The 72,089-nt window shown below is 41.7% G+C and overlaps 1 long non-coding RNA gene across 1 annotated transcript; it reads right to left on the reverse strand.

The window, feature by feature from the left end:
- Window positions 1–16,494: 16,494 nt before the first annotated feature.
- Window positions 16,495–56,625, reverse strand: LOC140564692 (uncharacterized). Its single transcript, XR_011980539.1, has 3 exons — window positions 56,435–56,625; window positions 40,956–41,041; window positions 16,495–16,850 (listed from the first exon to the last, which is right to left on the reverse strand). It is a non-coding gene; the product is annotated as an uncharacterized lncRNA (long non-coding RNA).
- Between the last annotated feature and the right edge of the window lie 15,464 nt (window positions 56,626–72,089).

The raw sequence follows: 72,089 nt of genomic DNA on the forward strand, positions 1-72,089 counted from the left end.
GTTCATTAGCGTGAGCTGTGTGATTATGAAAGATGGAGAATCTACAGAGTAATGAAGCGCTAAAGACATGGAGCCATTAATTGTAGGATATTATAGCTATAGTTTTCTGCATATATACAGAGAGTAGGGGTGTAATGCAGTGGCATTATCTGTATCTAAAGTGGGCGTGGCCTATATCTGATGCGTAACATGCCCTTAAGCATCATTTAATTCTACATCTGTGATGTAAAAACTTGCAGAATGAATGTTCATGTTAATAAATGTATATTTATTTGAGTCCCCAGCAAAGATCTGCTGCCCTGAGGACAGTAAGTGGTCTGCATTGGCTACAGGGAGCAGGGGCCTCTGCTTTGTATAGAAATATGGTTAACTGTGGAGCTCAGGGAGGGAGTGCTTAGGGCAGGCTACTGGAGAGAACGGCTGATGGCCGGCTGTGTCCGAATACTTTACTGTAAGATCCTCTCCTAGATTTTGCTGATCTGGTACTCATGTGGATCCATTAGCTAGTCAGCTCTGCCAGTAGATTTACTGAGGCTGTGAGATCCAGGTTAGCAGAATCAGGGAGGGCAGACAGGAAAGTTCAGGTTCAGTTTCAATTAGTTTGTATAAATTATTTATAAATTATTGATAAATTATTGATACACATCACCGAACCACCTAACCTGTTGTACTGTTCAGGTGTGCAACATATTCTTAATTATAATATAATAATCATGGTGTAGTATACCTTGATGTAGTCATGGCAGTGATGGTCAAAGTAATGAGAGGAATAATGGGCAATAGTAGTGATATTAATAGTGGCAGATAGTTAAGGCAGTGGTACTATTATGAATTATACTGAGTCATATATTATATAACAATTTTACTCCAGTCTAAAATGTAGAGAGTTGCACTATTTTTTCAAGGGCTAAACTCTACCAGTGGTGGTGGTGTAGTGGTAGTGTACTTCCCAAACATGTATAGAAGTCATCACAGACAACTAGCATCATAACCTAGCATCATTTCATCATAGTGTTCCACTGGGTTACTTATGACAGCGCTCTTGTCGGGTACATGATGTGAGTGTTGTATCATTTATTGCACCTGTCCTTGCCATATGATGAAATACACGTGGGATTATTACGTCTGCATGTATTACAGGAGGTGGGTCCTCGCTCTCTGCTGTAGCAGGAAAAGGCGAAGGCTGTAGGTTTAACGTCCTCACTGAGATATCTTAATCGCGCCTGCCTCCGCGTCCATTAAAGCCGCTCCACTGTGAGGAGAACATGCGGTTATATGTGCTTTAATCTGCAGTTGGCGCGCTACAGGCCTGCTAGCATGGTCCGTGAGTAATGTTCTCATTTCCCTGGGCGTGGGCCGGGCTGACTGTAATTGCCCTCATGGCCCGGTTCCTGGTTGCTCTCCACCCCCGACTGTTTTTTTCTCTCTCCGGTTTTGCTGTAGTGCTGACCTGGCCAATATGAGAGGAAGTCGTCTGCCCCTCACGCTCCACTTCACCCACACTGTCGGCTAAAAATCCATAATTACACTGTCAACAACTGTGAATCAATTTACACCTCTCTGGTGAGCGGATAAAGGGCATGGTAGGTGGGAGGGGTGACGGCTGCTAGTGCTACGCAAACTGGTCCTGAACCCACACGTGCACAAATCCATTTCATCAGGCCTTGGTTTGCCTGCTTTTAGCCAACAGACATGCTAACTAGCATCTGTTAGCCTTGTGATTAACCTCAGGGTTGATTGTCTTGACTTGCCTTGTCATCTTGTCACTTAAAAGCTATGTCAAGCACAGAGGTGGGAATAGAACAGAGAAACTACTCTATAAATAACTCTACTGTATCCCAATCTAACTCAATTAAAGAGCTGAAACTGTACTATAGTGAAAGTATGGTACTGTATCCCAATCTAACTCAATTAAAGAGCTGAAACTGTACTATAGTGAAAGTATGGTACTGTATCTCAATCTAACTCAATTAAAGAGCTGAAACTGTACTATAGTGAAAGTATGGTACTGTATCCCAATCTAACTCAATTAAAGAGCTGAAACTGTACTATAGTGAAAGTATGGTACTGTATCTCAATCTAACTCAATTTAAGAGCTGAAACTGTACTATAGTGAAAGTATGGTACTGTATCCCAATCTAACTCAATTAAAGAGCTGAAACTGTACTATAGTGAAAGTATGGTACTGTATCCCAATCTAACTCAATTAAAAAGCTGAAACTGTACTATAGTGAAAGTATGGTACTGTATCTTAATCTAACTCAGTTAAAGAGCTGAAACTGTACTATAGTGAAAGTGTGGTACTGTATCCCAATCTAACTCAATTAAAGAGCTGAAACTGTACTATAGTGAAAGTATGGTACTGTATCCCAATCTAACTCAATTAAAGAGCTGAAACTGTACTATAGTGAAAGTATGGTACTGTATCACAATCTAACTCAATTAAAGAGCTGAAACTGTACTATAGTGAAAGTATGGTACTGTACCCCAATCTAACTCAATTAAAGAGCTGAAACTGCACTATAGTGAAAGTATGGTACTGTATCCCAATCTAACTCAATTAAAGAGCTGAAACTGTACTATAGTGAAAGTGTGGTACTGTATCTCAATCTAACTCAATTAAAGAGCTAAAACTGTACTATAGTGAAAGTATGGTACTGTATCCCAATCTAACTCAATTAAAGAGCTGAAACTGTACTATAGTAAAAGTATGGTACTGTATCTCAATCTAACTCAATTAAAGAGCTGAAACTGTACTATAGTGAAAGTATGGTACTGTATCCCAATCTAACTCAATTAAAGAGCTGAAACTGTACTATAGTGAAAGTGTGGTACTGTATCCCAATCTAACTCAATTAAAGAGCTGAAACTGTACTATAGTGAAAGTATGGTACTGTATCCCAATCTAACTCAATTAAAGAGCTGAAACTGTACTATAGTGAAAGTATGGTACTGTATCCCAATCTAACTCAATTAAAGAGCTGAAACTGTACTATAGTGAAAGTATGGTACTGTACCCCAATCTAACTCAATTAAAGAGCTGAAACTGCACTATAGTGAAAGTATGGTACTGTATCCCAATCTAACTCAATTAAAGAGCTGAAACTGTACTATAGTGAAAGTGTGGTACTGTATCTCAATCTAACTCAATTAAAGAGCTAAAACTGTACTATAGTAAAAGTATGGTACTGTATCCCAATCTAACTCAATTAAAGAGCTAAAACTGTACTATAGTGAAAGTATGGTACTGTATCCCAATCTAACTCAATTAAAGAGCTGAAACTGTACTATAGTGAAAGTATGGTACTGTATCTCAATCTAACTCAATTAAAGAGCTGAAACTGTACTATAGTGAAAGTATGGTACTGTACCCCAATCTAACTCAATTAAAGAGCTGAAACTGCACTATAGTGAAAGTATGGTACTGTATCCCAATCTAACTCAATTAAAGAGCTGAAACTGCACTATAGTGAAAGTGTGGTACTGTATCTCAATCTAACTCAATTAAAGAGCTAAAACTGTACTATAGTAAAAGTATGGTACTGTATCCCAATCTAACTCAATTAAAGAGCTAAAACTGTACTATAGTAAAAGTATGGTACTGTATCCCAATCTAACTCAATTAAAGAGCTGAAACTGTACTATAGTGAAAGTATGGTACTGTATCCCAATCTAACTCAATTAAAGAGCTGAAACTGTACTATAGTGAAAGTATGGGTGCACAGATGTGCTGTACAGGTTCCACACTAAAGTAGTCTTGAATTCAGGTAAAGGTAAGGCTTTCAGTAGATCCTTTCAGTCTAGTTTAATTCTGCCTATAGGCCAACTTTTACCTTCACATTATCATATGTATTTTGGCACATGAAGTGATTCGCAGGACCTCAGGTAGCTCAGATGCTGCTGTCACCTGAGAGAACATGTTGCTAAGTTACCACCACAGGCATTTCTGCTCAAATAACTTGCTAATGTGACTCAATTCTACTTATGAAGTGATAGAGGGCATGTTTATCATTGCTAACATATTTTTTATAAAAAGATGGATCTTTCTTTCATTTGAAGTTCTGTGAGGAAGTTTCTAAGAAATGTAAAACTACACAGTGTCTAAAATTATACCTCTAGGATCTAATGAGCTAATATTGAATAAAAATTCACACAGGAAGACTGGTAAAGATCGGACCTAAGAAATATAGTTACTTTTTTATGCTCATTACTAAATTAGAAACCTAGCAGAATTACTCTCGCAGATTCTTCATGAGATCTGTGGAGCAATTAGTCACTGATTAAATTAGTCATTTAAATGTGTGTGCAGGAAGACTCTTCTGCATATAATGAATTCCCTGCACAGCCAGACAGAGGAGCATTCATAAGTACGTCAATGAGTGACTGAAATAAAATCAACTTGTTTTCTCAAATATCAAAGGGCTGTTGATCAAAGGGAACATGCTGTATTCCCTGTATTTCAGTCCTCAGTGCAGTCTCAGGCCTCTTCACACCTAGTTTCACTTTTTCTGTGTATGAATTTTCCATTACTTCTTATTCTTATTACAGTACAGGTGCTAGATTGTGACTTCTGCACCTTTTAAGGTACTATAGTGAACAGTCATACTATCCTAATCTAGCTCATTTAAAGAGCTGAAACTGTACTATAGTGTAAGTATGGTACTGTATCCTAATCTAACTCAATTAAAAGAGCTGAAACTGTACTATAGTGAAAGTATGGTACTGTACCCCAATCTAACTCAATTAAAGAGCTGACACTGTACTATAGTGAAAGTATGGTACTGTACCCCAATCTAACTCAATTAAAGAGCTGACACTGTACTATACTGAAAGTATGGTACTGTACCCCAATCTAACTCAATTAAAAGAGCTGAAACTGTACTATAGTGAAAGTATGGTACTGTATCTCAATCTAACTCAATTAAAGAGCTGACACTGTACTATACTGAAAGTATGGTACTGTACCCCAATCTAACTCAATTAAAAGAGCTGAAACTGTACTATAGTGAAGGTATGGTACTGTATCCCAATCTAACTCAATTAAAGAGCTGAAACTGTACTATAGTGTAAGTATGGTACTGTATCCCAATCTAACTCAATTAAAAGAGCTGAAACTGTACTATAGTGAAAGTATGGTACTGTATCCCAATCTAACTCAATTAAAGAGCTGAAACTGTACTATAGTGCAAGTATGGTACTGTATCCCAATCCAACTCAATTAAAGAGCTGAAACTGTACTATAGTATAAGTATGGTACTGTATCCCAATCTAACTCAATTAAAAGAGCTGAAACTGTACTATAGTGAAAGTATGGTACTGTATCCCAATCTAACTCAATTAAAGAGCTGAAACTGTACTATAGTGAAAGTATGGTACTGTATCCCAATCTAACTCAATTAAAGAGCTGAAACTGTACTATAGTGAAAGTATGGTACTGTATCTCAATCTAACTCAATTAAAGAGCTGAAACTGTACTATAGTGAAAGTATGGTACTGTATCCCAATCTTACTCAATTATAAGAGCTGAAACTGTACTATAGTGAAAGTATGGTACTGTATCTCAATCTAACTCAATTAAAGAGCTGAAACTGTACTATAGTGAAAGTATGGTACTGTATCCCAATCTAACTCAATTAAAGAGCTGAAACTGTACTATAGTGAAAGTATGGTACTGTATCTTAATCTAACTCAATTAAAGAGCTGAAACTGTACTATAGTGAAAGTATGGTACTGTATCCCAATCTAACTCAATTAAAGAGCTGAAACTGTACTATAGTGTAAGTATGGTACTGTATCCTAATCTAACTCAATTAAAGAGCTGAAACTGTACTATAGTGAAAGTATGGTACTGTATCCCAATCTAACTCAATTAAAGAGCTGAAACTGTACTATAGTGAAAGTATGGTACTGTATCTCAATCTAACTCAATTAAAGAGCTGAAACTGTACTATAGTGATAAACTGTTCTATAGTCATAAGTAGAATTTAGTCATGATTCTGCACATTTTAAGGTGAAATGGAGACAATTACACTTGCTTCTGGGCCAGTGGAATAAGTAGCTGTCATTATGATCGCTGGTTTGAGTTCCAGTCATGCTTCTAGCCATTAGCAGCCGAGGCCCCAAGAGAGCACAATTGGTGGGTAGATGGTGCTTCCCTCCAGTTGGTTGTTGGTTGGCTGACCCAGTCATTATCTAGAACATGATAGTCTGGTTCTTGTCAAAGTGTCTCAGATTCTTACGCTTGTCCATTTCTCCTGCTTCATCACCTTCATCACCTTCAAGAACTGACCGTTCACTCACTGCCTGATATGTAGATCCACCCCTTGACAGGAGACACTGGAGCCAGATCATCAGTGTTCTTCACTTCACCGGTCAGTGGTTTTAATGTTATGGCTGATTAGTTTTGCATTTGATTTATCAGGCAGTGAGTGAACAGTCAGTTCTTGAAGGTGATGAAGGTGATGAAGCAGGAAAAATGGACAAGCGTAAGAATCTGAGACACTCTGACAAGAACCAGACTGTGATGTTCTAGACAATAACTGGGTCAGAACATCTCCAGAACATCAGGCACCAGGTCTTGTGGGGTGTTCCTCCCGGCATGCAGTGGTCAGTACCTACCAAAAGTGCTCCAAGGGCTAATTGAAAGCAGATCATCAATGTTATCCACGTCACCTGGTGGTTTTAATGTTATGGCTGATTTGTTTTGCAGTCATGAGGTGCTTCAGCCACCTCCACTGCTCTGATGTTGGATTCCTTTGGTGCAGCGGAGTTTGGGTGGAGTGTTCACACCTGTCAAAACGAACCGGACTGAAGAGAGTGAGACTGGTCTGCACTGAACAGGGTAGGTGTGAAAGTGCCCTCAGGGAGCGAATTCACAGAGCTGGGCTGCAGTGTGAGGCAGTGTACGCTCTTCCCTCTGCCCCACTACCACTCCATCTTCATTCAGCTCTCAGTACACAGTCCAGGACACAGTCTGGGACATTGCAGAGTTCTGTGTTCGGCTGTGCTTCAGCGAGTTGATTATTTTAGTCTAGGCCTCTTTTAACCCCGGCGATAACACACGAGTGAGCTCGGAATAACGCTATTTGCATTCACCCCTGAGATGACAGTGTACCCAGCCCGGCTCCTTCCCTAGCACGCTGAATTAACCATACACGTATGCTGCTCCTGCTCTGAAATAAAGACTGCAGTAAAAGTAAGTAAAAGTGCACAATGTGACAAAAATATTGGGACACTCACGCCCATCATTCACTGAGCTCATTTCTTCTGAAATCAGGAGGTTCTCCTGCTTCTGTTGGAGTAACTGTCTCTACTGTCCAGAGAAGATGTTAGGCCTTCTATTAGATTTTGGAGAAGGAACATTGCTATGAGGATTTGATTATATTCAGCAACAAGAGCGTTAGTGAGGTCAGGATGTTGGATGATGATCACCACCCCACCTCATCATCCCCAACTCATCCTAAAAGTACTGGATGGAGCTCCTCCACCATCATTCCAGAGAACACAGTTCTTCCACTGCTCCACAGCTTCTCAATGCTGGGGGGCTTTATACCCCTCTAGCCCACGCCTGGCATTAGGCAGCATGGAGCCAATAGGGTCATGATGTTGATCTGCTCCAGAGAGTCCTATTCTATTGGCAGTACTTCTTCTCTACAGGGACTAGACAAGCTGTGTGTGTGCATTTGCACACCTGTGTCAGCAATGTGCAAGGTGCAGCTTTGCTTAGTACTGTAAGTTCAAGCCAAGAACTGTTATGGAAGTGCTGTTTGGAAGAGTGTAGAGGAGAACTGTCTGTCGAGGGGTGGATCTACAGATCAGGCAGTGAGTGAACAGTCAGTTCTTGAAGGTGATGAAGCAGGAAAAATGGACAAGCGTAAGAATCTGAGACACTTTGACAAGAACCAGACTGTGATGTTCTAGATAATGACTGGGTCAGAACATCTCCACCACAACATCAGGCAGGTCTTGTGGGGTGTTCCTCTTGGTATGCAGTGGTCAGTACCTACCAAAAGTGCTCCAAGGAAGGACAACCAGTGAACCGGTGACAGGGTCATGGCCACTTAGGGTTCATTGATGTTCATGGAGGCCCCGCTCACCTCACAGCTTACAGGACTTGCTGACGTTAGTCTTGTGCCAGATACCACAGCATTCAAAAGGTTCTTGGAGTTGTATTGTTCTAGGTACAACCATTATCTTGACTAAAGAACGCTTAAAGAACCTTTTTAGCTAAAGAACTCACTTTCAATTTTCACTTTGAACTCGGACTGGACCTGGAAGTGGTTTCCTACACACTGCAGTAAAGATAAGGGAACAAGAAGAGGCTAATTTTAGGCCTCATAGGATTACACTGTACAGCATACTGTACATAGAGGGCAGACTGCAGCGCCTCTCTTAAACTCTGGGGGTCACTGTTGTTCTTTTGTCTCTGGTTTGCTCTGAAAGGTCTGAGATATCAAGTTTTTCATATACAATATTAGTCCCTCACTCTCTCTGACACACACACACACACACACACACACACACACATACAGTCACACTGAGACACCTTCATAGACATACAAAAGGCGAAGACTGGTGATGATGACACTTTTTATAAGAGCTGCAGAAAATATGTAATATTAATGATTTCTATTTACCTTTTACACAAAAGCCGACTTTCTGAAAGCTAAAAGACTCTCACTGCATCACCAGAGGCTGGAGGACCAACACAAAATAAATGTAAATGGCAGGTTTGGGCTGACATTAGACAGCAGCTGCCCCCCCAACACACACCCCGTTCAGCCTGAATCCCCACCAGCTCCATTAAACCCCCTCTATCCTTAACAGCAAGACCCAGAGGAGTGTACTGAGAGGGATAGCTGCTTTCTTTAAAGAGCTCATATCTAACATTTAGCTTGGCTTGTATTTGGATTCTGAGCTCCACTTTAGATTTTATGCAACATTTTATGATTGTATTCAACATTTCTTTATGATTCTAATCTCTGTTTATTTCCTAAAATCAAGCAGACTATTTCTATTACTGTGGCCTTCAATGTCCAAATGTTTGTGGACAACCCTTCTAATGAATGCATTCACCTACTGTAGGTTGCACCGATGTGCAAAGAGCACATAAGGAATAAAGAGCCATAAGGAATTGGGTTCGGGATGAGTTGGGGAGTTGGGCGTGAGGTAAGGTGGTGACCATCCAACATCCTGACCTCACTAATGCTCTTGTCAATAAATGCAGAAGTGCTCCTCCAAAATCTAGTAGAGACAGCAACTCCAACAAAGCAGGATAAACTCTTTAAGAAAACACAATGAATGAGCAGGTGTCCCAATACTTTTGTCCATACAGTGTACGTTAATGAGTTCTGTTCTGACTGGCCCTGCATTGTGCCTCATTCGAAAAGCAGTCCAGACTGAAACACTCTTTTAACATCAGTTATCAGATATCAGTGTGAATGGGCGGGGCTAAACTGCCATAGGTCGAATATGCAGACAGTTTTTTGTGACATCACAAAAACAATGACCTCCGAACGGGCTATTTATGCGATTACTCTCCGTATATGTTCATATACACATGTAATAATGTACCAAACTCAGAATATCAGGAACAGTGAGGGGAAATCAGCTCCCCATCTCGCTTTTCTGTTTCAGGTCAGGCCTCTCAGCTCGAGATAAAGGAATAAGGGTAATGAGGAAAGTGCGGGTTTTTGTTTTCCTCTCAGCCTAAAAGTGAGGGCTGGCTGGGAGTTAACTGTGTTAGGAGGTGATTAATCTTTAATGCTGGTGTACGTCTTCATCTGATACTCTTAACCCTCTGGCAAGAGACATCCTGAGCCAAAAGAAGGACATTTTTTCTGCTGATCTTATCTGTGCTGCAAGACTTACTGAACTGCTCTCTTCCCAACACATCTATAGGGACCGTAGCATTCTATACACTGTAATAACCCTCTATTAATAACTCTTATAACAGTAATAACTCTATATGAACTCTAATAGCAATTCTAACCTTAACCATGTTAACCATTATAACTCTAATAACCATGACAACTAAACACCCTAACCATATTAACAATTATAACACGAATAACTCAAACACGATTAACGCATAACACTAATGACTCTATCTCTATTGACCCATATAACATTAATAACCACAACTCTATGTGCTCTTCTAACATTAATAACCCTAACTCTAACCCTCTTACCCTCTAACCCTAATAACACTAATAAATCGAACTCTATGAACTCTATGAACGTTAATAACTATTGGTCCTTTGTAACACTAATAACTGTAACTTTACTAATCCTTATAACACTTAGTTACTTATGACCCACATCGCAATAATAGCCCTAACCCTAATGATCTATGTAACAATAATAAACGTAATTTAATAACCATTAACGCTAAACACCCTAACCCTATTACCTCTAATAACGCTAATAACCCTAACTATATTAACTGTAATAACAATAACTCTAATAACTCTTATAGCAATAATAGCTCTAACACTAATAACCTATTTAACAATAATAAACATAATTTAATAACCATTAACGCTAAACACCCTAACTATAAACTATTATAACATTAATTTACTCTTGAACACTAATAACTCTCTCTATTGACCCTTTGTCTCTAACTCTAATAACTAAAAACCCTAACTTTTTAATTATTATTAACCCTTATAACACTCTAATGTAACTCTATTAACTCTCATAGTAATAATAGCTCTAACACTAATACCTATTTAACAATAATAAACATCATTTAATAATTATTAACGCTAAACATGCTAACTATATTATTAACACTTATAACACTATAATAAAACACTATAATAAAGCGTACAGTGTTAATATTACTCTATATAATCCTAACCCTATTAACTCATAACACTAATAATTCTAACACTATTATAACCTTAATAACCCTAACCCTGTCGATTCTTATAGCAGTAATTACCCTAACCCTATTCCCCCTTATAACACTAATAACCCTAACTCTATTCACTCTTAACACTAATAACCCTAACTCTATTAACTCTTAACACTAATAACCCTAACTCTATTCACTCCTAACACTAATAACCCTAACTCTATTCACTCTTAACACTAATAACCCTAACTCTATTCACTCCTAACACTAATAACCCTAACTCTATTCACTCTTAACACTAATAACCCTAACTCTATTAACTCTTAACACTAATAACCCTAACTCTATTCACTCTTAACACTAATAACCCTAACTCTATTCACTCCTAACACTAATAACCCTAACTCTATTAACTCTTAACACTAATAACCCTAACTCTATTCACTCCTAACACTAATAACCCTAACTCTATTCACTCCTAACACTAATAACCCTAACTCTATTCACTCTTAACACTAATAACCCTAACTCTATTCACCCCTAACACTAATAACCCTAACTCTATTAACTCTTAACACTAATAACCCTAACTCTATTCACTCCTAACACTAATAACCCTAACTCTATTCACTCCTAACACTAATAACCCTAACTCTATTCACTCCTAACACTAATAACCCTAACTCTATTAACTCTTAACACTAATAACCCTAACTCTATTCACTCCTAACACTAATAACCCTAACTCTATTCACCCCTAACACTAATAACCCTAACTCTATTAACTCTTAACACTAATAACCCTAACTCTATTCACTCCTAACACTAATAACCCTAACTCTATTCACTCCTAACACTAATAACCCTAACTCTATTAACTCTTAACACTAATAACCCTAACTCTATTAACTCTTAACACTAATAACCCTAACTCTATTCACTCCTAACACTAATAACCCTAACTCTATTCACTCCTAACACTAATAACTCTAAATCTATTAACTCTTAACACTAATAACCCTTACTCTATTAACTTTTAACACTAATAACCCTAGCTCTATTCACTCCTAACACTAATAACCCTAACTCTATTCACTCCTAACACTAATAACCCTAACTCTATTAACTCTTAACACTAATAACCCTAACTCTATTCACTCCTAACACTAATAACCCTAACTCTATTCACTCCTAACACTAATAACCCTAACTCTATTCACACTTAACACTAATAACCCTAACTCTATTCACTCCTAACACTAATAACCCTAACTCTATTCACTCCTAACACTAATAACTCTAAATCTATTAACTCTTAACACTAATAACCCTAACTCTATTAACTTTTAACACTAATAACCCTAACTCTATTCACTCCTAACACTAATAACCCTAACTCTATTCACTCCTAACACTAATAACCCTAACTCTATTAACTCTTAACACTAATAACCCTAACTCTATTCACTCCTAACACTAATAACCCTAACTCTATTAACTCTTAACACTAATAACCCTAACTCTATTCACTCCTAACACTAATAACCCTAACTCTATTAACTCCTAACACTAATAACCCTAACTCTATTAACTCTTAACACTAATAACTCTAACTCCATTCACTTTTAACACTAATAACCCTAACTCTATTAACTCTTAACACTAATAACCCTAACTATATTAACTCTTAACACTAATAACCCTAACTCTATTAACTCTTAACACTAATAACCCTAACTCTATTCACTCTTAACACTAATAACCCTAACTCTATTCACTCTTAACACTAATAACTCTAACTCCATTCACTCCTAACACTAATAACCCTAACTCTATTCACTCCTAACACTAATAACCCTAACTCTATTCACTCCTAACACTAATAACCCTAACTCTATTAACTCTTAACACTAATAACCCTAACTCTATTCACTCTTAACACTAATAACCCTAACTCTATTAACTCTAAACACTAATAACCCCAACTCTATTCACTCTTAACATTAATAACCCTAACTCTATTAACTCTAAACACTGATAACCCCAACTCTATTCACTCCTAACACTAATAACCCTAACTCTATTCATTCCTAACACTAATAACCCTAACTCTATTCACTCCTAACACTAATAACCCTAACTATATTCACTCCTAACACTAATAACCCTAACTCTATTCACTCCTAACACTAATAACCCTAACTCTATTCACTCCTAACACTAATAACCCTAACTCTATTCACTCCTAACACTAATAACCCTAACTCTATTCACTCTTTTTTCTCTTTTTCTCTTACTCTTCATGTATAGACTGGCAAGTGAGTGGTAACAGTGTTCACATATCGCTGTTCCTTCAAAATAGGGTGCTGCACTGTTGCTGGTAAAGCACATTGTTTCCTGAATTTCTTCAGAGAAGTGACAGGGGTGTGTGTTCTGCACCGGCTTGGTGGCTTGTCGCTCTCGGTAAGGAGAAGAAGCTGATGTGTAACAGCCACATGTTTCAGGTTTACAGCAAGACGGCTCTTTAGGCATGCAGTTAGCACCATGCTAATTGGTGGACATACGCTTCCATCACTTGTAAGCTTCATTAGCCTTGTAGCTCCAGATTCAGAAGCTCCAAACATGACTCGGCTGACTGCTGATCAGTAGAAAATTGTGCAGCACAGCTATGGCTTATAATAGGCCGTGTTTATCAGTGATGCTGCAGTCGTGGTTTATCTCCAGCTGTGTTAGCGCACATGTAAACACTCACAGTAGGCGCAGCGCTGGATAATTTTCTCTGGATCTTTACCCATCTAAGTCTGGGTCTCCCCGCTGCTCTGGTACTCTTCTGCGCTGATGCTGATGGAAACAGCTGTGTGATAGGAAGCCAGATACTCTGCCTTCTCTGGCTCTCTCACTGAATCACTCCAGCAGGAAAGGCATCAGTGCTCATATTAACAATTTATGACCCTCTTTTAGAGAAAATCTGCAATAAACTGCTCCAATAAATCTACGTTTTATGTAAGAGTTTGAGTCTCTGTGAGTGCTTGAATCATACTGACAAGCAGACCTGGATACAGACCCTGAAACAGGAGCGACACATTCATAAACCGCTGATAAACAGCAGCAGCATCACATATATCCTACATATGCAGATTTATAGAATAGGTATGTGTTAGTTATGTAGTTCCATAGACAGTTACTCCATTACTTATGTAGCTAGTATGTTATGTGGTCATTACTGAGGTACTTTATCATTTAATTACTTTATTGCTTAGGTAGTCATTTAGATACTTAGTTACAGAGAGAGTTATTTATTTAATTACTCATATGATTACTTAGTCATTTAATTACTTTATTGTTTAGGTAGTAATTTAAGTACTTAGTTACAGAGAGAGTTATTTATTTAATTACTTATATGATTACTTAGTCATTTAATTACTTTATTGTTTAGGTAGTAATTTAAGTACTTAGTTACAGAGAGAGTTATTTATTTAATTACTCATATGATTACTTAGTCATTTAATTACTTTATTGTTTAGGTAGTAATTTAAGTACGTAGTTACAGAGAGAGTTAGTTATTTAATTACTCATATGATTATTTAGTCATTTAATTACTTTATTGTTTAGGTAGTAATTTAAGTACTTAGTTACAGAGAGAGTTATTTATTTAATTACTTATATGATTACTTAGTCATTTAATTACTTTATTGTTTAGGTAGTCATTTAATTACTTAGTTACAGAATGAGATTTATTTATTTAATTACTTATATGTTTACTTAGTCATTTAATTACTTTATTGTTTAGGTAGTCATTTAATTACTTAGTTACAGAATGAGATTTATTTATTTAATTACTTATATGATTACTTAGTCATTTAATTACTTTGTTGTTTCGGTAGTCATTTAATTACTCAGTTATGGGGGTAGTTATAATATAATTACTTACCTAAGTAGTCTAAATTACGTAGTCACTTCATTACTTAGTTACTGTCATATAATTACTTAATTAGTTACTTAGGTGGACAGTTTTTTAATTAGTTCATTACATAAGTAGGTAGTCACTTAATTACTTTGTTACTGAGATGGTTATAAGTACATAGTTAGTGACTGAGAGTCATAATTACTTAATTTGCTACTTAGGTCGTTAGTCACTTAATGAATTAAATAGTTACTTAGATAAAAGTTATTTATTTCCTTAATTACTTAAGTAGGTATTTACGTAATTACGTGGTTACTTAGGTAGTTAGTCACTTAATTAAATGGTTACTTTGTTTTTGAGGTATTTAGTCAGTTAATTACCTAATTTGATTGGTTTTCGTTATGTAGTTCGTTAGTTACTCATGCAGTCGCTTACTTAGCCAGCTAGCCCTGTGACCTTTGTCTTAGTTCAGTGGCTGGAAGGTCGCTCAGCGAGGTGTTCGCATGGCCCGATGTTGCACGCAGGCCGAGCTCTGATCTGTTCGTAAATATGAGATAAAGATTTCACTTATGGAGGAATTAATTCTTCCTGATAGATCTGAGTGAAAAGCCTGGGGTTAAACGTCTCTCTCCGAGCTCAGCCGTCTCCATTCCAGCACACACCTGTCTCCAACCGCCCTGCAGGCCGCGGCGAGGAGACGCTCTCGTTCAGCCGTCAGATGATCAAAACTCACCACTCGCTTTTCATTGGGCTCAAACTCTCCCACTGCAGCAGGTGATGATCAGCCGCAGTTTAATAATAAAGACTTCACTAATTACTCTTCCTTCCTTTTCCTCAGATCCACGGTTTCCTCTCCACTCACTTTCTTTTGTTTAGATCTTTTAGTTTGATGAAGTTTTTGGGCTTTATACTTCTATAGAAGGATTTATGCTCTTTGATTTTTTAAATTGTATTTATGTAAATGTGGCATTAATAAACTGCCTTAGTGTCTGAATTGTGTGATCTGAATAACTGTGCCTCTGTGATCAGCTGGTCTGGGGTTAATACAGCCAGAACCAACCCAGTACAGCCTGAACGCCTCTGATCGTCGTCCAGACTGGATTAGTCCTAGTTATTATTATTATTATTATTATTATTATTATTACTGAGGAGTGCAGTTTGCCTCATGAAGAGATTTCCAAACTCAAACACACTAAAACAGCTTTACAGAGATCCAGGTTTTCTGATCATCTGATCACCTGATGAATTCCCAGACAACATGAGGAACATCCACTCAGAGGAACCAAGACTCAAAAAGATCCTCCCAAAGAGCACGAGGAAGAAAAAGAGAAACCTCTAAAAACTAAACAAAAAACTAAAGTAAATATGTTTTTATTCTAATTTAAATATTTTATTTATCATTATTTACTTGATTTTAGACATTTGTACATGTTTAAGTCATTTTTTCTACTGTACTTAATAAAATTATGTTGCTTATTTCAAGACATAATGCTTAATACAAGCCAAATAATCCACCCATGGAATAAAACACCTTCAGTACATAAAACAAGTCAAAATAATAATAATAATAATAATAATAATAATAATAACAATAACAATAACAATAGTAAAAGCTCCTTCATGTTGCTGAAGTTTGAGTTATTTACACACACTTGAATAGAACACAATGGAAAAACACCAGCACCCCCCCCCCCCCCCCACACACACACACACACCACAGGAGCTTATATTGGACACATATACACAAGCACACACACACACACACACACACACACATATACACACACACACAGGTGTATGCTCCATCTCTTTTTCCATTACACCAGGCCCTAAGGGGCTTTTCTCTGTAGAGGAGTGGTCAGGGTCAGAGCGGTCAGCCTGACTGTCTTACACTCACTCCTCTATACACACACACACACACACACACACACACACACACACACTCACATTCAGGCATACCAGCACACACCAGGCTTTTAGCATCCATGTCATCCAAAGCAGCGTCCCGATTCAGTCCCAGCTTCCCTTACATCAGCACCTCCTACTGAGACGAGGTCAGCGGCTCCCTGAGTTCCACCAGTCCTTCTGCAGGAAACCAGGAGAAACAGCCTCATTATTATTAAATTATTATTATTTATATTCCAGCGGCTCTTTCACTGTCTATTAAATATATAAAATATGTAAAATAATAACTGCAGTAAAAGTAAGTAAAAGTACACAATGTAGACAGAAGTATTGGGACACCTGCTCATTCACTGTTTCTTCTGAAATCAGGAGCTGATCCTGCTACTCCTGTTGTAGTAACTGTCTCTACTGTCCAGAGAAGAAGACTTTCTACTAGGTTTTGGAGAAGGAGCATTGCTGTGAGGATTTGATTGCATTCAGGGATGACAGTAGTGATGCATGCAGTGAGCTAGCTAGCAGGTGCAGGTGGCTGTCACTGTACTCTGTACGGCGAAATGTGTCCTCCACATTTGACCCATCTGTGGTAGTGAACACACACACACTAGTGAACTAGGGGGTAGTGAGCACACACACCACCAGAGTGGTGGGCAGCCCACTCCAGCGCCCGGGGAGCAGAGAGAGGGTGAAGGCCTTGCTCAAGGGCCCAACAGTGGCAGCCCCCCATTCCACTGGAGGGAAACTTGGTAGATGGCATTGCTTTGGGAACATGAGAAGATGAGCCACAGCACATCCTACTGCAACCAATCTATCTACGGCAAACATCAGTGCTCTGTTAAAGCCCAGGTTAGGCTTTGGGGGGGTGTGGGGGTGGGGGGGGGGTGTTGATTCTAGCTGAGATGCTGATTCGTGTGCAGGGTCGAGGCTGCAGCAGCAGAGCTAGTTGTATCATGAGGCTCTATGAGGCTCTGAGCTGCTGTTAAAAAAAAACAAGTGTAAACACTCAGAGGATCAGCGTGCAGTGACTATTCCTATCTGAAGTGAAACCAGAGGATAAGCTCTTATTTACTCCGGCAGAACGTCTGCAGGGAAGAAAAAGAGCCTTTCAGTCCAGCGTTGGAGTTCAGCCTAAGTTGATTTAATGTAAGGGTTATACGTGCTGCTGCTCACTGTCAGAAACACTTTGAGCTCATGGAAATCTTTTTTATTCCGCAGCTGTCCCTGTGTGTGTGAGTGTGTGTGTGAGCGTGTGTGTGTGTGTGTGTGTGTGTGTGTGTGTGTGTGTGGCAGCTCAAAGTGGAACCTTAAAAAAGAATGACTGTCCTTTACTAAACACTACCCTCTGAAAATAAAGGGGCTTCTAAGGGTTCTTTGACACATATTCTGATGTGTTTAGATGGAAAAGCTGAAATGCGCTGAATTAATAGTGTTTGTATGGATTTACCACACTGTTTATGACTGTTCCACCATAGCAACACCCAGGCAACCACTAAGCAGCATCACAGCATCCACCTGATATACTATGGCAGGCAACAACATAGCACCCATCTCACAGCCATTTAGCAACCCCATATGCAACCATCTGGTATACCATAGTAACCGCAGAGCAACATACTACCAACCGCTAAGCAACACCATAGCAAAATGTAGCAAAACCGTAGCAACCACCTGGGATACGATGACAACTGCCTAGCAACCTCCTAGCAACCACTTGGAATACAAAAGTAACTGCCTAAAAGGTGCTAAGCAATGCCTACTAACTCCATAGCAATGGCCTAACCACACCTATAACAATCACCTAGCAACAAAATAGCAACACCATAGCAACCACTTAGCAACACCATAGAACCTGGCCTAGAAACTAGCCTAACATAGAGATATCATAGTAACTGACTAACAAGCACTAAGCAACTCCATAGCAAACACCTAGCAACAATATAGCAACCACCTAGCAACACCATAGCAACTAGCTAGCAACCCCATAGCAACCACCTGGGATACCACCATAACCACCGAGCAACTACTAAACATCCCCACATCAACCACCTAGCAACACCATTAGAACTACCTAGCCACACTATAGCAATGTCCTAGCAACCACTTAGCAACCACTTGGGATAACATAACTGCCTAACAACCACTAAGCAACTCCATAGCAAATGCCTAGCAACACCATAGCAATTACCTAACCACACTATAACAATCCCTTAGCAAAACCATAGCAATCACCTGGAAGCCACTACCTAGCCACACAATGGCAACAACTTCTTAGCAACCACTAAACAACTCTGCAGCAACCACCTAGCAACACCATAAAAACTACCTAGCCACACTATAGCAACATAGGAACCACTTAGCAACAACATAGCTAGCAAGCACTTGGGATACCACAGTAAGTGCCTAACAACCACTAAGCAACTCCATGGCAAACACCTGCCATTACCACAGCAACAACCTAACCACACTATAACAATCACCTAGCAACAATATAGCAAACACCTAGCAACACTATAGCAACCCCATAGCAACCACTTGGGATACCATAGTAACTGCCTAACAACCACTAATAAACTCTATAGCAAACACCTACCAACACCATAGCAATGACCTAACTACCTGTAACTAGTGTGGTTAGGTCATTGCTATGGTGTTGGTAGGTGTTTGCTATGGAGTTTATTAGTGGTTGTTAGGCAGTTACTATGGTATCCCAAGTGGTTGCTATGGGGTTGCTAAGCACCTAGCAACAATATAGCAACCACCTAGCAACACCATAGCAACCACTTGGGATGAAAATGTCCCATTAAAGTTTAACTGGTCTTCTTCAGCTGCGACGTTCTGGTTTATACAGCTGGTGTTTGACTTGTACTACATATTCAAACACTGTGAAAGTGTGAAAGTGTGAAAGCGTAGGTGTATTCCCGGTTTGAGAGTCTGGCCACAGCAGCACCTGTCTCAGCGCTGCTTGCGGTGTTGTGCAGGTTGTACAGTCCTCTCTGTTTCCGGCTGCAGGGGGAGGGAGGTAAAATATAGATAGATCATTTTTAATATCTTCAGTACAAGTTTCCCAGGGAGATGAGACCAGAAAGTCGTCACTGAACTCTGACAACTCTTCACTCGCCCGCTCGCAGGAACATGACACAGTCTTTATTTAGACATTTGTCTAACAACACTGGCTGGTTTGTGTTCCACCCGTGTGTGTGTGTGTGTGTGTGTGTGCTGTTCTGCTCGAACAACGAGGATGGAGATGAACATCTGTATACCTGGTGAATCCCTGACTGCCAAATTCTGCAGGAGCTGTTTTCATTGGATTTCTTTGAAGCTGCCGCTTGTAATCAGTCGGCCCTCCTCCTGCCTCCCGCTATGTTCTTGCTGAACTACAAGCGTCGCTGGTGTTGGCGCTGGAGCTCGCAGCACCTTCATCAGTGTGAGCCATTCACTGCCAGCTTTCACTTCTGCTAAATACTGAGCCTTCATACAGTAGCTCGTCAGAGCTTGTTCAGTTATCGAGTCTGAAAGGCAGTGAATTCCTCATCTGACATCTGGCTGGCGACAAGCAGAGAGGAGCATTAATTAGGGGTTCATTAAGGTCCAGTTCTTTCTCGAGTCTTACCCGTATTAAAACAGGCTCACGGTTTGTCACTGCCATCTACTGAACTCTCAACGTTACCAACCAGGAATGTTAGCTCGACACTCTAGCAGCATTTTCCTCGTATATGAAAGACAACCACTTGGCCACCACTTACCAACAGCATAGCAAAGGGATACCATAGCAACCACCTAGCAAACTCCTTAAATAATAACTAAATATAAATATTTAAATGTAAATATTCCTAGACAAGCATCTACAGGTTTCTCTTGTACATGAAGAACAGCTATTATGACAATCCTCTAGCAGCCACTGGGAAACCAACCATAACGACAACTATCTAGCAGCCACTGGGATACCATAGCGACCACCTAGCAACCCGAGATCAACCACCTTTTAAAGATTCTTAAAGGTGCAACTACAAGAGTGTAAGGGGTCTGCCACCACCAACCAGCAGAGGGCGACAGCGGCGAGGCACGGTTACCCAAGGGAACTCCAATCCCCAGAGATCCTAGAGGTAATCAGTGCAAACCAGAGGCACCTGGTGGTCACAGCATTTAAAGATGTGACAAAGGGCCCTGCTCTGTCACACCTTTGTAGAGGGGTGACCGGTACGGTACAAAGAGGTGTAAGAGGTGTGAAAAGATGAAAGAAAAGTTTGAAAAGATGAAGAAAAGAAAGAGAGAAGCTTGAAAAGATAAAAGAGAGCAAGCTGAAAAGGAAACAGTTTTAAAAAGGAAGGAGAAAAGTATGTTAAAGTATGTTTAGTAAGCTGAAGAGATCACTGCTAAAGTGTTTAAGTGAAACATTGATCCTCAGTTCCTTTGTTTTAGGAGCTACTTCAGTTAGTTCCCTCTCCAGAGAGAAAGAGAGGTGCATTTGCTTTTCATCAGTTGATAGTGCTAGCTATCCTAAGTCTGGTCTACGCCATCTTGGCATCTCCTTTGTTTGGTTTTCCCGCCTTTTTTATTGCTTTAAGGGGTGCAACTTCACCAATTACCTGTACCTCCATTGCCAGGGTTGCTGGTTCAAACCCAGCTGGGAGCAACTGTTCTCCCCCGAGTACACAAAAGCTCCCAGTCACATTAACCACACATTTATATTTATGGCATTTAGCTGATGCTCTTATCCAGCGCGACTTCCAGGGTTACTCATATAGTGTTAGAAGTCTTGCCCAAGGACTCTCATTGGTGTAGCGCAGATTAGTCACCCAGACTGGGAATCGAACCCCAGTCTCCCACATGGTGTCAGTAGCACTACCACTTCAACCACACATACATTAACCTTACCTCACACATTAAGGCCTGTCCTTACAGGCTTCCTCTCTGCACTGGGGTCTGCTCCCTGACCGTCCCGTAACAAAAGAGGTCTTCCTTTTATATGAAGAATGACCACATAGCAACCATTTAGCAAGAACATGGCAACCAGCATAGCAACTACCTTTCAAAGATTCCATTAAAGGTGCTTCAACAAGTTTTCCTTGTTTATAAAGAACAGTCTGCTAGCAACCACCTAGAAACCACTGACCAACAGCATACCGACCACCTGGAATGCCATACCATCATGACCACCACACTGACAACAATTTAGCAGGGATACCATGGGATACCATTGCAACCACATAGCAACCATCTTTTAAAAATGACACTAAAGGTGCAACCACTCAACATCAACAATGCAACCTCCTGGCAACCACTTACCAACGACATATCAAAAGGATACCATAACCATCATCTAGCAAACTCCCTAGAGAATATCTACAGGTTTTTCTTGTATATGAAGAACTATTATGACAATCAACTAGCAACCACTGGGATATCATAATGACGACAACTTTCTAGCAGCCACTGGGATACCATAGCGTCCACTTAGCAACCAGAGTTCAACCACCTTTTAAAGATTCTTCAAGGTGCATCTACAAGAGGTTTCCATTTTATGAACAACCACATAGCAACAATTTAGCAAGAACATGGCACCCATCTAGCAACCACTTACCAACAGCATAGTGACCACCTGAGATTGCCATACCATCATGACCACTATTGATACTGACAGCAATTTAGCTGTCAATGAATGGAATACCATAGCAACTGCTTAGCAACCACCTTTTAAAAATGACATTAAAGGTGCATCAACAAGTTTTCCTTGTAAATAAAGAACAGCCAGCTGGCGACTACTTAGCAAGAACACAGCAACCGCCTAGGAGCTCCATTGCAACCATCTAGCAACCACTTACCAACAGCATAGCTACAACTTGGGATGCCATACTACCATGACAACCATAATGACAACAATGTAGCAGCCAATGGGATACCATAGTAACCACCTAGCAACCATTTCACAACAGGATAGCTACTACCTGGGATACTATAGCAACCACCTAGCAATCCCATTGCAACCAGCTTTGAAAGATTCTGACAGGTGCAGGAGTCGCCATACTCTAAGTTTAATACTAAAGAACCTCCATTTGTGGTGTACTATACAAATACTGAAGAACATCAACACCTCCGCTAAGGTGATGATTGTTTTTGAAGGCTGTAATTTTATAATTATTGAACTCTTCTGTAATTATATCTATATTTGATTTTCACTCTAACATTTGTCTGAATGTTAAAAACAAGAGCAAAACACACACCCGGGTTTTAATAAAGCGTCTACTCTTCCACAGACCCTGGTGTGGGAGGGGCTGGAGGTTTATAGGCTCAGTTCCTCCACTCGTATAAACAAACTAATTAAGCTGAATATAAGAGGAGGCGTACACAGTTGGGGCCAAGAAAGGCCCAAGAGCAATCTCCTCCAGCCCTGCGAATGCATGACCACATGTCACGTGACCAGGTTCAAAGTGAGGAGGTAAGCCGTGGGTCAGCCAACCAGTACTTATTTGTCTCTCGGCTCAATTAGCACAGGTTTTCCAGGCATTTACACGCTCCGTCTGGCAGGGGGAGATACGGCGCTAATACACACTGACGAGTGTTGTGGGCAGGACTGGTGTAAAGGGTTTTTCAGGGGCAGAATGAAATTCAGGTGAATAGAAACAAACAAAAAGCCTCGCCAGGGCCAAGAAACAAAGAAGCTCTGGGGTGAAACTGGCTGTGTATCATATGCCAGAGTACGCTGGTTAACATGCACGACGAACCAACACCCAGGGGAGGGCGAGAAAGAAGCACAAACAGGAAACCCAAACTTCAAACTGCAGGCTCTTTAGCGGACTGCTCAAGGTGATTCAGTTAAACCGAGGAAGGAGGCTGGATGTAATTCTCAGAGACTCAGAAACATTTACGAGGAGGAGGAGGAGGAGGAAGGGAAGGACGGGAAGGACGGGAAGGACGAGGCCTCCTGTCAAACATTTCTAGGACACTTATTTTTTTCAGAAAATTCAATTGATCAAAATTCTCTGCATGATTCAGTGTGCCAGAAGGGGTGTGTGTGGTTCTTCTCACTCTTCAGAAACTGACCCACTCTGATTTCTTTACAGTGGTGGTCCCTGGTATCAGACGTCGGTCGCCATGACTACAACACAAATATAGCCCATAATTAATTTCCTATCCAAACCCACCAGTGCAGCTACACGAGTCACGAGTTTTATATGGAATGATGATGATGGTGGTGGTGGTGGTGGTGGTGGTGGTAAAATAGTGGAGAATCTCAACTAATCCAGTTCTCTTTAGGGACTACTTTCTGTAGCTGCACTACACCCTGCAGCATGTATCCCTCCACCATTTTAATGATCTGATTTTAAAAGCAGGTTCTAGAGTCGAGCTCTTCTCAGAACTCTGGTAGAACCGTGTCTCAGGCATCAGGCAGCGTCTTCATCACCATTAGGTGAAGAACTTTCTGTGAGGAGCTTTTATTAGAGCTTCAGACGTCTGCTTCCCTTCACCTCCACTGTAGAACCACAGCTCTGACTGGGGGAGCTTATCTAGAACCTCCACTGTAGAACAGTAAACTGCTTAATTAAGTTCCTCTATAAATGAACTCCTTTTGCAAAAACAGGGTTTAATATTAAAATCCAATAAGATTGGGGGCTTCGAGTGGTCCAGAGGACTAAGGCACTGCCGCAATGATCTGAAGATGCTGCTTGCCATCAGCAGTCCGAATCAGAGAGAGCACAACTGGCTTCGCTCCTTCAGGGGGTTGATGATTGATTGGCACTTCCTCCTCATATCACTCCTAGTGTGATGATGGTCAGCACAGGCGTCTGTTATTGGAGGCTGTTGTATTGGAGCTGGGGAGCTGTGATTTTACTCCGAGCTTAGGGTACTAGTGCTAGTGATGGGGGGAGGGGAGGGGGGGGGGGAGTTCACATGACCAAGGTTTGGGGAAATTAGCCTTCCATATTGGATTGAAAAACATTAGAAATAAATGATTACATTTTACTGTAATTAGATACATTTAAAGGGGAAAACAATCATGTAAATCTTCAATTTTCATATTTTAACATAATGTGAAATCTGGCAATTTTACTTTTACAATTTGTCAGATATTCATGATGACTGGACCAATAGAAATTACCGAAATTACTTTTTAAACTACAAAAAAAAAAAACAATTTTCATTTCATTCTATATTTATTTATTTATTTATTTATACAAATATTGGTGACCGTATTACTAACTGTTCACTTTCTCCCCTTGTTTTGATTTCATCACCCAAACCCTTCAGGTGTTTAAATCACCTTTGGGCCTAAAGGAGCTTCAGTCTGTGCTTTTAACAGCCAGATCATCATCTTCTGCTCTTCAGACCAAGGATGTCCCTCTACCCACAGCATTAGTAGGCCACACAGCTGCTTCACCATCAGTAAACCTTAACAGGAGTTTTTTCTGAGCAACAGTGACTAAAACTCCCAGACGTTTTGAAGAGAAGGTGAGAAGCTCTGCAGCTTTTGATGGGCAGTGTAACTCCAGATGCTTCAGCATTACAGCCTCACAAACGCTCCGTATGCAGAAGGAGCAGCGTGGTGGATCTCTCCTCAGACGGGTTTTTGGCAGTGATGGAGCAAATCTGAACTTTGACAGAAAATCTGGGTTTTGTTTTTCTTTCAACTGAACATCTGTGTCGTCTTTCAAGTCCTAAACTGTCTGCCAGGAAGAGTGACAGTTTAATAAACATTCCCATAGACGTCTGATTACGGCAGAAGAGACCAAACATGAAGAGGCTCCATTAATAACTAAAATCTACACCAATCCAGAAAGGCTTTGAAATGAGTCTAGTAGAGCTTTCTGTTCTGTTCTGTTCTGTTCGTTCCTCTTTGGTCTCGTCTCTAATTGAGTCTGTAAAAGCCCTGAGCTTCGCTGACTTTGACTCGGTGTGAAATCGATGATAAAAGGCAGCAGAAGTGTCTGTGATTGAGGATGACAGTAAACGCAGTAAACAGGACCTATGGGCTGATATAACTTTACGACTTTAAGAGGCTGCGGGGCTGCATCAGCATTACACACACACACACACACATTTGTTTTTACGCAGTGTCAGGACATGGGCTTATAAACGCACCGATGAGCCAAAACATTAAAACCACCCACAGACTCCCAGATGAAGGTAACAGTGTGGACGATGTGGTAGGTCTGGGATGGTCACTAAACAGTAAGTTCTCGTAGTTGACGTGGAGAAGGGGGCATCGTTTGTCCAGACGACTGGACTGTCGGAGTGTCTCCCAAACGCCTCTGAGGCCTGCAGGGGGCTCTTGGTCAGCAGTGTCTTTAAGATAATCAGACACATCAGATAATCATCAGTTCTCACCTCAGATAACTTCACCAGCCTGAACACCTCGTATCAGATCCCCCTTCTCACCTTCCGTCTTTCAGCTGGAAAGTAGGGCGTGTGAAGAGTTACTGAGCTGATCTCAAACATGAGACAATCTGCCATAACATTAGTACCACCTTCCTAATATTGTGTCTGTCCCCCTTTGTGCTGCAGAACAGATCTGACCATTTGAGGCATGGACTCCACAACCTCTAAAAGTAACCTGTGGTATCTGGCACCAAGTCCTGTAAGCTGTGAGGTGGGTGGGACCTCCATTAGCATCCATTAGTGAACCTCGGCCGCCCATGACCCTGTCGCCGGTTTGCCCTTCCTTGGAGCACTTTTGGTAGGTACTGACCACTGCATACGGGGAGGAACACCCCACAAGACCTGGTGCCTGATGTTCTGGAGATGTTCTGACCCAGTCATTATCTAGAACATAACTGTCTGGTTCTTGTCAAAGTGTCTCAGATTCTTACGCTTGTCCATTTGTCCTGCGTCATCACCTTCATCACCTTCAAGACCTGACTGTTCACTCACTGCCTGATCTGTAGATCCACCCCTCGACAGACAGGAGCCACTGGACCCAGATAATTAATGCTTCTAATGAATGCATTCAGATACTTTAAGCTGCACCCATTACTGACACAGATGTGCAAATGCACACACAGCTTGTCTAGTCCTTGTAGAGAAGAAGTACTGCCAATAGAATAGGACCCCCTGGAGCAGATCAACATCATGACCCTATTGGCTCCATGCTGCCTAATGCCAGGCGTGGGCTAGAGGGGTATAAAGCCCCCCAGCATTGAGGAGCTGTGGAGCAGTGGAAGAACTGTGTTCTCTGGAATGATGGTGGAGGAGCTCCATCCAGTACTTTTGGGATAAGTTGGGGTGGTGATCAATTATCCAACATCCTAAACTCACTAACGCTATTGACACCTGAATGCAATCAAATCTTCACAGCAATGTTCTTCCAGAATCTAGTAGAAAGTCTTCTTCTCTGGACAGTAGAGACAGTCACTCCAACAAAAGCAGGATTAGCTCTTTTAATACCCTTGATTTTAGAAGAGACAGTGAATTAGCAGGTGTCCCAATACTTTTGTGTTGTTGTAATGTTCATATGGTCATATTCAGGAACATTTTGCTAAACTGTTTTTTGCTGTGTTTGACCAAATTCAGAATATTTCTGTTATGAAAATGCATGCACGCGCACACACACACACACACACACACACTTTCCCTCTGACTCCTAATTGGTAAACAATGCTAACATCTCTAAGCCCTCTCCAACTGAAGGCTGAGCACCAAAACAAAGACTTTTAGGATGAACAGGCTCTTGTCCGGCAGTACACACACGATGAGTGTGTGTGGAAATGGGTTTAAATGCTCTGAGCTCCCAGCACATCTAAACTGATCACACACACACACACACACACACACACTCGTCAGACTGAAGAAGAAGCCAGCCTCCGGGAGTGAACGCCGCTCTGCAGCTGCTTTTGTTTAATATTAAACAGACTGTATTCAGTTTGGAGGGGCTCATGATTGATGTTTAAGTGTTAAGCTCTCTCTGTCACGCTCTCTCGCTTCTGTCGCTCTCTCGTGCTCACTCTTTCTCTCTGGGCTGGAGTTTTTCCTGTCATTTTACTGAACTGGGCCAGAGGTTACAGATGTGGGGGTTGTTTACATTCACTCCTCATTAACATAAAAGTTATGGCAAAGTTTTTATGGTCAGATAAGACAAAGATTCTGTTGAGTCATTGTTGCATCAAATCCGATGTCTCTAATATTTTTGATCTGTAGACTCCGCCCTTTCCATTGCATCTCCCTGGCAGATGGTACGTGACTCACTTACACTTACAGAGTTACAAGGGTATAAAGACGGGTCGAGATACACTCCTCTGCCTCTCGCTGTGTCGAACTGGTGTTGGTCATCTGCCTCTCATCTGTAATTGGTGGATTTATGTGGTCGTTCATGCTTTTATGTGAAACTGACCAATGGATGCTCAGAAACTCTCCTCCCTCTATTTCTATACTATTTTATTTACACATTTCAACATTTCAGCAAAGCTAAGACCCAGGTAAACCCGTTTCAAGCACTAGACCACACGTCCTCATGATACTCTCAAACTCTTGTCCTCCAAACTCTCGAGTAAACGGGATGTTTTTACCAGAAATATAAAGAATTTCTAAACTCTGACCTCCTTTTTTAGGTTTAGGGTCATGTTATCTCTTCACACTGTGGTCTAGGTCACATGGGGTAAACCTAAACTGACTCCGTGTTAAGCATGGTGGTGTTCACATCATGCTCTGGGGCTGTTCTGTTGCCAGTGGAACTGCTGCATTGCATTAAGTGAATGGAGTAATGAAGAACAAGGACTCAGAATTCTTCAGCAGATCATCAGACCATCAGCTAGACAGTTGAAATGTGGACACAGTTGAGTGTCCCAACAGGACATTGACCCCAAACACACATCAGAGGTGGTGTGGAATGGATGAAGCACGCCAACATTAGCTTTTGATAAGATAATCCTTTATTAGTCCCACAGTGGGGAAATTCTCAGTGTCACAGCAGAAAGGGATAGCAAGACACTCGGATGCAAAAACGTAGATGAAATTACCACTATATTACACAATATAAATAATAGAAGTAAAAAAAAAAACAATATTTACAGATAAATGGCCTTTAATTGGAATGACCTCCCCAAAGTTCTGACCTCAACCCTAGAGCTTTATCAATTCTGTCAAATATCTAACCACAGTTCTGCCAGAAGCCTGTTGCTGGCTGGTCTGGTCAAGATGTAACTTGCTTAGAGGCATTTAATTTAATACTGATGTTCAGTAGATTTACTGTTCATCTGTTACAGCAAGTAGACTAAAGTTCTTAACCCAGCCTGATCCTAATCCTAACCTTAACAACCCACAACCTAACCTAACCTTTAACCCACAACCTAACCCTCATCCTAACCCTAACCTCGACCCACAACCTAATCCTAACCTCAACCCACAATGTAACCCGAACCCTGATCCTAACCCTAACCTCGACCCACAACCTAATCCTAACCTCAACCCACAATGTAACCCCAACCCTGATCCTAACCCTAACCTCGACCCACAACCTATCCCTAATCCTAACCTTAACCCAAAACCTAACCCTGATCCTAACCTTAACCCCAACCCTGATCCTAACCCTCATCCTAATCCTAACCTTAACCCACAACCTAACCCATAGCCTCACTTTGGCCCCTTAATCTCAACCCAATCCAGTTAGTCTCCAGTTCAGACTGGTGTCAGCAGCAGGTCTACAGCAGCTGGTTGAGGGTGGTGGGATGGTCAGTATTAGAGCTGTTAGAGGATCAGTGATCTCTCAGGTGAACGTCTACAGATCTGAACTTGGACTCTCTCTACTGAATGTTCAGATGCTGCTCCATCACTGAGACGTGGTTGATCTGTTACTAAGAGTCCACAGTCTTTTGTTACTATTAAAAATGTATGATGTCACTAATTCTGCTCCAGAAAAAGAACAGCTCAAAGAAATCATTGGAAGCCCAGTATTGCCATGACCTTCATGTCCATGGTGAGTGTATTTCCAACCACAACTGTACCCATACCAGACTTTCACTGTGTGTTTACTGACCAGATCCAGTATGAATATGCAATGTGTTTACTGACCAGATCCAGTATGAATATGCAATGTTTACTAAACAGATCCAGTATGAATACTCGGAGTGGGTACGTTTTTTTATTTTTATTTTTTAATTATTTTTATTTTTTTCTTCTCTACAATGAAGCATAACGTCATACAACAACCCCCCCCCCCGCCGAGTCTCAATCCCCTCTAAGCCTAGTATGACAGTTATCGTCAGTGCCGTGTGCTACCTGCTAACAGTTACTCACAGTATTCTACATCTAAATGGTAGCAAAACCACTTTACAGAACCTGTAGACTTGTCAGAGCGAACAGAAGAGCTGCATTGTGGTTTTAGAAAGATTTCGGTTCAGGCTGAGTGTTTCCAGGCTGAGTGTGTGTGTGTGCAGTCGCGTAAAGCTGTAGCTCTTTCCTTTTGTGCTGCTGCCAGCATTAGCGGCCTGGCTGAGCCTCGTCACGGGCGCTGGATTCCGCGGAGTGTCTCCGGCCTGTTTATGGTGGCGGGTCTTATTTAGTTTTGTTTTACTGCCCACTGTGTGTTGCTGGAGCCCATCAGAGGCAGCGCCTGCTGACAGCAGAGCTTTCTAATGAAACTCTCTCATTTACTTCTACAGTAATTTATCCCACAGGGGGCTTCTTTCCTACCAGAAGGGGCTTTGGTATACCGAATCGAGTCGCATATCCATAAACAAGAGCGGTGCAAGCGAAAAAGACTTAAAGCAGCTCTCTTTGTTCTTACTTCAGCATTTTGTGGAGGGGATAGTGTTGTGTTTAGAGTTTTTAAAGTTAGGTCTGTTTAAAGGGCCCATATCAGAGCTTTCAAAACTCACCATTCACTCCCACATTACAATCTGTACAACACTGCAACACAGCTGTGTCACCCTGTCCAGTTATATTTGACATGGTTTAACATGGTTTATACAGTACTAGCTGTAGTGAGCCGTATTAACAAGATCCAGCATGAGTACTTAATGGTTTACTAACAAGATAATTATGGTCAGTACTTAGGAAGCAACACTGATTGACAATCAATTTCACATGCTGTTGTGCAAATGGAATAGACAACAGGTGGTAATTATTGGCAATTAACAACACACACTCAATAAAGGAGTGGTTCTGCAGGTGGGGACCACAGACCACTTCTCAGTACCTATGCTTTCTGGCTGCTGTTTTGATCACTTTTGAATGTTGGTGGTGCTTTCACACTCGTGGTAGCATGAGACAGACTCTACAACCCACACAAGTGGCTCAGGTAGTGCAGCTCATCCAGGAGGGCACATCAATGCAAGCTGTAGCAAGAAGGTTTGCTGTGTCTATCAGCGTAGTGTCCAGAGGCTGGAGGCACTACCAGGAGACAGGCCAGTACACCAGGAGACGTGGAGGACAGACGTGACCGAGTCTGGAGACGCCGTGGAGAGCGATCTGCTGCCTGCAACATCCTTCAGCATGACTGGTTTGGCAGTGGGTCAGTAATGGTGTGGGGTGGCATTTCTTTGGAGGGCCGCACAGCCCTCCATGTGCGCGCCAGAGGTAGCCTGATTGCCATTAGGTACCGAGATTAGATCCTCAGACCCCTTGTGAGACCATATGCTGGTGCGGTTGGCCCTGGGTTTCTCCTAATCCTTAACCTCATGTGGCTGGAGTGTGTCAGCAGTTCCTGCAAGATAAAGGTATTGAAGCTATGGACTGTCCCGCCCGTTCCCCAGACCTGAATCCGATTGAGCACATCATGTCTCGCTCCATGCTTTAGTCCAGGTCTGGGAGGAGATCCTCATCAGGAGCATGCCCAGGCATTGTAGGGAGGTCATACAGGCACGTGGAGGCCACACATGATACTGAGCCTCATTTTGACTTGTTTTAAAGACATTACATCAAAGGTGGATCAGCCTGTAGTGTGTTTTTCCACTTTTATTTTGTGTGTGACTCCAAATCCAGGCCTCCATTGGTTAATAAATTTGATTTCCATTGATGATTTTTGTGTGATTTTGTTGTCAGCACATTCAACTTTGTACAGAACAAAGTATTCAATGAGAATATTTCATTCATTCAGATCTAGGATGTGTTATTTGAGTGTTCCCTTTATTTTTTTGAGCAGTGTATATTATTTATTTATTTATTTATATTACATAAATAAATGAATTTGAGCTGTTTTTGTAAGATAAAACCACACACAAGTACATGAGAAATACAGGATATGACAGGATATACAAGATTTAACTGCAGTCAAATGTTAGGACAGGGTCATGGCCGTGCCTTCCAGACAGTTTTGACCTTTGGCTGCTGTTTGTCTCTGCTATTGCAATCAGATTATGAAATAAAATAGACACAAGTTCAGAAGCACTGATTTGAGGATGGACTCCGATGCTGTTATGTACTGGTTCCAGCTCTAAAGGGCACATGGCTTTTCCCTCTCTTCAGCTAGCTTACCACACACTGGACAACAGCGAGGGCAGCAGAGAGGATAGCAGAGAAGATCGCAACACTAAATCAAATCAACGTTTATTTCTCAGACATGATACAACCAGTAATGAAATGCTCTGATAACGGCCCAGTCGCATTAAACAATATGACATAATCAAAAGCAGAAATAAACTAGAAAAAAGTGATATTAAAAATAGTGATAATAATAACAATATACACTGGACAAAAGTATTGGGACACACCTCTTAATCACTGAATCCAGGTGTCTGGTTCGATTTAATTGCCACAGGTGTATAAATCCAGCCTCTAGTTCTGCAGTCTGTCATTCCTCCACACATCAGTGAAAGAACAGGAGGTTCTGAAGAGCTCACTGAACTCCAGCGTGGTTCTGTATGTAATAGGAGACACCGCTGCACCAACAACAACAAGTCAGCTGGTGAAATCTCCTCCCTCCTAGATCTTCCTCCATCAGCTGTGAGTGGTGTTATTATTGAACAGTGGAAGAGTTTAGGAGGAACAGCTCACAGAGAGCAGCTCAGCCACCGAGTGTCTGTCAGACCACGTAAAGTTACAGAGCGGGGTCAGGGCCGAGTGCTGAGCTCAGAGCAGAGTGCAGAAAAGCCTTCAACTGACTCAGTAACTGCAGCAGAGCTCCAGACCTGCTGCTGCTGCTGGTAGAGCTTAGAGCAAAGGAGGACCAGCTCCAGATTAATAATGCCTATGGGTTTAGAATGGGATGTCTTTTTGTATACATGTCCCAATACTTTTGTCCAAAGTGTATATACACCTATAGAAAGAGGTGGTATAAAACGCACAAAATATGCTACAGGATTCCCAAGATAAAATGGGAAGACAATCGTTTAGGGCCGACCCTAAATCTGGACACGGTTCGTGATTGTGGAGAGGAGCGAAGCCGCCTCAAACTCCACCCAATTATCCTGTAATGTGACCCAGGCGTACAGCAGAGTAGCCTAGCCTGAAATAGATCTGCTCTGCTGCTCCAGCGTGGAGTGGAGAAGACTCCCGCTCTAATTGTTTGAGGTGTTTACCACAAATTAATTACTAAACAACCTCTTAATTAGATTTAGAATCACCCTCCTCTGAGACAAATGCTAACGTTATTAACATGTATGCTGGCGCTGTCCCACTTTCATACCCCCAATCATAAATTGGCCCTATTTCCCACCAGCAGAGTCATAACTGTGAGGTCTGTTTGTATTCGTGTGTAGTGTAGAAAATGAGGATTTGGTCAGAATTTGATTCATTATATGGACGAAAGTATTGGGACACCTGCTCATTCACTGTTTCTTCTGAAATCAAGGGTATTTAAAAAGTTTAAGAGAGCTTTTGTTGGAGTAACTGTCTCTACTGTCCAGAGAAGAAGACTTTCTACTAGATTTGGAGGAGCACTGCTGTGAGTATTTAATTGCATTTAGCAACTGGCATTAGGTTGCATGGTGCCAATAGGTTCATGATGTTGATCTGCTCCAGAGAGTCCTATTCTATTGGCAGTACTTCTTCTCTACAGGGACTAGACAAGCTGTGTGTGTGCATTTGCACATCTGTGTCAGCAATGTGTGCAGCTTAAAGTACCTGAATGCATTCATTAGAAGGGATGTCCACAAACATTTGGGCATGTAGTGTATCACCCTGTAAGAAAGTTGGAGTGGAAAGCCGTGAGTAAAACAGGTACACAGATATTTTACAATGGTCTGTCATTAAGATGCAGTACAGGTGTGTAACTGCAGCCACAGAGGAGCGCTGCAGGCTGGCTGCTGTTTCAGTAGAGCCTGGGACCACCCGTCAAAACACAGCTAGCTTCCAGGATCCCACCACACAGACTCACTCACTCACCCTAGCCTTCCTCGAGCACTCAGTAAAACATCATATTTTTTTATATTTATTATTTATTTATTTATTTATTTATTTATCTATTTATTTATTTATTTATTTATCTATTTTTACTTTAAAATATTATACACTGTTTTGTGATGGGGGATAAGTAAAATGTAAAAACAAACTTAAACTAATTATTAACTTAATTTAGTCAACTCACACTTACTTCAGTTTGATCAACAATCCATATTGATTATAGACTCAAAAGCATCAGTGAAGGAGCTGCAGCTGGAACTGGTTAAATGCTGTATAAGATGTTTAGTCTGTGGCTCCGCCCCCTCAATTTGTTTACTGTTTATTCCCATCTGCTGGTTGGCATGCCCTCTATAACATTTACATCCCCAAAGCTTTTGGAAAGCTGTTGGCAAAAGAGTGCTAAGCCACTGCTAGGATTTGGATTTATGACCTCCTCACACTTGATGAGCAGCAGTTAGACCGTAGGGCCGGCCTATAGCTGTGAAATTACATGACATACAAACACGGTTTTGAATAACGCAGCTCTAGAGTGGAGCAACTGTCTAATTGCCTGCTCGTCAAGAGACTCAGGAGATCAAATGTTCAGATCTCATCAACACCACTAACAGCCCTACATGATCAGGAGTCTAATAATTGGAAGGCCTTGCCCATGTGATAGAGGGGAGTCCTAGCACGCTGAGACAGTCAGACATGTTCAGAGACTCATTTCATGTCCATCCTGGACCAAATCTGGACCAAATCTGGACCAAATCAGATGAACTAAACACAGCTCATTTGTTTTGGGGTTTTTATGGGTCTAAATTAAGGCCATGACGAACCAGATTTAGCCCAAAAAGCAACATCCACGTGGCGTCTGGGGATGCTGGTGATGCATGTGGGATGCATGTGCTGCCGCAACAGATCTGACTATTTGAGGGATGGACTCAACAAGACCTCTGAAGGTGTCCTGTGGTATCTGTCACCATTAGCAGCAGATCCTTTAAGTCCTGAAAGTTGTGAGGCGGGGCCTCCATGAGCATCAATGAACCTTGGGTGCGCATGACCTTGGGTGTTCCTTGGAGCACATTTGGTTGGTACTGACTGCTGCATACCTAATATATATATACCCCTTGACAGGAGCTACTAGAACTGGATCATCAATGTTCTTCACTGGTTTGTCCGTCAAACCGGTCCGGTTTTAATGTTATGGCTGATTGGTTTTGCATTTGAGATATTAGTCAGTAAGTGAACAGTCAGTTCTTGAAGGTGATGAAGGTGATGAAGCAGGAAAAATGGACAAGCGTAAGAATCTGAGACACTTTGACAAGAACCAGACTGTGATGTTCTAGATAATGACTGGGTCAGAACATCTCCAGAACATCAGGCATCAGGTCTTGTGGGGTGTTCTTCCTGGTATGCAGTGGTCAGTACCTACCAAAAGTGCTCCAAGGAAGGACAATCGGTGAACTGGTGAGAAGGTCATGGGCACCCAGGGCTAATTGGAACCAGATCATCAGTGCTATTAACTTCACCTGTCAGTCGTTTTAATGTTATGGTTGATGGCTGTATCAGGTGTGTGTGTGTGTGTGTTTGTGTGTGTGTGTGTGTGTGTGTGAGAGAGAGAGAGAGAAGAACCAGCACTGACTGGGATTTTCTGTGTGAGTGTGTTCAAATACGCATGATCATGTAAGCACACACACACACACACACACACACACACATACACGTAATGGGTTATTTGCTTTGACAGCAGGGGGCACTGTTCTTTCCCCTGTTATCACCCCCTTAGGAGTCTAAATGACAGAATGTGTAAATGTGTAAACACAAGCATGCTGTGTACACACACACACACACACACACACACACCATGCCTAGATAAAATATGACAATGCAATATCTCTCACTCACACTTCTTAAAGGACCGATATCCTATATTTAAGAATGTAGGATAAAAAGCATTTTTAACGTCTGCACCACAACACACACCCCTCCCTTCAGAAGCACCGCCCCCAAATTTATGCATGCACATTGCCATGGTAATGATACAGCAAATAGAAGCACAGCATCCAAAACTGGCCGACTACCAGCCTTGTTCAACATCGCTACTGCAGTGGCAGCACATCGGCTAACGGCCTCGTCCAACAGCGCTGCCGCAGTGGCAGCACATCGGCTAACGGCCTCGTCCAACAGCGCTGCCGCAGTGGCAGCACATCGGCTAACGGCCTCGGCAAATTAAACGTTGACATCATTTATCGACTTCGCAACAAGAGCTCATTTTTGTGACATCACATACTATATAAATAACATGCTATTGGCTTAAAAGGCAGAAATGTGCAAGTAAGCTCTGTTTTGATTGGCTGATGGTTGCACTGTATAAACTGTGTATGTTTTGGTTTAATATTTGCTTTCTACCAGTAAAGTTTAATGTGACATAACTTTAGCATGAATGGGTGGAGCTAAAATCCTATTGGCTGACTGGAAGATATATGCAAGTGTCATAATGGTAAAATCTATGTATGTTTAAATGTTATAATTACAACAATGCTTCTGTATGTTCTGGATCAGTTTAATAATTTTACTCAGTTACATTGTTTGTTTATGTGCTGCATTGTTACTCTCTACAATTATAAAAACAATACGAATAATTTCAAACCCACAGTATCACCTCCAGAGCGCTAGATGGCGCCGTCACCAGGTTTGATGAAGCCGCCTCAATGATGAGCAGAACAGGCGATCGGCATGCTGCCGTTCTTCCTCTCACTCTGCTGCTGCAGTGAGGACACTAACACTAGAGCTCTGTTAGTTTCTCTCCAGATGAAGAAGAAGAACCACCAGAAGAAACTCCTCCATCTTCACTTCCTGCAAATCCTCGTATGTGCCGAATGGCTTGAGATCTTTCAGCTGTAGTTGAGTTTACAGAGAGTGAAGCTCAAGGGAGTGAATGGTACGTCCACATACTTTTTAAAATAAATTTTTCTGGTGATCTAGGCTCTTTAAAGAAGTGCAAGAGATGTAAACATCAACGCTGACCTTGTTGGAGGGTGTTTGGTAATAAGGTCAGCGGTGAGCAGAGATAAAACATGGCGGGGTTTGATTACGGATGCCTGCTGGATGTTTGCTCAGCGCAGCTCTTTGTTATTGAGCATTCTTGGAAAGTTAATCCTCTTGATTGAAAACACAAAGAGCAGCAATTTGTGTGAATTAGTTCATCCAACCATTACAATCCACCCCCCCCCCGGTCCGGCCCCTGGCTTTAACAGCAGAGGATGTTATTAATTCATGCACAACACCCAAAGCCAGTTCATTATGGCAGGTGTCAGAAAGTGACAGTGTCAGAAGAGGAGGAGGAGGAGGAGGAGGATGAAGACGCCGCTGGGTGATTGCTTGTGTTTGCCGTTGTTTTTGCTTCACTGGGCGCTCGGTTCATGTTCGGAAGGGAAAACCGGATGTTTAGGAGAACTGAGGAGCTGCTGATGTTTCCTGTCAGCGTGATCGGCGGGAGCAGAAGGCAGTCTGACGCTGGTTAAATGACTCCTGTGATGAAGGCATCGGATCTGACTGGAAGCTTTAGGAGAGGTCCATTTTAATCCTGGGAAACTGTCAAACACCTAAACTGCAACGTAAATGTCTTCAGTTACAGAGAGAGACAGAGAGAGAGAGACAGAGACAGAGAGAGAGAGAGACAGAGACAGAGAGAGAGAGACAGGGACAGAGAGAGAGCTGACTAGTGGGTGACGTGCAAAGACCCTGATCCTCTCTGGTGTCTCTGCATGATCTGTAATGAGTCCATAGACCACAAGCTCCCATTACTCTGACATACTACCTTGAGCTACCTGCAGATCCTGTGTTGTTGGGCTGAACTTGCTAGGGCGGTCTGACCTGGCCATCTTGGTCCGTAAATGATTAAGTGGACGGTGGAACAGCGGCTGATCTCTAACTGTTCTGAGATCTGTTTAAACCCCTTCCATCTACAGACTCCTCTGCATCTCCACCCTTCTTTCTGAAGGATGGTGATCTTCTTCACCCCTCACTTCAAGCATCAAGATCAGACCAGACTAAACATCTGAGGTTTAAATCAGACACTAAGACTCCTCCAGAATAATCCTCTCCAACCATGATCTGATCATCTAACATCTAAAGACTAAACGTGTGTTTCATTAAAATACCTCTCAGTATCAAATATCCAGATCTTTTAATATGTTCAAAAAGACAAAAGCCTTCATTAGGGTGAATATTAATAACGCTCTAAATGTAAGTATTGTGATATACACTGAGGAGGCGGAGCTACAGTCTCTCATTAGGGTGAATATTAATAACGCTCTAAATGTAGGTATTGTGATATACACTGAGGAGGCGGAGCTACAGTCTCTCATTAGGGTGAATATTAATAACGCTCTAAATGTAGGTATTGTGATATACACTGAGGAGGAGGAGCTACAGTCTCTCATTAGGGTGAATATTAATAACGCTCTAAATGTAGGTATTGTGATATACACTGAGGAGGAGGAGCTACAGTCTCTCATTAGGGTGAATATTAATAACGCTCTAAATGTAGGTATTGTGATATACACTGAGGAGGCGGAGCTACAGTCTCTCATTAGGGTGAATATTAATAACGCTCTAAATGTAGGTATTGTGATATACACTGAGGAGGCGGAGCTACAGTCTCTCATTAGGGTGAATATTAATAACGCTCTAAATGTAGGTATTGTGATATACACTGAGGAGGCGGAGCTACAGTCTCTCATTAGGGTGAATATTAATAACGCTCTAAATGTAGGTATTGTGATATACACTGAGGAGGCGGAGCTACAGTCTCTCATTAGGGTGAATATTAATAACTCTCTAAATGTAGGTATTGTGATATACACTGAGGAGGAGGAGCTACAGTCTCTCATTAGGGTGAATATTAATAACGCTCTAAATGTAGGTATTGTGATATACACTGAGGAGGAGGAGCTACAGTCTCTCATTAGGGTGTATATTAATAACGCTCTAAATGTAGGTATTGTGATATACACTGAGGAGGAGGAGCTACAGTCTCTCATTAGGGTGAATATTAATAATGCTCTAAATGTAGGTATTGTGATATACACTGATGAGGAGGAGCTACAGTCTCTCATTAGGGTGAATATTAATAACGCTCTAAATGTAGGTATTGTGATATACACTGAGGAGGCGGAGCTACTGTCTCTCATTAGGGTCAATATTAATAACGCTCTAAATGTAGGTATTGTGATATACACTGAGGAGGCGGAGCTACAGTCTCTCATTAGGGTGAATAATAATTAATAACGCTCTAAATGTAGGTATTATGATATACACAAATTTACAAAAATATTTATATATCACATATATCCCTTATACACCTGTCCATTCACTGGTTCTTAGTAACTGTCTCTACTGTCCAGGGAAGAAGACTTTCTACTAGATTTCTCTGCATTACTGTGAGAATTTGATTGCATTCAGTGACAAGGGCATTACTGAAAAGTCAGGATGTTGGATGATCACCACTGCAACTCATCCTAATACTTCTCTACATGGGCTGGACAACCTTCATGCATATACTTGCACATGCACATATTCATATTTATTGTGCTGTATTTATTGTCTCTAGTATTTGTCTCTGCACCCCTCTGCATCCTTGTCCTCGCATTTCTATCTCCCATCTTTTACCTTTTACTGCACCAGAGACTTATCCTAACAGTGTTTGGTCGTACTGTACAACCCTGTGTTCGTATAATGACAAAGTCTAACTGAATTAAACTTAAAGTAGCTGAAAACATTCATTAGAAGGGGTGTCCACAAACATTTGGACATAGTGTATTTATATATACTCTCACACTCTGTCTCTTTCTCTGTGCCTGCAGAATGTGCAAGCATCCCAGCCTTTTCAGAATGTGCCTCGGCCAGCTCAAGGTCACCTTCACTATATGGATTAATACAGCAGGGCTGGACCCTCGGACCCCCGGGACCAACTCAAAGCCTCCAAACTCCACAGCCTTCAGGCAGGAGAGATCTTGTGGAGAGCAGCAAAGCCAAACAGCAGCCCTGGCGCCACGCTCCTGCTGGGGGTGTCTTTCATGCTTGACGGGAGCATACTAATATTTTTCAGATGCACCAAGTAGATTTCAATCTACCTCAATTTTTGAAAGTGTAGAAACCTATTTATTTCAGTCATGCTCTGGGAGCGGCGGGCCGCCTCACTGCGTCCCAGAAGAGGATGATTGTTAACCAAGTGAAAAGATTCATTTGATATAATTACCCACTGCAGCTTCCCAAAGTTTCCACGCTGCGCTCCAGCATTCGGGCTGCATTTCCAGCGCCGTGGCCTTTCCGACAGGTCTGCCAAAACTTTGCTGATCAAGTCAGTAAGTCAGTACTTGGCATTTCAGCATGCCGTCTTCCTCCATAATGAAATTTGCTCTATTTCTGGAGTGCCTTTGCCATTATGATTTAATATTTTCGGAAGACATACTGACTCTTCTCTGCCTCTAAAAGTCATGTGAGTAATTAATTTATAGACTTTAAAAGGATGATATCCTGGAATACGTTTTTAATTTGCCACACTGTCTCCATAAAAAAGGTTAATCACAGCTCATTTCTCAGTCCGTTTAGTCCATATATGGCCCATTCTAGAATTGTGGGTACATTGGAAGTACAGAATCAATAAATGGGTCAAACAATGAGGCCCTTAACTCAATGTGCTGACCTCAAACTAGATTCCACACGGCACATCTCAGGATTTTAGGGATTTTTAACACGTTTTCATTCATTAAAAATTAAATAAGAGATTTACTCAATATCACAATAAAAGGTTTGTTCAATACTGTGTCCAGTACACCGTTGATTGATCCTCAGAATTTTATACAAATAATGAGAGAAGTTTGATATGTTACTGCCTGTGATGGGGTCAGTGAGTCTACCCCATCACCGGGTTTGTGAGAGGACAAGATATTTAGAAAAAATAATTATATTGTAATTGTAATTTAAGTAATTAAGTCATTGTAATTTAAGTAATAGCGCAAATATGATACTTACTTGTGACCTGGTCTTTTATGCTGATCCGTATGGGAGTGCGGCCGGCTTCTAGGGATTCCCTCATACCGGCCCGTAGAGCCCACGGCCTTGTGTAGAAGGGGGGGAGGTGAGACCCGGGAACCAGTGGGGAAAAGATAAAATGTAAAAAAATAGTATTTGTTTACTGTTAAATGTAATTGTGTATTTGTCTGGTTTGTTTATTTGTTTTGTTAGTTATGACACCCCTCAGCCCCCCGGGGAGTGGTAGGTTACAGTGTGGGGCGGGGCTTTGTAGTTTTATAAAGGAGGGGTTTAATTCTGGAGTGAGGGAGGAAGGACAGTACATGGTCGTGTCTATGTGGCCTCGTGGCCTCCGACACAAACTGGCTGCTGATATGCCAGAGGGGATCAGCTGGAACTGAAGTGGTAGCAGAAGCTGTGTGAAGAGTTCCTAAATGAGGCTAAAATATTATTTCATTATTATAGTTTATTTTCTTTTCTCTTTTTTTCACTTGAACGTGCAAGCTTTCCAATAAATATCTCTTAAAGTGTGAAATCTACGCCCGGAGTCTGACCGGGTCCTTGCAGGGTGGACCCTGCCCTCCTTAATTTAGGTCTACCCAGGCTGTGAACCCTAATACCGCCCAACATTCCCACACTGCCTCCCACATGTTTCCTGCCAGAGAAAGTGACATCAGAGCTTTATAGCAGAGTTGACCAGAACACTGGGACAGACAATAACATTGACTAAAATTACATATTTTACAAAATATAGATATTCTACACAACTGACTTTAAAACAGAGTAAACACACAAAAGCTGAATGCATGAATCAGGAGGCAAAGACAGTTAATAATGCGGGGCTGGGAGTCGTTTAGTTAATATTTCGTATATAGATTGTACCCAAAATATACATCAAGAATTATTAGGTGAGAATTCAATAAAATTGGTATTATTATTCAAAATTGATTCAATAAAGATTGTTTTTGGAAAAATAACAATATCAGAGTTGCAAAAGCTACAAAAACGGCTAAACTTCATTCTTTTTGTGACCAAACCAACACATTTACAGTGTATAAAGTCTATAAGCCTGTTCAGGCAACAGCAGTTTAGCCCTGCTCATTTACATATATCAGTCTTAAACATACTGTTACCAAATTGTTTATTATTATTGTTGTTATTATGTTTTATTTTAATATTATTTTAAAATATAATTTCAGGGTCAATTTTATAAAGTGAGATTGTAAAATAAATGACTGCTGTTTTTGGTCTTACCATCACTCATGAACACGCCCTCAAAATACTTGCACTCCTCCACTTGAAGGGAGCATGCCAAGCTTTTCCAAGATACAACCATGGCCTCAGACTTGGAAGTGCTGATGGATGCTGTGGATCTTAAAGGATGGCGGGTCGAGCTGAGCTGCACTTGAAGCTGGAAGGGCTCTCGGTAGAGATCGGGTTTTGACCATTGCCATCAAGAACGGAGGGGCAGGTCTGGTTTTGGCTCTGCAGGCCAGTCTGATGTGGGCAGCAGCTACAGGAAGCCAATGAAGAGAGATCACTGAAGCTGAACATGGCTGAACTTAAGACGACCCGTGCTGCTGCGTTCTGGATCAGCTGCAGGAGTCTGATTTACATTTACTGCATTTAGCAGAGACTCTTATCCAGAGCGACTTACAAATGTGCTTCACTGTTTACTCACTGTGTTCTGGATGAGTTGCAGGGGTCTGATGGTGCGCAAAAGAAGACCAGCCAGAAGAGAGCTGCAGTGGTCAAGTCTTGAAGTGATGAGAGACTGAATGAGCACCTGGGCGACTCTCTAGAGAGGAAGGGTGGAATTCTCCAGATGTTGTACAGGAGAAATCTGCAGGACTGAGTCAGAACTGCAACATGACTTGAGAACGATAACTGATCATCCATGACTACAAGGCTTCCAGCTTCTGTAGAAGGAGTGACCAGTGAGTTCTCAAAGGTGATAGCAAGATCGTTTTGAAGTCCAGCAGTTCCCGGGATGTACAGCAGCTCTGTCTTGCTGGGGTTGAGTTTGAGGTGGTGAGCCTCCATCCAAGAAGAGACGTCGGTGAGGCAGGCTGAGATACGGGCAGAAACCTGTGTGTCAGACGGTGGGAAAGAGAGCATGAGTTGAGTGTCATCGGCGTAAAAGTGGTAAGAGAATCCATGGGAGGATATCACTTTACCAAGAGAGCTAGTATAGAGTGAGAAAAGAAGAGGACCAAGAACCGAGCCTTGTGGAACGCCAGTGGAGAGACTACAAGGAGCGGACGTGTCGCCCTGCCACGTTACCTGGTATGAGCGTCCCTGCAGATACGATGCAAACCATTGCCATGCAGAGCCGGCAATTCCAAGGCCGGCAAGGATAGACAGACGGATCTTGTGGTCCACTGTGTCAAAAGCTGCTGAGAGGTCGAGGAGGATCAGAACCGAGGACAGTCTGGCAGCTTTAGCTGCATGGAGCTATGAGAGCAGTTTCAGTAGTGGGGGAGTAGGAGGGTTAAGGAGAGAGGAGAAGATTGAAGAGTGAAGTGAAGAGTGAACGGGGGTCAGATGCAGATGTTTTCAGTTTCCTCTGTAGAAAGATGCTTTAGCAACAGCAACTTCTGTTCTGATCCTGGAGAGAAGAGACTGATAGGAGTGGAGGTCGGAGGCGTGTTGTGACTTCCTCCACCTCCTTTCAGCCATTCTTAGCTCTCTACGGTTGTTGCGGAGAACATCCGACAGCCACGGGGAAGGTGCAGAAGAATTTGTTGACCCAGATGAGGAAGGGCAGAGAAGGTGGACAGAGGTGGAGATAGATGAGAGGAGAGTGTCTGTAGCAGTTTCTAGTGGGAGAGAGGAGAAAGATTCAGGATGAGGAAGAGTGGTCAGGACAGTTGAGGAGAGAACTGAGGGGGAGACAGAGCGAAGACTGAGGTGAAGAGTGGAAGAACTTGCAGAAGTAGTGGTTGAAGGAGCAGAGAGGGGGAGTGAGAAGGAGAGAAAGTGGTGATCAGAGAAGTCCAAAGGAGTCAAAGCTACTTCCAGAGCAGGGACAGGTCTGCTGAAGATCAGGTCCAGAGTGTTCCCTGGTTGAATGTGAGATCAAAGGATGAGAGCAATGGAAGAAGGCATGATGACTGGATTGATGGAAGGTTGAAGTCGCCAAGTAGAATAAATGAGGCGTCAACAGGGAGTCCACTCAAGAGAACGTCCAGTTCATCAACGAAACTGCCCAAAGGACCAGGAGGAGGATAGAGAACAGTGATGTGAGTCTAGTGGGAGAAGAGACAGGAACAGCACGGTGTTCAAAAGAGGAAACGTCAAGATTAGAAAAAGAGAGCGGGGTGAAGCGCCACAGAGGAGAGAGGAGCGAGCATGTGCCGCCTCCTCTGCCAGTCCTTCGTGGAGAGTGGGGAAAAAGCAAAGGTGGATGACCAGGCGGCTGGAGTTGCAGAGTTAGAGTTGTCTGAGGTGATCCACGTCTCAGTCAGAGCCAGGACGTTTAGAGACCGAGCAGAAGCAGAAGCTGAGGTGAACTTTGCCTTCTGCAGACTGGCACTTCCACGGTCCCCCAGTTACCATCACATTGGTATTAGAACAGGGGGGGTAAATGAGGTTGCTGGAATTGCGGCGTCTGCTTCGGTGTCTGCACCTCCAGCTGCTGTCAGAAGTGTGGACAGGAATTGCAAAGCACATCTTCAAGTCCAACACAAACAGAGTTAGAAGTTGTTGCAGTTGATTATTCTAGTGAGGAGTCAGAACGTCTAACAAACCGCTACAGGTCAGCTATGTGTCTGATGGTACACATGGTAAGACCAGCCAGAAGAGAGCTGCAGTGGTCAAGTCTTGAAGTGACGAGAGCACCTGGGCTACTCTCTAGAGAGGAAGGGTGGAATTCTCCGGATGTTGTACAGGAGAGATCTGCATGACACTGGAACGATAACTGCTCATCCTTAATGCCTCTGCAGATGGAGTGCATAGTGAGTTCTCGAAGGAGATGGCGAAGTCCAGTAGTTCCAGGGATGTACAGCAACTCTGTCTTGCTGGGGTTAAGTTTCATCAGCATTGCAGTGGTAAGAGAACCTATGAGGATATTGCTCTCTAATTCACTATTCTTGGGGGGCAGATTTTAGTGAGTGTGCCAGCAGGATGTTTGGTTTGCGAGGATTAATTATGTGTTTCTTAATAAAGACAAAACATAATCGGTCTAAGGCGGAGTACCCTGTCAGGGAGGTCACATGAGGTGTGATGTAATCAATAGTCCTGTTTTTTAACAAGAAAATATTTTTAGATAATAGATATTGACCCGGCCCTCTTTGATTCGGCATCATGCACAAACTGAGGCCTCATCCAGGTTCAGAGCCGATCAATACACTCAACAAATCTTAGTCAATTACAGCAATCCACCTGCTACGAGCCAACAGTGCCAAGACACCCGGCAGAGAGCTCTGCAGGCGAAGGCTGTTCATTGTGCTCCACTCCACAGCCAGTGGTGTGGAAGAGGATGCAGAGGAACCATTGTTTTGGCCATGCGTTGTTTCTCTAATCCATTAAAGTGTAATATGAATCCCCTGTATGAAATATGAATCTCTGGTGTGCCTCAGGGCTCACGCTGCTCTGCTTCTTTGTCTTCCTCAGTCAATAATCATTAGAAATGTAAGGAAGGGATCTAGCAGGACGGAATACATGAGAAAAACATAAGGAGAGGAAAATTGATATTCCACAGTGATGGATCCCCTTCAGGCTACATTCATATTACACGTCTTGGTGCTCAATTCAGATTTTTTCGCTCTGGACCGGTCTTGCTGCCGTCATGGTTCGCATTTGTTTATAAGTGAGGAGAGGTGTGGGAATACATGGAGACGTCATGCTGCATCATTTTGACTGTGGAAACTGAAGCACATCTTTTTTGAGATTTGAGGTAGAATTAGCCGCTCTGGCATAAAACGAGCTTGTATTGTTTTTATAGTTTATATTCGATTACTGTACAGTACAGTAGTAGGCCCTCTGATTTCATGTACGAACGTGTGAGCATGTCAAATTCAATGTTTCTCATTGTTTCTGTTAATATCCGTACGATAACAAAGCACAGAAATATGATTCAGACAGTTCCTGAATCCACAGAGCCTGCCCTTTCTTTCTTTCGTCCTTGCATCTCATTGCCAGATCGTACGTGACTCACATCTGGAGTTAAAAGGCTATTAAGACGGGTCGAGATACTAGTCTCTGGTGGATTTCTGTGTGTCTGTCTATGGTTTTGTGTAAAACTGACCAATGGGCACTCAAACTTGTCCTCCTTTCTGTTGCTTACATACTATTTTATTTACACAGTCCACTGCTTTAGTGAAGCTAAGATTCTTGCAAACCCAAAACAATTCGTCCAGATGAGTAAAGGTATGTTTTCACAAGAAAAATGAAAAATCTCTAAAATATGTCTTTCATTTTTCATGTTTAGGGTCCGAGCATTTCTTCACACATTGCTCTCTAGGTCATATGGGGTCTCATTATAGGGCTGGGATAGTTTTGAACAGTTTGCTATAAAAAATGTGGGTAATATATATACAATATATACATATATATACATATATACTTATATACAAGTTCATTTAAGACTTCAGAAAGTTTAACAATTAAAACATACAACCTAAAATATGCATAATTTTAGTTGCTTGCTATCCAGTAGAATCCTGCTTGTTTTCAAATCTAGATTGAAAACATACCTTTGGCACAAGTTTTTGGTTAATCCTCCATTACAGACTGCAGTTTTCCTTGCCATTGTAGCCTGCCTACATTCGAACACTGGTCTGTACTACTCTAAGAACAGTTTTTTTGATCATTATTGCTGTAGTCTTTCTAACTGCTTATTTTACAGGCCTTGAACCAGATTATTTATACTCCTAAACCCCTTCTTCATTGTCTCCTTTTCTCCCCCATGCCTTGAGCTGCCCCCTGCTGTCTGCTTGCTGCTGGTGTGAGTCAGGTTGGGTGCTGGTGCCTGCCTACCCTCTGGTCCAAGCTCTCCTGCTGTGTAAACTCGACAATGCTTTGCCATAATCCTCTTAACCCTTCTGTTTTCTTTCTTTTGGTCTTTCTCATGTATCGAGATACCCTATTGCTTATGGTCTGTCCGGGGTTACCCGACCTGGTACTCACGTTGATGGTGTCCTGCTCTGATTCTTCACACCGTTTAATTCCTGACTTACTGCATAGCTGTACATGTGGCTGTTTACCTACATGGACTTCTAAAAGCATGTGAGCCAAATAGCATTTGTGTTCATTTGCATGCTGATAGCACACAACCCACTAAACTGCCCACTCCCACCAAAGCAAAGTGTCAGTAGATGAAAATTGTCACCACCTTAAGTAAACCCACGTGTGCTGAAGACCTACGAGAACGGCCATTTACCTTTTCTTCTTCTGTCATCTCTAAAGTCAAAAATGACACATTCTCAATTACATCTGGGCTCTAAAAACAGCGGTGGGCTCGGCCTCGGTCAACATTTTCAATCTGCTGGTGTCAAATGTCAGCCCTTCAGCTGTATAATTAAGACACTTATGAAGCTCGCCTCTCCTGCCCAACAGCTCAGCGGGAGTCAGAGTAACAGCGCTGAAATTACAGCCATTTACACTCTGTCTCAGTCCGTAAAAGCTGACCCCAACTAAACAACCAGGGGGAAATGGTCTAATGGGTCTGGATTTGTAAAGCCTCCTGAAATAATGGCTGCGTTTGGAGCTTGGGAGATGTTTTCAGGCTGTTGGAAGACCAAGAGAGGGGAAGAAGATATGACACCATCTTGTTAAAAATGAAATGACAGGAAGTCTTTAGTTTAAATTCTCAGTGAACAGTTAAAAATGGGATAAAGACTGAAGTTGGATTCTGTTTTTGGAGCCTTATCAACACTATCGGATCTGTTAATAATCTCATCTCTCCAGGGTTCACTTCCTCACTCACTCATTCACTTACTCACTCCGCAGCTCGTCCAATTTTAGAATCCATGCTATCAGATGAGATGGTACTAATTATGGTATTTGTGTCATCTGTTGTAGAAATGGGCCAGTGTTAGCCAGCTAGCCGACGAGGAAAGGGAGGGAGTTAGCAGGCGAGGACGACAACCCCACCAACTTGGCCTTGGCACTGTCACATCCCAGTCCACGTCCCTTGGCCAATTGCTCTGCACATATGCACTACTATGATTTAAGTTTAGGGTTAGTGTAAGGGTTGGCCTGGGAAGGCTTTTTGATAGATTTTGAATGAGCATTGCTGTGAGGATCTGATTGCATTCAGCAACAAGAGGGTTAGTGAGATCAGGATGTTGGATGATGATGATCACCACCCCACCTCATCATCCCCAACTCTCTGACTCATCCCAAAAGTATTGGATGGAGCTCCTCCACCATCATTCCAGAGAACACAGTTCTTCCACAGCTCCTCAATGCTGGGGGGCTTTATTATACCCCTCTAGCCCACGCCTGGCATTAGACGGCATGGTGCCGATAGCTTCATGTTCATTATCTGCTCTAGAGAGTCCTATTCTGTTGGCAGTACTTCTTCTCTACAGGGACTAGACAAGCTGTGTGTGCGCATTTGCACATCTGTGTCAGCAATGGGTGCAGCTTACAGTAGCAGGACTCTCATTCATTAGAATGGATGTCCACAAACATTTGGACAGTTTTGAGCAGTGCAGCATCACTTATGCGAGTGTTCAGATTCATTCACTGATGTCTAAATAAACTAAACGGGTGTCTAAAGGCTTTTACTGTAAGCCAGAAGAATGCCTGACCTAATGGTTGTGTTTGGAGCTTGGGAGATGTTTCAGACTGCTACAGGATGCAGTGATGAGATGAAGATCTGGCAGCCGGTTGCTAGAGGAGACAAGAAGCTGGACCAGCGCTCCATATGCAGTCCATGCCTCATCCCACTTCAGAGAAGATGAGAGAAGACTGACTGGACGCTCGACATCCTGAGATGCACTTCTTTGCAAATTGCTGTCCATCTGTCTTGGCAACCTCTCACATCTGGTACGAGAGAGACCATCTGCGGCACATGTACTTGTGTGTGTGTGTGTGTGAGTGTGTGTGTGTGTGTGTGTGTGTGTGAGTGTGTGTGTGTGTGTGTGCTTGTTAAAGTAAATGTCTTGATGCTGCTCTGTTATTCCTCCCCTGCCTCTTTGCCTTGGTGTAACCCCGTAGAGCTGTAAAGATCATGTAATCTGACTGGCCCTCTGCCTCCTGGGAGGAGCACAAATGGTTTGTTTATTTGGGGAGACGGTACGGCGTGGGTGGCTGGACTGCAGGCGAGCCCTGATAACACATCACCTTCATTACAGAGATGGGTCTGCCACGGAACATCACATGAACAATTTGGGAAAGCTTAACTCAGCTTTTGTCAGTATCAACCGCTGCGGTCAGGGCTCATTTTAATAATGGAAAAAGTATTTACTGACCGTGGAGCTCAGAGCTTCCACAGAAGATCCCGATTCTAGTCTTGATCCCACAGCACACTTTTGCTGACTCATGAGGTCACTCCACTTTATGGAGAAAAGAAAATATGAACATTACATTACATTACATATTATATATATATATATATATATATATATATATATATATATATATTTTTTTTTTTATTTTTTTTTTTTTTTATTTTTATTTTTTTTACTGCATATTTGAGTATTTGGGTGAAAACAAAAATTCTAAATGCTTCATACTGGATATTAATGTTATTAGAGCTTCTTACTGGATATTAATGTTATTAGAGCTTCATACTGGATATTAATGTTATTAGAGCTTCTTACTGGATATTAATGTTATTAGAGCTTCATACTGGATATTAATGTTATTAGAGCTCCATACTGGATATTAATGTTATTAGAGCTCCATACTGGATATTAATGCTATTAGAGCTTCATACCGGATATTAATGCTATTAGAGCTTCATACTGGATATTAATGTTATTGGAGCTTCATCCTGGATATGAATGTTATTGGAGCTTCATCCTGGATATTAATGCTATTAGAGCTTCATCCTGGATATTAATGCTATTAGAGCTTCATACTGGATATTAATGCTATTAGAGCTTCATACTGGATATTAATGATATTAGAACTTCATACTGGATATTAATGTTATTGGAGCTTCATACTGGATATTAATGCTATTGGAGCTTCATACTGGATATTAATGTTATTGGAGCTTCATACTGGATATTAATGCTATTGGAGCTTCATACTGGATATTAATGCTATTAGAGCTTCATACTGGATATTAATGATATTAGAAAGTCATACTGGATATTAATGTTATTAGAGCTTCATATTGGATATTAATGCTATTAGAGCTTCATACTGGATATTAATGTTATTAGAACGTCATACTGGATATTAATGTTATTAGAGCTTCATACTGGATATTAATGCTATTAGAGCTTCATATTGGATATTAATGCTATTAGAGATTCATACTGGATATTAATGCTATTAGAGCTTCATACCGGATATTATTATTAGAGCTTTATCAATATTAGGATGACACTTCACTCACACTTCCTCACACTCAAACCATAAGAGGTTCTCCATGGCACTGCTCAAAGAACCATCTGAAGCATCTTTATGTGTAACAGTGTAAGTGTTTGCACCCCCTAAATAAAAGGGTTGATGCTGTACTGACAGTCAGAACAGCCTGAAACTTTCACCTACAGACCGACCACCTCCTCATTACCGTTCCTCACACAGTCCAGCAGCCCCCATTAGCCATGTTAGCAGTAAAGCAGCGTAGCGCCTTTCGCTGAGATGGGCTGGAATCCGGGACACTCTTTTCCTGCGGCGGATCCGCCCGTCACTGTCATATCTCAGAAGAGCCTGGAGCTAACTGTGATTTAATAGCTCACCCACGCTCTCCAGCTCCTCTTCTCTTCAAATTAAGCACCCACTCCTCACTGAGAGCCTCTCCACACACACTAATGTGGGGAACGTGCTGAGCGTCAGCGCCGTTTTAACATTTAATTTGCCCGATTCTTTCGACCGCTTAATACAAATCGTTAACTGGACCTTCAGGAGGAATTTGCAAATGTAAGACGTTACAAGATAAAGACTCATTACAGCAACCACAGCAGAGCCAGGGGCAGGCTGTACACTGGGGGAGGTTCTGTCAGTGTGCCTCTGCGCTGAAGTTTGTACTGAGACGTTTCAGAGCAATCCTCCGGTGGAGCAGTTTCATCACCACAGTGTATTTTGTTAATGTCATCTTTGGCCTGAACCCTCCTCCTCTGCAGTCGTGATGGCCACACTTTAGTCTGATGGTGCCCTCAGCTTATCTACACATGCTCCAGTTGGATTATCAGAAGGTTCAGGGTTCGAATTGAGGTTCTAATGTAATTTTACATTTTAGTTCTGGTTAATATGGAGCCCCAGTTGATTGCTGAAGTGCTTCCAAATGGGTACTATAGTGTTGCCATAATTTTTCATCATTGGTTGAGGGGGTTGCAAAGGTGCTCCAGGTGGTTGCTATGGCAGTTGCCCTGGTATTTTAGATCGATGCTGAGGTGTTTTCATGTGGTTGCTAAAGGGTTGCTAAGAGGGTGCTATTGTGTTCCATTTTTCATTGTGGTTGCTAGGGGTGTGCTACATGATTTTTTTTTGGTCATTGCTATGGTATTTCAGGTGGTTGCTCAGGTGCCCTGGGTGGTTGCCAAAGGATTGCTAAGAGAGTGCTGTGGTGTTGCTAAGAGTTTTCATTGTGGTTGCTAGGGGTTTGCTACATGATTACTATGATATTTCAGGTGGTTGCTACGATGCCCCAGGTGGTTGCTAATGGTGTGCTACATGATTTTATTTTGGTTGTTGCTGTGGTATTTCAGGTGGTTGCTCAGGTGTTCTAGACTGTTGTCAAATGGTGGCTAAGAGAGTGCAATGGTGTTGCTAAGAATTGTCATTGTGGTTGCTAAGGGTGTGCTATGATTTTTAGGTTGTTGCTATGATACTTCAGGTGGTTGCTAAGGTGCCATATGTGGTGGCTAAAGTGTTCCTAAGAGGGTGCTATGGTGTTCTTAAGGTTTTTTATTGTGGTTGCTAGGGCTGTGCTATATGATTTTATTTTGGCCATTGCCATGGTATTTCAGGTGGTTGCTACGATGCCCCAGGCGGTCGCTAAGAGGGTCCTATAGTGTGGCTAAGGTTTTTCTTCGTGGTTGCTAGGGGTGTGCTACATGATTGCTATGGTATCTCAGGTGGTGGCTAAAGTGTTGCTAAGAGTGCTATGTGCTATATGATTTTTAGGTTGTTGCTGTGGTACGTCAGGTGGTTGCTGTGCTTACAGTGTAGATATTACATTGAATATAAAGTTGACAATTAAAATAAAGTGTTAAACCATCTAAAGTGGTTTTATTAGAACTGAAAACACACTCATCCAGAATTAGCACAACCAGCACCGCCCTCCACACAGCAAGGCTCTGCTGGGAGGAGGAATGAGCAGTTTAGTGAAGTGGCAGAGCCGCGGCTGAAGGCTAATGTCACACTGAGCCGTCATGCTGAGAATGTGCCAGACATTATTTGTCATTGATAAATATGTATGGGAACAATGCCAATGAGATATGCATCTGTGGCTTCCAGGCACACTTTGAGATGGAGAGGCTTTGACTGCGCACTCCAGACCATTTCCAATTACTGCCCTCCAGAAGCTCTAAAGTGGCAAGATAAGGAGGTCAGTAAGCAGCCAGTATCATGTAATTGACTGATGGGCAGTTTAATTCACACAGGAATCTAATCTAATGCCGTTCAATCAAACCCCTCTAGCCGCTGTCCTACTTTGGTGTGAGTTGCAGTGGAACGATGGCATATCTTGGGTTCCTGTGGCTCACGGAGAGCTGGGGAGATTAAGGAGCAATTTATTACAGCCAGTCCGTTCATTCCATTCACTTCATATAGAGCAAACGGCGGAAAGCATCGCAGGAATAGAGCCCATTAGTGTCCGATTACTTTCACAGGGACGCTGCATTCACCTGAGGCCCTGCCCTTCACGGTGAGGGTCACGCCTTATTTACACACTCACTTCCTTTCTGTCTCATCTCTGTTACTTTGAGTCATTTCTGTCGGTGTAGTCCAGCGCTGACATCTTGCTTCTGAAGAGTTCAGCGTTTGAGTGTCTGTTGCCATGACAACAACACAATTATAGCCACTGTATTTACTATCCAAACCCAGCAGTCAACCTACACGTGTCTTCTGAGGTCATATGGAATGTCGACGAAAAAAAATAGTGGCAAGTCTTTTTCTTTGGGGACTATAGTTAGAGGGGTTTCTGATAAAGTGGCCGGGCAGTGTGGGCAGTGTTTGATGCAGTACGTGTCTGATGCACTTGCACCAGCACCACTCGCACTAGCACGTCGGGGTCACTGCTGTGCTGAGAATGATCCTCCACCCACATAATATGAGGTCTGCAGTAGTCCTATGGTGGTATCTTTCCAAGAATGATAGGATGACAAACTGCAGTTTCCACTTCCAGGCAGTTGCTAGGCTGTTGCTATGCGGTCACAAGTGTGAAACTTGTTTTTAGCTAAGCGGTTGCTATGGTATCCCTGGTGGATGCTAGGTTGTTTGATAAACATTTGGTATGAAATTCCTGGTGGTTGCTTAGATGTTTCAATGCAGTTGTAGGTATGGTACTCCAGGTGGTTGCTATGATAGCTGAAATGGTATTTCAGGTGGTTGCTAAGTGGGTGCTATGATGCTGCTGAGATGTTTCTTGGTAAGCACTTAAAATACCATAGCAACCACATGAAACACATTAGCAACCACCAAGAAACATCTCAGCAGCATCAGTGTGATCTCAGATGGTTGATAGTGGGTCATATGGTATCCTATGTTATTTGCAAGGTTGTTGCTATGCATTTGATGCGGCATTTTTGGTGGTGGTTGCTAAGATGTTTCTAGGTGTTCCAGGTGGCTGCTTTGGCAGTTGCAGTGGTATTTCTGGTGGTTGCTAGGATTTGCTAAATGGGTACTATGGTGTCGCTGAGTCGTTCCTTGGAGTTTGCTAAAATGTTGCATATGGTTGCTATGGTGTGCTTTACTTTGTTGCTTTATGGTGTCTCCGGTGGTTGCTAGTGGTTGCTTTGGTACCTCATGTGGTGTGTTACTAGTGTATTTGCACAAACCTTTGCACCCCATTCATTCCTATGGGAGAAATTTCCATAATGGAATGGTGAAGATATGTCAAGCTGCAAGATGGGTTACATCTATCAGGAAAATAAATAATATATATATATTATCTTTAACATTAATCTAATATTAATATTACAGAAGCCCTCCTTCCATCATATATATATATATGATGGAAGGAGGGCTTCTGTAATATTAATATTAGATTAATGTTAAAGATCTAAAACTACAGAAACTCAAACGTGTTGGTAATGGTCATGTAAGCGTCCAAGGAAGAGCATCAAAAGGCGACAACAGAGCAAAAGAGCCGTCCGCCTGATTCCTGACACTGTTTCTCTGATTCATCAGAATGAATCAGACTCCTGAATGAATCATACATGGATGTGACTTCATCTGCTGGAACTGTAACAAGTCACACTCATCTCTGTCTTCACAGTTTACACTCTTTATTGTTCCGTGTTCTCAGAGACATATGGCACTAGAGATTTAAATTGGGCTTCCTGCCGTTTTCTCTGAACTCGCCGTATGTGCTTTCGGCGCACCAGTGTAGCAGACAACTCGCCCTGGTTAGCGGGAAAACAATGCTAATCATATTTGAATGGAATATTGTAAATGTTTTCTGGATCTAATCGTGTATGATGCGGTAATGTGACCAAGATATTATTTATTGTTGTCAGAATCTGTGATTCTGTGATTCAGCAGCTGCTCTCTGCTTTCACATTCTGATAGAATTGATTTTATACTGTGCATAAACTCAGTTTTCATAAACCCAAAGCTAGACTTAAACTACACAAACTGCAAATTCATACTGGATCAGAATTATGGACAAACTGTAAAAACCTCACAGTATACTGTGTGTGTGTGTGTGTGTGTGTGTATCATGACACTAGTGACTGTTAAACCTCACACAGATTCATACTGGATTAAAATCGCTCCACATATATTGGTCAAACTGTAAAAATGACACCTTGGAGATTCATACTGGATTGAAATCACACCCCAATTACTACTGTCAGACTGTAAAAACTACACACACTGCAGATTCATACTGGTTTAAAATCACTCCACAGCTATTACTGCCTGACTGTAAAACTATACTCTGAAGATTCATACTGGATAAAAATCACAATCGCTACTGTCAGACTGTTAAACTACGCACAGATTCATACTGGGTTACACAATGGTCAGCATCAGACTGTACAAATGTATGCTGGATTAAAACCAGATTCATACTGGATTCATGCAGATTCATACTGGATTTATTATGATTTTAATAATCTACACACTAAAAAGTCACACTGGTTTAAAATCATGGCACTAGTAACTGATAGACTGTTAAAAACCTCTCACACAGATTCATACTGAATTCATGCAAATTCATACTGGAATAAAGTCACTTCACAAGAAGTCCTGTCAGACTGTAAAAACTGCATATATTGCAAATTCATAAAATCTCTCCACATATTACTGTCAAACTGTAAAAATGACACCTTGGAGATTTACACTGGATTGAAATCACACCCCAATTATTACTGTCAGACTATAAAACTATACTCTGAAGATTCATACTGGATAAAAATCAAAACATCCCAACTGCTGCTGAGTGTTAAACTACACACAGATTCATACTGGGTTACACAATGGTCACCATCAGACTGTACAAATTTATGCTGGATTAAAATCAGATTCATACTGGATTCATGCAGATTTATACTGGATTAATGTCATTGACAAACACTAAAATCCTTGCACAGTATGCTGTATAACATGTATATTATATGATTTTAATAATCTAAAGTTATTAGACTGTAAATCTACACACTAAAAATTCACACTGGATTAAAATCATGATAACTAACAGACTGTTAAAAACTTCACACACAGATTCATACTGGATTAAAGTCACTTTACAATAAGTCCTGTCAAACACCCCAATTATTATTGTCAGACTGTAAAACTATAATCTAAAGATTCATACTGGATTAAAATCACATCACAACTGCTGCTGAGTGTTTAACCACACACATTCATACTGGGTTACACAATGGTCACTCTGCAATGGTCACCATCAGCTTGTACAAATTTATGCTGTATTAAAACCAGATTCATACTGGGTTAATTTTACAGCTCTTGCTAATAGTTTCAATGGTAGAACCTCCGTCTGTAAACCTGATCCAGTGAATCTCCCTCTCTACCACTGTCGCCTTTGGCTCACTTGGACGTGGCTCAGACTCGAGTTTCTGCTTTGTGACGACAGTATAAATCTAGATATAAATAAATATGAATGGAATTTAAACTGAAGGGAGATGAAACGTTACAGTGCAGTAAGTGAGATCCTGAAGGAACCTCACCTCCCTCTTGTTGTGGGCAGGCGGTGCAGGAGGTTCTTCCAGCATTCTGCGGTTTAACAGCGCTTTTCTCCTTCAGCAGGGTGCTGTGGAGAATGAGGGAAGTGCTCTGTCCTGTCGAGAGCTATCGCATAAGATAGCAGTCATATACAGACAACCCACAGCTCCTCTGACCCGTCTGCTCCAGCACAAAAATATCCCTCATTCAGACGACTCCTGCAAACCCCTTCCACACTCACTCTGACTGACTGGTACCTCCCTCTGCTCCCTGTTCCCCTACCAGCGTCACATTACAGCAGCACCCACACAATAACAGTGTTCTGCACCACAGGTTCTACTGTACACCTTCACGGGAAGAGGTTCTGACTGTACTCAGGTTTTAGATTAAGGTGTAGGTTATGATTAGGTTTAGGTGTAGATTAAGCTGTAGGTTATGATTAGGTTTGGGTGTAGATTAAGATTAGGTTTAGGTGTAGATTAAGATTAGGTTTAGGTGTAGATTAAGATTAGCTCTAGGTGTAGATTAAGGTGTAGGTTATGATTAGCTCTAGGTGTAGATTAAGGTGTAGGTTATGATTAGCTCTAGGTGTAGATTAAGGTGTAGGTTATGATTAGGTTTAGGTGTAGATTAAGCTGTAGGTTATGATTAGCTCTAGGTGTAGATTAAGGTGTAGGTTAAGATTAGGTTTGGGTGTAGATTAAGGTGAAGGTTATGATTAGCTCTAGGTGTAGATTAAGGTGTAGGTTAAGATTAGGTTTGGGTGTAGGTTATGGTGTAGGTTATGATTAGCTCTAGGTGTAGATTAAGGTGTAGGTTATGATTAGCTCTGGGTGTAGATTACGGTGAAGGTTATGATTAGCTCTAGGTGTAGATTAAGGTGTAGGTTATGATTAGGTTTAGGTGTAGATTAAGGTGTAGGTTATGATTAGGTTTGGGTGTAGATTAAGGTGTAGGTTATGATTAGCTCTGGGTGTAGTTTAAGGTGTAGGTTATGATTAGCTCTAGGTGTAGATTAAGGTGAAGGTTATGATTAGCTCTAGGTGTAGATTAAGGTGTAGGTTAAGATTAGGTTTGGGTGTAGATTACGGTGAAGGTTATGATTAGCTCTAGGTGTAGATTAAGGTGTAGGTTATGATTAGGTTTGGGTGTAGATTAAGGTGTAGGTTATGATTAGCTCTGGGTGTAGATTAAGGTGTAGGTTATGATTAGCTCTAGGTGTAGATTAAGGTGTAGGTTAAGATTAGGTTTGGGTGTAGATTAAGGTGTAGGTTAAGGTTAGCTCTAGGTGTAGATTAAGGTGTAGGTTAAGATTAGGTTTGGGTGTAGGTTAAGGTGTAGGTTAAGGTTGGCTCTAGGTGTAGATTCTGAATACAGTATTTACTCTTAGGTATCTTAGGTAGAACAGAGCTCCAGACAAGTGCTGCACCTCCTGATCTGTACCCTGAACTGAGGGCCCGAGCATTAACCCCCTCCTGCAGGATTTTTAGGTTAAGGATGATTGATGTAATGTTGGTTTTCTGTTGATTTTTGTTTAAATTGTATGAATATTAACTCAGGGTTAATAAGCGATTAAGAGTCAGCATCGGATTGGAGCTTAACGTTGATTTAACATTTATTCAATGGCTGATTGCTGTCTGGAAAAGCAGATAAAAAAAAGGTTGTCTCAACACAAACGTCAACTTCCACACATCCAGTCATAAAAATAATGAAGTATAATATTAAGACTGCTCAGACTGCTGCATCACTACAGCTCATGTTTTTGTTCTGGGGCCAGAACTGAACGACACTTGTACAGTCCATTTCACCCATAATCACAGACCGTCCAGAACAGCAGTCGCGGCATAAAGCTGGAGGTTATGAGGGCTCGTCAGCTTCGATCCAGCAACTATTGCTGGTTTAACTGCCCGTGTAGAGAGCAGTTCCCTAATCGAGGAACAAGCAGTCGATGTGGAGATGAAACAGGTGCTTTGTTGAGTTTGCAGAAGATATCCACGGCAGTCTGAGAGAGGTGCTGAGAGACTGACCTGGACAAGAGACTCATAAGCAGCAGAATCCGATCAGAATCTGCTTCAACACTGCCAGATCCTTCCACCAAAAGTAGTTCCACAATTATCACTTAGTGCTATTCACAGAGAACAGCAGGCCCGACTAAGTGGAGGTTGGGTAAGGTGCCTGTTGAGCTCTGTACGCGGTCCAGGAGAGCTGCTGATCGGTAAAGCTCACTTCTTGTGGTACAAAGAGCCACAGAACTGTCCAAGTATCCAGGAGGATAAATCAGCTTCTGCCCGAGTGGAGGAGGGTTGACGTGCTAGTGGGAAAGCCCAACACGATATTTCCAGTGTTAGGGTTAAGGGTTAGGGTAAGGTTAAGGGTTAGAGTTAAAGCTAGGTTTAGGGTTAGGTGTAGGGTTTAGGGTTGATTTTAAGGTAAGGTTTAGGGTTAGGGTTAAGGTTAGAGTTAGGGTTAGGTATATGTTTAGGGTTTAGGGTTAGGTGTAGGATTTAGTGTTGATTCAAGGTTAGGGTTAGGTCTATGGTTAGGGTTTAGGATTTAGTGTTGATTCAGGGTTAGGGTTAAGGTTAATGCTAGGGTTAGGATTAGGGGTAGGGTTAGATTTAAGGTTAGGCTTTAGGTAAGGGTTAGGGTTAAGGTTAATGCTAGGGTTAGGATTGGAGTTAAGGTTAGGGTGCAGGGTTACATTCAATAGACATTCATTAACATTCGGCGTAGAGTTCAATTGTATTTAATACAGATTCAGCTGAAGGATGGATGAGCATCTATGAGGCATCTATAATAGACCATCCAAGTAAAGTGATATTAAAACAATGAATGAGCAGGTGTCTCAATACTTTTGTCCATCTAGTATATTACAACACAAATCTGTTTTGCAAGACTGTGATGATGCAATCACATCTGAGGGCGAGAACCTCAGATCTCTTCATTACTGAACTTTCATGGAAATGTACTAATCCCAGTATGAGAAGTGTACTAATCCCAGTATGAGAAGTGTACTAATCCCAGTCTCTGGGCTAAAACTGAGATGGTAAAATAAGATAAACTACGTTTGTTTGGTTGGTTGGTTTTTGCCTGACCAGATGGATGCAACACATAAGCTAGCCCCTAAACCTTTAAATGTTGTTTGATGGAGATGTAGACCTCCAAATGTGTGAATGTGTGTTCTGGTGTATTTCAGCTCCTGCTGTTGGAGAAGCATCTGCAGTCTGTATGAATAAAGCTCGTCAGTGGAAATGGGGAGTGTGTGAGTGTGTTTCAGAAGAAAAATGCTGATGTTTGGAAACGACAGTGTGAACTGTAGCTCCTGGCAGAAGGCAGTTTTCGTGAGTGCTGAAGCTGTTCAGTGCTGGAACTGTCTCCCTCGATATCATCACCAGCCCGCACGCCGTTTACTCACCGAGCAGCCTAACCGCCCAAAACTCCACAAACTCCTCCAGATCAAACTCCTGAAGCAGAAAAAGAGCCCCGGCAGGAGATTTCCAGCAGCACGCGAGGCGGTGGCTGAGCGCCGGAGTTGTGTAAGGCCTTTTAGGGGGAAGTTGATGCTTTGTGTTGGTTTGCATCACGCGGGGATGGTGGCAGGTGCAGTGGACCTTATTAAGGAGGGGTCAACAGCAGGTCGGGCCAAAACACTGCTGCCACCTCTGTAACTGAGCCTGTTACAACCCAGCCTTCATACATCAGCTGAACCAGCTGTCGAAAAACTAACCCTTAACAAGGAGTGACGGGTATCAGACGGTGCCTGGCTATTTTTCTCTAAGCAAGGCTGCAGGACCATCAGACTCCTTCTCTCCTCCCCACACCACACCATTAATACTCTTTGTTGTAATGTGCCAAATTTCCATTAATATGCTGATGATGCCATCATCTATTGTTCAGCAGTTAATAAAAAAGGCATGTAATTTACAATATGTTTAACAATAATACACAATATAGACATTTTAGTTAAATGTGGATAAAACTAAATGCTAAAATACATAGAAAAATGCCTGTCAGGGTGTGTGTACGGCCAGACCTAGTGGGATGAACACTCGCAGAGATGGAAGTCAAAGCAAGATGGTTTATTAACGAAACCAAACAAAAGGGATAAGAAACATGAAGTGCAGAAACGTGGGCGAAACCATGAACAGAACCAAAGCGTGACCACCCAAATGGCGAACAAAACAAACCTGGGACTGGGAGAAGCAGGGAGCTGAACGAGAGTGAAACTAGAGGGAGAACTAAAAGGGAGATACAAAACCAAGGACAGAGCCATGCTCTGTGTACAAAAGGGGGGAGGCTGGGGAAATCAGCCGCTAGACCAAAAAGGCAAGGCCGACCTAACCTGACTTTGCAGCGTACTGCCTTGAACGTGGGTCACCTTGGAACCTGAGCATGAAGCGAACGCACCTCGCTTGCCTCTAGGGTAGGGTGGAGACTTACTCCCGAACGTGGACCATAATCTTGAGCTGACCTGAACACGCCAGTAACGCGTGCGGAATCTCAGAGCGTCTCAGAGATCCCAAAGGAGTCAATTCACGGCCATGAACAAAGGGGGTAACGCTCCTTAAGTACTCCCAGTCCCAGGTGAAACGCATGAACAATGAACGAGCAAAGAATCAACACAAAGGAGCATGAATCAATTCAAACAGAAACAAAGAGGAACTCCTTATTTGGGCCTGTGGGCGGCGGCGGCTCAGGATCGCCCTGAGGTAACGATGGCCTGGCAATGCCCTGAAACCTTAGTCGCCACCTTAAAGGGAAAGGTGGTCGAAAATATGTCTACGTACAAATATTTTAGTTTAGTATTAGATTGGATTAGAAGCCTCATTTTATGCAGCTTGTAAAAAAACTGGGATTGTTGTTTTAGAAATAAGTCATATTGATCCTTTAAAGCTAGATATACTAATTCATATATCTATATTAGGCTTAGCACCTTCAGAAATTATGGCATACGCTCTCCAAATATGGATCTTCTGAAGATTCCCACCATAGGTACTACTTGGATCAGTGTATGTGCTGCTGCCTGTCTTGGCCAGGACTCTCCTGTAAATGAGATTTTAAAGCTCAGTGAGAGTTGGTTAAATATCTGGTTAAATAATGATGAACAAATTCATAAATGATCAAGAAAAACGTAATTTTAAAACTGTAAAATTGAATAGTCTATGTAATATTTTTAATATTTTTAGTCATTTTGGAGCATTTCTATTGGTTTATTCATCATGATTCAAATTGTCAAAAAGTAAAAAATAGTAAAATTGGAGACAGCACAAATATTATTTATATATTACACACACACACACACACACACACACTATATGGACAAAAGTATTGGGACACCTGCTCATGTGCTGTTTGGTCCTGCTTTTGTTGGAGTAACTGTGCAGAGAGGAAGACGTTCTACTAGATTTTGGAGGGGCATTGCTGTGAGGATTTGATTGCATTCAGTCAGAATTTTGGATGATCACCACCCCACCTCTTTGTCCCTAACTCCCCAACTCATCCCAAAAGTACTGGATGGAGCTCCTCCTCCATCATTCCAGAGAACACAGTTCTTCCACTTCTCCACAGCTCCTCAATGCTGGGGGGCTTTATACCCCTCTAGCCCAGGCCTGGCATTAGACATGGTGCCAATAGGTTCATGTTCATGTCTATCTGAGTCCCTATATAGATCATAAATCTGCCCTAGAGTGTAAATGAGGTCATGAGCTACATTTTTTTTCTAGCTCCCCCTGCTGTTGTTTTCTGGTCACTTCCCCTGTAGCTGAAGTGTGTGCTCTCTAAGGAAACAGTAAACAGCTGTTGCCATAACAGCATTGCAAGCTTCCATTGGCTCTTTCAAGACTCTTACTTCAATCACACACACACACACACACACACACACACACACTGAACCACACTTCAGATAAATGAATGTGGAGCTGATTTGTAGACGACAGCAGTCTTATCACTGGGTCACTCTGTGGAGGCTGGAGCGTGGAGGCTTTCACAGAAATGTATGTAATTTAATAACGCTTCTGAAAAACCACATTTAAAGGCCTCGTGTGAAACTGTAGCCACCCTTTGATTTTAATCACAGTGCTCCCACTGTGACATTTGAATATGACACCAGTAGATTCACACTGCCTTCAATAAAAAAGCATAACCTCCCAGCGAGAGGGTGAGCGCAGCGAGATGATTTGATTCTACTGTCTTTAATAAAACTGAGTAATTTTAACTGGAGGACTGCAGATCTTCAGTCCGGCACTGCGGTGGATCCTGCTCCCGAAACACCTGCTTTTCTCTTTCTGTTCGATTCCAGAGATCAGAGAATCCAGAAACACTTTGAACTGATACGTTTTGGTAGTGTGAAGTTGAGGTGATGTCATGTCAACACAGTGAGTCCAGAATGAAAGGGTCAACATTCTGGAAAACCACTTTGACCACTTTTTTAAATAAGAGTTGCTATGACTCAGAGGGTCGTGGGTTTGAATTCAGAGCACAGTTGGCCTTGCTCTCCCTGTGTGGGTAAACTCTTAAGCAACAATGGCCAGCAAATGAAATAAAAACCCACCATGAATCAGACCTACTGAACTTTTCTCAAGAACACATTTAAAAAAAGAAATCTTCAAATCAAATCAAACTTATTTAGGACAAGAGATCAACAACATACAAATCTAAGACCCCCGGTGAGCAAACCAAAAGCCACAGTGGCAGGAAAGACTCCCTCAGAGCTGGAGGAAGAAACTATGGGAGGAACCAAGACTCATGGGGGGCTCGACCCTTCCTCCTCTGATCAGAACTATTTATTAATGATTGATAAAAGTCACTGAACCACCAAATAAGACTGTTCTCCTGTTAATCCATGTCCATGTAAATTTTAACAAGGTCATTAGGCAGGTAGCAGTGGCAAGAGGGTGGGCAGCTAGTCTGACACAGATGGCAGGGGACCCCAGTGGTCAGTCTTCTAAGAGCTTGGGCCAGATAAGTGGGCATCCATTTACTCTGAAAAGCAACAGAGATGGATTTATGGAGAGCAGAGCATGTTGAGGAGTATCAGAGTGCGGCTGATGACTGCAGAAGGTCTGGCAATGACAGCCTAATTAAAAAAAGAAGAGACAGAGGGTAGCAGTGCCATGGGGGCACCCTTAGCTATATGTTGGTCAAATGATGAGAGATCTGAATGAATTATGATGCCAAGAATAACAGAAAAAGTTTTCATCCTGTAGCTGCTTGTAAATAACTCTGGACCAATAGAAATGCTCTAAACCCTCCATTCAGAGTTAAGGGTGTTATTGCATTTTCCTGTAATAATCACCCTTTTGGAGATACATGTTTTTCATTGGCCAGCAACAATTTTATACTAGCAGGTAGACAAGGTAGAGAGTGAAAATGAGGTCATGGGTTGCTATGGCGACCTGAAGAGGTATGTATTTAGGGTTAAAAGAGACAGAGTGAATCCCTCTGCTCCTCTGGGACAGTGGCCAGTAGTGTTTTTCCCTCTGGGCTCTCGGCATATGGCCCAGTTCAGCCTCAATCTGACGCAGCTCTGCCTTATAAAAGCAGCTTTTCTGCCGCTGGGCCTCTGGGGACTGGAGGGGTTTGAGGCTTTAGAGATATTTCACAAACACTTCTCTGTTTTCACCCGTCACTCCTTACTCTCGTGCCGTCCTGCAGCCTTCACTCGGCTTCTGGGACGCTGGGGTTTCACCAATAAACTGAATCTGTAAACAGGAACACACTTCGACTGTAATCTAACACCCTCTAAATTTAACACAGTGTCGGTCAGGCCTGACCCAAATTTAAAATAAAATTTGTCAAATATTCTGGTAAATATTTAAATATTTGCTAGAATTAAAATATTTAAAATATTTCATTGGAAGATTTATACTTTACTCCAGTGGTATTAAAACTGATTACTTACACTTTTACTCAATTACATTTCCAAGAGCAGAAACTATTTTTACTTTCTGCTCTTTGTACAATGGTACAAATCTGTACAGTCTCATTTATCAAATTGTGTCTAGAACATGTTCTAAACCTGTTCAACAGTACATTACTGTTCCATGCACGCTCTAGAAAAGTGGTATTACAGACTTACAGCAGCAAATAATTATTAAATATAAATAATTGCTAATTTATTTATTTATTTGTAAGAATTAAATATAACAAGTTTCGGGTTTCGGAAACAAGTGCTGTGAAGTCAAAATAGAATCCAATCAGTAAAGCTACGTGTGGAGAAAGAAGAAACTGTATCTCATGAAAAGAATACCCTACCAACTGTGAAGCATGGGGGTGGAGCTATCATGCTTTGGGGTTGTGTTGCTGCCAGTGGCATGGGCAATATTACACAGGTGTGAGAGGGAGAAATGGATTCCACAAAATAGAAGCAACAAGATTTACAGGAACACCTAATGAATAAAAATAATAACTGCTAATAAATGTTATCTTTTATTTGTAAGAATTTAATGTGTTATGTTTGTTAGGGTCCGGATGGGTTTTAGGAACCTTGGAAAGGTGCTGTGAACTGATAAAGGGTAGCAGATGGAGAAGGTAATTAGAAACACTGTATAACGGAACAGACCGGAGTCAGACGCTTGCAGAAAAAAGTAGAGGAGGCTTTAATACGAAGGGCAAAACCAAATAACAGAAAAAAATGGCCAAAACATTAGAGCCATACAGGAAAACCATCAAAAAAGAAACAGGGTCAAAACCAGGGAAACGGACAAGGACTACAAGCATAGACGCGAGACGCGACCGCTTGGCATGTCGCTGGAGAACAGAGAATACTTCGCAAGGCATAGTCCAAACCCTCAGGTTTATAAAGGCAGGAGTGACACCGGGTAGAATTCCTGGATGATGAACATGAGAATGTTCTGTAATTGGTAGAGTCCGGGTCAACAGATGCATTCTGGGAGTTGTAGTGTTGAGGTGGTGCTTAGTACTTTGGACTACAGAGTCTTTATCAGCTGTGACACACTGGAAGACTCTTCTGTTCGTTCTTCTGTACAGTTTATTCAACCCTTATCTAATTGCATTTCACAACAGATCACTATCTCCATTTCAGCTGGGGGCGGGGAGTTTGGGTTCAGAGACACTGTAAAAGACGTTTCTGCACTTGGTCAGTGTTTATGTTTAATGCTGTGTGAGATTTACTGAATGTAAGCTGCTGCCTTTCTGAGATGTTAGCTAGAACAGTTAGCTACCTGAATAGAACCCGGTACACCCTGCGGGTCAGAACACACACTGACAGTGTTCATTCATTCAAATCACTGTTCGTTTATTGAATGGAGAGTCAGAACAGGGAGATGGATTGGGCCTTTTTTAATGTTTTATTAAATGACCTGGCAAACAAAGTTATGAACCCAGAGCAAACGAGAGAGCTGCTAATTGTGATTGGTTCAAATTTATGAAATTTATTAAAAAGCTTTTTATTGGCTGTGTGGTGCTCACTAGTACAACCAGCAATCTGGCTGAAACGCCACTGGTTGGACATATAAACAGGGGAGCAGATATTTCAGGTATTTCAGAACATCAAACATTCATGAAATTTCAAATGAAGGGAGGGACTGGGTTGGGATGCTGGCTGTCCACTGGGGGAGTTTCAGAGTTACAGTATTTTTGTCTCCCGCAGTTTCAAGCTGTGCACATTCAAGCCAATTCACTATCGTCATCCAAGGACACTCCTCATGACTCTCTGCTCGCTAGAAATGCCAATCCAGGGAGGTCTGGAATACTTATCCGGACGTCTTTCCTACCAACATCCGGATCACGTGCCTCCCTGGAGGACGCGGCCATGAACAAACCACAGATTCACCTCCCTGCTCTGATATAATGTTCTGCATAATCGATAGCGTCGGCATTGAGCATGTTCCTCAAGGACGTTATAATTGTTTAAATACCACAGCTTTATTGACCGATCTCTGTGGGAGGCTGCTGAGTTAACGGCTTCCTGCTCGTCTGGTGGGAATGATTTACTCCACAGCTCTGCTCTCTCTGTTAGACCTGATCTTACTGAGCGTGAACTCACCACCACTGCAGTACAGCACATTTGGATCGGCCTACAGCAAACATCAGGAGATTAGCACAGTTACAGTACAGCAGAACCGTTGTGCTCCCTTCTGCTGCCTCTTAAGATACTAATACACTTATAACAAACAACCGCGTGGTGTACCACAGCACCCACTTGGGAACATGCTAGCAACCACCCAGGATACCATATCACCCACCTGGTAACACATCCTAGCACCCACCTAGCAACTTCCTAGCAACCCTATAGTATCCACCTGAGATTACACAGCAACCACAAAGCAACTCACTCCATAGCAGAAATGAAAACACAATTGCACCCATCTAGCAATTACTTAGCAACACCCTAGCATCCATCTAGTAACATCCTAGCAACCACCTAGCAACCTCCTAGCAACCCTATAATATCTACCTGAGATTACACAGCAGCCGCATATCAAACACATAGCAACACCCTAGCAACCACAAAGCAACTCACTCCATAGCAGAAATAAGAAAACTGTTGCACCCATCTAGCAACTACTTAGCAACACCATAACAACCACCTAGAAAAAATAGTTTCAGTGTTCTCTAGTGAACATGTAGCAAACCACAAAGCAACTGCCTGAAACTTAGAACCACTTAGACTGTCCAACCTTCAGGAACTGCACTTTTGTGGTTCTAGATTGTATTCTATTAACATGACTGGTGATCACCATGCTGCGCTGTTCTGCTTATTGACTTTTAGAGATAATTTATTGGCTGTTCTAGCGGTGGAGAATTAATTAATGTAATAATGTTGGTTTATTTGATGCAGTTAATAATTAAAGGTCAGACGGAGTCCCGTCAACCAGCACAAAATGGGCCATTCTCAAAGGAATGGGGGGGGGGTCCTTTCCCTTTCAGCATTAGACTCACCTGACACTGCCATGATAATACGCTACCCCTGGTTAGCTAAATATAACTCTGTCATTTCCTGGAGCGCAGAGGAAATTGCAAAGTGGAGTGAACTTTGTCTTACTGCTTAAAATTGCATGATCTCAATTGAGATATCTCATTATTATTATTATGATTTGCAGCCAATCAGGCTTTCAGCAGAATCGCTGCCTGGAAACAGAGCTGAAGTTCTGTATGTTCTTTTCAGAGTACAACTGCTGTCACTGGGGCGGTACCCTTCATTTTCAGTATCTTTAGTATCTGACCTGAACTGCACCTCATTCTGTCACAGTTATCTATTTAAATGTTTATTACAGTATTGTTTTAATAAGTCTTATTAGGTGTGCATTATGGTCTTCTGCACAACTGGCTATGCTCTTATCCAGGGCATAAAATGTTACTGGGATGATTAAGAAGTTTCCTCAAATACAAAATACTTTTTAAACTGTGTTTATTTAGATAAAGCAAAAATAATGAGAGTTCAGTAGACAAAAGTGACAAACGCTGCTGTTCCTCCTTCAAATAAATGTCCATCAGAACCAAAACTGAGCTAAAAACACATCAATTCCAAAACCCCAAAACTGTTACATCAGAGTCGACAGAGTCGTCAGAGTTGACTTGTTTCATTTACACCCTCGACATTTACATAAACCCTGCTCACTAAAGAGAGCCAATAGCTGCAACACAACTGGAGAATATGTTGTTGTTGATACTGGAAAGCAGCTCATCATGTCCAGACTCTACTTATGGGGAAATTTGGTTGCTATGGGAACCAGACCTCATCACTGCAGCTTTTTCTTAGCCAGCATCTGCAGAAGGGGAGCTCCAACTCAGCAAACCTAAAGCCAAAGCCAGGTGAGTGAGCAAGGATCCATGCTGAGCTAAAAGCTAAAGCTAGCTGAGTGGCTATTATTATTTCTAAGATAGTTCTGCGGGGCACCACCATTTTTAAAAGTGTATTATATTTATCATATGACCTCTTCTGGAATTACAGCCATTTCTACACAGTCCCTCCATTTTCACAGCCTCAAAACTCATGGGACAATGAACTGATTCACAGTTTCATGGCCAGATGTGGCCTGGTCCCTCATCATTTCATGGCAAATCATGTCAATGCAGGTGGAGGCCCTTATTAGACTAGAAACAAATAAAACAATCAGAGAGGTTAGAGATTGTAGGCTGGACACATCAACAATCTGGCTTATTCTTAAAAAGAAGGAATCCTTTGCAGAAAGATCTCAAAGGATAACCAAGAAAATCCAGAAGACTTGGTGAAGATAAGCCTATCAGCTTCTTAAACCCTCTCACATTCTGAGAATACATATACACTATATTGACAAAAGTATTGGGACACCTGCACATCCCACCCATCAGGAGCTTTTCTGACCTCCCATTCTTAACCCATTGCCATTATTAATTTGGAGCCGGTCCCCCTTTGCTCTAAGCTCTAGCAGCAGCAGCAGGTCTGGAGCTCTGCAGTTACTGAGTCAGTTGGAGGCTTTTCTGCACTCTGCTCTGAGCTCAGCACTCGGCCCTGACCCCGCTCTGTAACTTTACGTGGTCTGACAGACACTGAGTGGCTGAGCTGCTCTCTGTGAGCTGTTCCTCCTAAACTCTTCCACTGTTCAATAATAACACCACTCACAGCTGATGGAGGAAGATCTAGGAGGGAGGAAATTTCACCAGCTGACTTGTTGTTGTTGGTGCAGCGGTGTCTCCTATTACATACAGAACCACGCTGGAGTTCAGTGAGCTCTTCAGAACCACCCATTCTTTCACTGATGTGTGGAAGAAAGGCAGACTGCAGGACTAGAGGTTTAATTTTATACAGCTGTGGAAATGAGACTGAATCAGACACCTGAATTCAGAGATTAAAAGATGTGTCCCAATACTTTTGTCACATTTCAGACATCCAGCTTTGTGATGAGAGCATAGGCTAGGCATAGGTTATCTTCTCATAAGTGCAGTGAGTTCAGTCTTTCAGGACACTTCATGTTTGTTCTAACAACAGTGCGTCCTGTCAAACACACACCCTGATACGTACACCCACCCGTACACACTCTCTTACCAGCCAGGTGGACATGCCTTGCGTTTTTTTGCTGATGTATGCACCATGTGTGCTCATGTTTTTCAAAGCATTTTCAGAAGCGTGTTTGAGGACGGAGAGAACAACCAACCTGATCGACATTCGGATGTCCTGCAGAGAGAACGAGATTACCGAGAGAGGGAGCCTCGCTCTTTACCAAACATCTCCTCAGCATGCTTCTGGACAGAAAAACACACTCCGTCCAGCCTCCTGAGTCACCTCCTATCTATCAATTCACTGGCCCTGCAATAAACCTCAGTATCTACACCATGCTCTTATGCTGTACCCATCTATCCATCCCCCTACATACATATATAATATTTATAATGCGCACCCTACAGATTTAGGATTTAGTAATGCCCCCTCGGGTAATAATCACAGCCTGTAAACGTCTTTCAGTTCTTGGTTCTTGTAGTTGGACTTTTTGACCCCCTCTTCTTTGCAGAAGGCCTCTAGTTCTGAGATATTATTATGTCGTCTTGCTGATCAGCTTGTTTAAGGTCTTTCCACTAATGTTCTGTGATGTTGGGTCAGGACACTGTGAGGGCCAGTCCTAACCTTCAGTGTGTCTCTTCAGGTGGTCCATGATGGTGTTTAGGTATATTTCAGATATATCAGATGTTCTCCTGTTGTATAAACCATCCTCCTTACCCTGTTCACATATAGCTTAAATCTAATTCAACCTAAACCTAACCTACTACACCTAAACCTCGTTCTAACTTAACCTACTACACTTAAACCTAGTTCTAACCTAAACCTAATTCTAACCTAGACCTAACCTACTACACCTAAACCTAGTTCTAACTTAAACTTAATCTTCTACACCTAAACCTTATTTTAACCTAAATTAAATTCTAACTTAAACTTAACCTACTACACCTAAACCTAATCCTAACCTCAACCTAAACTTAACCTACTACACCTAAACCTAATTCTAACCTCAACTTAAACATAACCTACTACACCTAAACCTAATTCTAATCTAAACTTAACCTACTACACCTAAACCTAATCCTAACCTCAACCTAAACTTAACCTACTACACCTAAACCTAATTCTAATCTAAACTCAATCTACTAAACCTAATTCTACCCTCAACCTAAACATAACCTACTACACCTTAACCTAATCCTAACCTCAACCTAAACATAACCTACTACACCTAAACCTAATTCTAATCTAAACTTAACCTACTACACCTAAACGTAATCCTAACCTCAACCTAAACTTAACCTAGTACACCTAAACCTCGTTCTAACCTAACCTACTACACTTAAACCTAGTTCTAACCTAAACCTAATTCTAATCTAAACTTAACCTACTACACCTAAACCTAATCCTAACCTCAACCTAAACTTAACCTACTACACCTAAACCTAATCCTAACCTCAACCTAAACATAACCTACTACACCTAAACCTAATTCTAACCTAAACTCAATCTACTACACCTAAACCTAATTCTAATCTAAACTTAACCTACTACACCTAAACCTAATCCTAACCTCAACCTAAACTTAACCTACTACACCTAAACCTAATCCTAACCTCAACCTAAACATAACCTACTACACCTAAACCTAATTCTAACCTAAACTCAATCTACTACACCTAAACCTAATTCTAATCTAAACTTAACCTACTACACCTAAACCTAATCCTAACCTCAACCTAAACTTAACCTACTACACCTAAACCTAATCCTAACCTCAACCTAAACATAACCTACTACACCTGAACCTAATTCTAAGCTACACCAAAACTTTACCTACTACACCTGAACCTAATTTTAACCTAAATGTAATTTTTACACCTAACCTAAACTTAATCTACTACACCTAAACCTAATTCTAACCTAAACCTAAACATAACCTACTTTAAACATTAAACATGTTAATATGAACAGGTAAAGGACAGGTAAAGGACAGGTGAAAGACAGGTAAAGGACAGGTAAAGGACAGGTAAAGGACAGGTGAAAGACAGGTAAAGGACAGGTAAAGGACAGGTGAAAGACAGGTAAAGGACAGGTGAAAGACAGGTAAAGGACAGGTGAAAGACAGGTAAAGGACAGGTGAAGGACAGGTGAAAGACAGGTAAAGGACAGGTAAAGGACAGGTGAAAGACAGGTAAAGGACAGGTAAAGGACAGGTAAAGGACAGGTGAAAGACAGGTAAAGGACAGGTAAAGGACAGGTGAAAGACAGGTAAAGCACCTCACAGAGAGAGGTGGACTAGGATAATGTAGTTAGGGTTCAGACAGCGGTCAGTTATTAAAAATACTCATTGACAAAGAACCTATTACTCATCTTTCAGGGGAAATTATTTATCATAAACATTTCATAACAAACACAAATACATTTTATTTATATATTGTTAAAGAAATAAAATAAATAAATATGAAATATTATAAAAAATATTTAAATTCCACATTTTTGCAGTATCCCATATTTCTCTCTGAGCTTCCTTCCTGCATATTTCATGCTGGATCAGCTACACTTTTTCAACCTGCCTCTGTTCTTCACTCCTTCACTCCTTTTCCCACCATTCAGAGGACCTCCAAAGCAAACCACCGGACCCTGGAGTTTGAAGGGTAACGTGTTTATCTGCTGCACACAAATCAAAAAAACGTCCCATGGAGAGGATTCGCCGCTGATTC

The sequence above is a fragment of the Salminus brasiliensis genome, chromosome 10 (genome assembly GCF_030463535.1).
Source record: "Salminus brasiliensis chromosome 10, fSalBra1.hap2, whole genome shotgun sequence".
Lineage (NCBI taxonomy): Eukaryota > Metazoa > Chordata > Actinopteri > Characiformes > Bryconidae > Salminus > Salminus brasiliensis.